We start from the raw sequence: 72,089 nt of genomic DNA, 5'->3' as shown, positions 1-72,089 counted from the left end.
AGGCGAGAGCTTCCTCAAATCTAATGAGTTTGTGAGCATTAGGCAACAACTCGAGTGATTCTGAGGTTCTGTTTCCACCTTAGAGAGGATTTGTCGCAATGGCCCATTACGCAAAATGAAAGGAAGATGTTGTAATTGGTTAACAATGAAGATTTCACTTTTTAAAAAGGGGAAAAAACTGTGATAATGAGAGTACCTAATTCAGTATTACTATCAAAATGCACAGAATGACTTTAGCTTATAGTCCCTGTAAATGTGAGACAGCTCCAAAAAATGTTTTAAGTGATTAAATGTGAGAAATTATGAGCATTTCTGGCTGTATTGCGTGCATTAGAAGTGTTCACCTCTGACCTGGTGTTCTTTTCAACTTCACGTTCAGAAGACTCATTGTCTTGAAATGTCATCTGTGTGTAGAAATAATATAGTGAGGAGATGAACAAATAGAGCAGAACGTGTTAAATGAAAGTCTTTACCTTTCAGTGTTGTGAATAGAAGATAGGTGTGTTTACTTAAATGAATGCATAAACTGAAGTTATACTAATTCATTTCCTTAATCTGTATACCTCCTTAAAGATTAGATGCTCTCAGTGTTTGAAGGTAGTTGATGAAAAACTTTTTTTTTCAATATCAAAAATTGAAGTTCAAATTTATATACAGTGCTCTAATGAGACCACAATAATCTTTTGCTATTTAAAACAAGAAATAAATGGCTTTAAAAGTTTTAGAATTGTAAAAGATATACAACTAAGAAAAGGAAATATTTGATTATATATTATATATATATATATATATTTTTAACTTTTCATTCAAATTGTTATACTGATCTTTTAATTTGCAACACACAAAAAACAATATTTTAAAATACAATGCAAAACAGAAGCATTTTCACTAATGGACTTCTGAACCCCACAAAATATATTCATGTCACTGTGGTGTGACAAATGATATAAATTCTCTCAATTAATATATGACATTAAAACTGCATGCATAATTATACAAGAATAACATTAGACATTTTTTTAAATAACTATGAAGTACAGCAACACTGGAAAACGTATTACACAATTTTGATTATAAAGGGGATTTAAACTATATATATTTAGAATATATACATTTTTAAATGAAGTTTTCTAAATAAAATGCATTGTCTAAATATTTTTTCTTACCTTACAGGCAATACAATCATTTTAAAATGTCACGTCATCTACCCTTGATATTCTGAGTCTGGTGTAAATCTAAGTTTATACAGTTAAACAGTACATTTATAAGTAACAGATTAAATTGGACTGAGAAATTGAGAACCAGGCACTTGGCTCTTAATCTGAGTGGGAGTTTGCAATCGTCTAGCAATAACAAGACAAGAGTAGGGGATGAGTGGAGAAAAGGGGAGTGAATGTGAGAAGATGTGAGGAAAACAAAGAGAGAAGGGGCGTTCGGATGACGGCCTCCACACAGGGAGCCGTTTACCCTCCCTGACGTTCCATGAGGGGAAAAATAGTTGAATTATGTCAGCAACTGTGAAGTCTATAAAATAGCCTAATACTTGTCTTTTATTCCACAATAGCCCATCTGCACCAAACACCGGTCCAGAAGTCTAAGCCATGGGATAATGGAAAGAAAATAGCGGACATTCTTTTGGCGGCCCACAGAAACCCGGGCCGTGCAATAAAGACAGACGAGATCACTAGTAAAGTGTGCACGTTCAAACAGGGGAAAGATGCAGCCAAGTCTGCCACATGGGAGGGAAGGACGTGGGGTCTGTGAACTGCTCTCCAACTGCTGCCGTCAACATGTGGAGCTATGAATAATGAAAGTGATGTATTATTGCTACTCTGAGAAACATTTTCTTTATTAAGCCATTCTGACTTTTATTAATGTTTATTTTTAATTTCAAAGGAAACAGGAGGGGGGAAAAAAAGCCTGACCGCATGTGCAATTTGTAGCACATGCTTAATAAGAAAAACAAACATAGGATAACTTATCATCCCGTTTTTATACAAGTGAAAATGTGACGTGAGAAAACGTAAATGTATATATAAGATTTGTGTATTTGAATTGCATACAATTTTTTTGTTGTTTTTGATTACACTGTTAACATAGTTAACAAACTAATGGACTTGTGATGCATATTTGTCAGAAAACGGGTAAGATTTCTGTAATATAAACAATGTTTTTAAATTCACACTAACCAGATTTATATTTTTCCTCAATAAATCCAATTTGTTTCAATATCATACATTCTCACTAACTGAATATTGCTTTTTATAGCCATATTTAAAACATGTTCATACTTATAAATGGAATAAATTTAATTGTTTTCTCAGTTAATAGGTTTCCGATGATTCGAAGCAATTTGAATAAATGCATTTTGAAAATATGATTTTATGATTTAAGTCAAATTAAATCAATGCAAATTGTTAATAATAAACTATGCCAGGTTTTACATTTTTTACATTTATGTATGACTGACAATTGACAAATATTCTCACAATAAGTTTATTAAAACTGTGTCATTTATATGGTGCTTTTTTATCTTATTTTATTTATTACTTAGTACATATTTACTATAACTGAAGCAACCTGCTGTTTTCAAAGTAGATTGTTCAACCAAACATGGATTAGGTTGATAACATAATAATATAACATTAGACAATACACAACTGACAAAACTTTTGTTTTAGTGGAAAATGTATTGATTACTTGACTTTAAAATCTCTCTATCTCTCTCTCTCTCTATATAAATATATATAAATATATATATAAATATAAATATATATTTATATATAAATATATATATATATATATATACACACACACACACACACACACACACACACACACACACACACACACACACACACACTAAAAGACTGCAACGTTAAGGTAAAAATAATAACTTAAGGTCTATATCAAGCTCAGACAGTGAGGTCTGTGGCCCCAACAAAGCTTCTGTGAAATTCAATATTACTTGATTTGTGTAGGAAACATCATCCAAATCCCGTTGGACTGCATGATCAATCGCTGATGACAGAGAATGTTCGGATTGCAATCTGGACAGTGTATGTGTGTGTTTCAGTGACTATGAGACAGCGTCCCCTGGGTTGAAATAATGTGTGGTTGTGTGTGTATGTGTGTGTGTGTGTGTGTGTGTATGTGTGTGGGTTAGTCCATGATTTATCAATGTGGGATTTTCAACCACATGAGCTCATTCTATTTCCTCCACCCACTGCAATGCCACCGGAACACACACATGCTGTCCGGCCCAAGGACAATTAGGTGAGGCCATCGACGAGACAGATCTCAAACAATTCTCATGACTATACTTGGCATTAAAACAGAAACAATGTGCATTGATCGACTTGTTACACTCACATATGGTCTTTCATGCATCACAAGATTTCATGACAATTAAAAGTCCAGCCATTTATGCCCTAATTTGTTTTTATCTGTCGGGAGGGAAGGGAGTGTCCAGCTCTAGAAAGACATCAAGCGGCACAAACACCAACGCCTTTGTAATTCATAATTTATTGGCCTCAACATGAACAGAAATGCCAAACTATCCTATTCAGAAAGGCAAAGAACCAGATTCTTTCGCTACTGGAGTATGTTCAACAAATATTTAGAGACAACGGTCTGCAGGTGACATCACAAATTGACAAAGAACAGGAACTGCAACTGAAAAGTGAAGTCAATGTACAACATAAACAATGAGCAATACATAAATATATATATATATATATATATATATATATATATATATATATATATATATATATAAAGCATTTATCAATCATGTCCCTAATAACTAATGTTATTAGGTACAACTTTTTGTTTAAAAACATTAGTAAATGTTAAAATTAACATTAAGATTTATAAAGGCTGTAGAAGTATTGTTCATTGTTAGATCATGATATCTTATTTAGTTAACAAATATTCACAAATGAAACCTTAAATGTAAATTGTTACTGAATAATGTTTTAAAAGGCTACAGGATCTAAACAAGATTATAACCTAGAATTCAGATGGTAACGATGATTCTAGCATATTTCTTACTAAACCCTCACCTTAAAAAAAACATCATATATTTCTAGTGAGAGTTGCCGATGTTTGGTGTCATTTAAGACATCCCCTTCCAGATCCTATCACCTTTTATCAAAAATATTGTACATTATCTTGTTCTAGATAATCAAAAGAGCTTTTCCTAATATGTTAACGTTACGCTAAGCTCATAAGCCAAGCTGAAAACACAAAAAAGAGAAATGTTTCATTCGAACATTTTTAGCTGTGGTAGTACAATGTGATATTTATGTCACACAAATATAAAATATATTAAATAACATTTTGAAGATTTAAAATAAATACACTGTAAAGCAATTAAGGCCTAATAAGCTCCTATATGCAAATGAGCAGCTACCAACGGGATCGCAAACAGGGATTCGCCCATAATTAATTTGCATACAGCAGCAGAGAAAGAACGCCAACAAATCTTGTACAACAGTTCAACATACTCAAACATGCTCATGCACAAACATAAACACAGAGGCTATTGACAAATTCCCCTTTGTTTTATCAGCAGTAAGTCAGACGTAGGATGTGTCATGTCATAGTCCCCCTGGTGAATGAGAAAAAGAATCAATGAAAGCGCCTGTTTCATTCATCCCAAGTTTCTTCAGATATAAAAGGAGCTTTTGTCTAAGTTTAAGCACAAACAGAAGAAAACAATAGGGAAAAAGATGTTGGGATCTTGTGCCGAACATCAGTACTGCTTCACCTTTAACACATAATCAGGCACGTCTACACACATTTACACCTGTCACATCACCCTTATGAATTGTCTGTTTCCTTTCGTGTGTCTCTTCTGCGGTTTGATGGCCCTGAGCAGGTACAGATCTGACTCACAGCTCAAACCCACCCACAATCATGAATGACGCGCTCGGTTACAATGCCGTTGAGGCGATTGAGGGGACAGGGAGGGGTGAGGTATCGGAGTGTGTGTTTGTGTGCACCTGGACAATGGTGTTCACGTTAAGGACTGCAAGTGGATTTGGGATAGTTTAAGTTCATGTCAGATACAAAAAGAATTTCCCAAAACAGTGAGATGGGCTTCAGAATCTGGATCATGGTAAATAGTGTGTGTAAATTTGTATGTGAGTGTGTGTACAGGTTTGTGTATACTTGCGACAATTGCAAAAGCAAAGTGTTTTCATTTACATAGTGAAATATCATTACAACCGACTAGTGAGGACATTTTACTGGTCCTTACTAGTAAAAAATGTTTATTTAAAACTAGTGTTTTGCACGTTTCTGGGTTTTAGGGGTTGGGTTAGATGATAGAAAAAATAATTTACCTGATATAAAAATCAATGGAAGTCTATGCAATGTCTTCACTAATAACAGGTATGTGTGTGTGTGTGTGTGTGTGTGTGTGTGTGTGTGTGTGTGTGTGTGTGTGTGTGTGTGTGTGTGTGTGTGTGTGTGTGTCCAGCTTAAACACATTTATTTGAAAATATGCCCACAAGTTAGCAAACTCACAAAAAAATATTTTTGGGGGATTACCTCAAATGAAAAAATTAAATAAAATCTGACATTAAAAAATATATATAGTTTTTTTTTCTTAATTTTAATTTTTTTTTTACGTTTAGAGAGATTATAGATTGTTTAAAATGTGTCTAGTCATTTGAAAGCAATCAAAATTCTTTTATGGCACATCCATATAAAAATAGCAAGAGAAATGTGTATTCGTGCAAGATAATGAACAGTTATACTAACAGTTTACAAACAAATAGTTAATTGTTCTGTTAAATGTTTTGACCAACTTGTTCATTTTTGTGTAAATGTATATTAATCATATCATTTATATTTTAATATTATTTCAATTTTTAAAAAAAAATGTATTTACTTTTATTCAATAAAAATTATACAATAAAAAAAATGTATACAAAAAAATTTGCACAAATGTAAAACTTTTAATCAGGTAAACAACAAATCTGAGAATAAAGTTTGAGAGACAAAAAAAAGCAGCAAACATAAAACAGTGAAACTGTGTCTTTTCACTCTTTATAACTGCAATTAATAAATCAATACATTAAGTGGAAAAAGTATATAACGTTATTAGTTTTTTAAAGTTTACAAATAAACTGCGACATACCGAATCTATTGGAAGACGATATGAAAATATAATATCACTGTACACTGACCCAACCCTGATATTTTTATTGTCATAGTTGGTTACAGCTTCAGGGCACCAACTGCAATTTGATTTAAGAGTCTTTTTAATTTGTGAACACTTAAACACATTTATCACTTTCTATAGCCGGTGTAAAACTTTATATAGAGAAAAGCAGTGTGCTTCCCTTATGATGGATGCCAGCTGATTTATTTCAAATGGACTAATAGCCCTTTTCCTCACATCCTACAAAAAAAAAGTGTTTTAAAGATGATTACGGCAATATGACATTGTAGGAACAAACTGGCTAAGTGGAGGAAAACTGCCACACATACACACACACACACACACACACACACACACATTCTCTCTTTTTGATGAGAGATCGCCTAAATGACGGCTTACATTCAAGTGTAAATGTTGAAATACAATGCCATGTTTTGGTCAAATTTGTTGATTTACAGTAAAGTGTGGTAATTTCCAAACTGACAATAAAAGTGCAATGACAAAAGCCATTACTGACAGCAATATATTCACAAAAATCACTGCTACTGTGTTTTTTTAACATGGTACCATGATAATGCCATGTTTATTGGACATAGTATTTCATAAAGTACCAAGGTGTCATGTAATAACTATGGTAGGTGATATATATATAAATATTATTTGCTTATTTTATACTATTAGATTACATCATTACTATATATATATATATATATATATATATATATATATATATATATATATATACACACATACATATATATTTTATTAACCCAGATCATGGACATGTGATTTACAGTACATGACGGTATTATTTAACTTAAAGATGAGTTAATATCTCTAAAATAAAAAGTAAGAGGAATGATATTTTACAACTTGAATAAAATAGTGACCTGTTCATAGGTCCATAAAAGTGCCCGCTGGTTGAAGTTATAACAACTGACTTTCCTGCGAGGGGGTATAGACTAAACGTGGTCCTGTCTCACACTGAGAGACACAAAGGGAGATGTTGGGGTCGAACTGTGACTCACACGAGTCTCTGAGATACAAGACAAAACAGCCATCAGAAACACATCACGAGAACTTCATAAAGACTTTTATCACAGCGCTCGTTCAGTAAGTAACTGTCTTTAGCAGCTTCGAATGAGCTGGCGATATGGGTCATCTGTCATTCATTAGAGACCAGTAAAAACTTACAGCTCCATAAATTTATATTGAACATTTTCAAAACAGTTTTATGTATCCTTTCCATATTTCTGATGGACTGACAGCTCCATAAGGAAAGAGTGACTTCACAAGAGTGGGATTGAATTAGCACCAGGTCCTCTTTAAATAATTATACCCTTCACCCTCTGCTGGACAACAGCGAGAACTAAATGTGTGGTGTCCTTTATCACTTACTCAAAACTCAGTCAGTGATGTTCAGAAAACGTACAAATTTATCAAAACAAATTTGGTTGTGAAAGTAAATTTGTTAAACGCACTAAATGACGATGAATGGGGAAAATGTTCAGGTTATATTTCACCTTAAAAAGGAGAGAAAATAAGACTTTATATTTTGCATAAAGTAGTCATTGTAGTTTTTTGTGAGATTGTTTTCACAACATTTAAGCTCATTTTCCACCTCATACTGAATACTGTGTAAAACAGAAATGAAAACCACCCTGTCCAGACCTTTAAAAAAAAGATCAGGAGTAAATAAGTTGAATACAACTAATGCCACCATGGTGTATACTTTTTTACAGTTGTACTTTACAATTTAAATAATATCATTATCATTTTTTTGTACATTGCAGCAGATCTCAAACTTGTTTTGCGGAAATTTTTTTTAATATTCATTACACAAAAAATACTAAAGATGAAAAAGTTCAATGTGACCGCAAAATGCATTAAGTCAAATTAAAATGTAAAATTATTATGATAATGAATTTGCAATGTAAGCATCAAAGGTTTTTAACTGTCATGAAAATAACTGATTCCGGTTTTATTTCTTTATGCAAAGTTTAATCTGGATGACCCAGATATTTCTGAGTTTCCATAAGATTCACCTAGATATATCAGAACCTGCACTAAACTGTATTTACTTCCAGCAATGTATGTGTTGTACAAGCTCAATAATTGACTACTATAGTATTCAAAAGTATAGAGAGAGATAATATATCATATACGCAGAGCGTATTATATGAATGGATACGTGCATTTGCTCTGTCACAAAAGACAAACAGGAAAACACGACAACACCTTCACAGGCTAAAAAGAAATAATTATTTCTCTAGAAAAGAGAAATCCATATGTTGAAAATCCAAAACTGCCCCCTTTAGTAGTTTCAGGCCACAACAGGTAAAAAGTCTATAAATGTCTTAAACACAATGTGGAGTAAAAACGTGTAGGTCTCAGATGACATCTGGACTCTTTAGTAACAGCAGGGCCAAAAACTCACAGTGGTCTATGGCGCCATCTTCTGGACATTGTGTAGAGTTGAAGGAAACAAAGCAAAATAAAGTTCTATATGTCTGTTTTAAAATGTTCTATATCTTAAAATCTAAACTGTTCAGCTTTTATATGTAATAAATACATAACCAGCAACTAAAAAATAAATTGTTTTTATGTTAAATGAATTTAGAGTGAATTAATTGAAATGAATCAACAGTATAATGAACAATATAAAATATGAACAAATATGCATTCATTTTCATGCACAAACACACATATCTGTTCTATTATTACATGTATACAAAACTGATAATATTTCCCATAATCCACCATTATCATTATAGCAATACTAATCTTAAAACAAGTGGAATTTCAACCAATAAAAATTAAATACCGGACAACAACAAACAAACAAACAAAGAAATGTCCGACACTAGTGTTGATATAATGAATATCCCTAATGTAGATATATATATATATATATATATATATATATATATATATATATATATATATATATATATATATATATATGACTTTAGCTCACTGTTAAAGTCTATGCATGACTAGCTTAATTTATCAGTTCCCAGTAAACCTCAATGAATCCGAGGGGTCACTGGGTTCGTCTGTTACATCACCAACCACACGGTGTCGCTTCAGTTCTAGCAGATAACAAGAAACACAACATGCCGTAAAAAAAACTCGTAAAAAAACAAGTCACTAAACCTTCTCAGATTACATCTAGGACAGGAAAGTTATTTTCCAGAGGAAGTTTCATTCTTTTCAGCTCTTGAATCCAGAGACGGTGCCAAACCGAAACAGCAACTGCGTAGAGCGCGTGTGACGCAGAGGGATATTCACAGTTACTGAGCCCTTACTAAAACACACCAGATGTTTGAAGCATCTGTCTGTGGCTGTTTCAGCACCTGTATGTCAGACAGAAGCTTAACGTAAACATTTTTGCGACAGAAGATATAAAAGCGGAGACGGAGCAAGGCGAAGGGAAAAACACAAGGTGCTGAGTGAGAGAAAAAACAAGAGGAAGAAGAAGAAGAAGACGACAGAGAGGGGCGTGTCCTCAGCTCAACCGCGGGGCAACGGGTTCGTTCATTCCAATAGCCTCGTGAAATGACAACCGATCCTAAACACGATTTCTCGTTCTGACAGACACACACACACAACACGAAACGAAACCAAACATCACCCGTTATCGACTCTGATCAACACAGAGACACGCTTGCAGACCCCAAGCATTGCTGTGAGACCATCACACGCACGTGGATTCACTTTCAGCCAGAACTATATAGAAATTGATTACAGGCGCATATGCAACAAGGAAGCAATGTGTGGGTTACACAACAACTTGCACAAGAAAAACACCATTACACAAGCCTTTAGGAGAATGCAACCTGAAATACATGCATGCAGCAGCTCCTATAAAATAAAATAAAAACTATTATAAAACAAACTTGCACGGCACAGATATGTTGCAGGTGGTTCTTACCAGACGAAGCAGCTGTGCACGTTGGTTCCCAGTCCATCAGGACAGAAAACACAAAACTTTCTTCATATGTGAAGGGTACACTGACAAATCTAAAGCAGGCAACTACATGTGGGAGAGAGTGAAAGACAAATGAGAACGGAGCAGAGAGGTACATACGACTTATGGGAAGAGAAAGAGAACTGCGACACAGCAGGAAAGGGGAGAGGGAAATAGATAGAGAGAGTAAGAGAGGTAGGTAGAGAGAGAGAGAGAGAGGAGCACCTCTGTGAGTTCTTGCTGTTGCAGAGAGGGGTGGTCGGAGCTGTAGGGTACCAGAGTTCAAAGCACTGAGAGAATAAGAGTGTTATTCTGCTACAGCCAGCCAAGTCTTACACAACACCAACCAGGGGCAGCAAGTTCCTTCTGCCTATCTCTCCCTCCCTCGCTCTCATTCATCAACTCGCTCACAGATTCCCTATTCTTTCCATTTCATCTATTTCTGTTTCACTTATGTGGTTGCTCTTTCCCTCAGCTTTTTCTTCATCCCTTCTAAATAAAAAATTGGATATTTTTGTCTCTTCAGATTAAATAGCTACATTACAAATTGTGTATAGGGATGGTTTGACAAAAAAAAAAAAAAAAAAAAAAACATCATTTACTCCACCTCACTTTGCATTTCTTTCTTTTGCAAAACACACAAAAAAGATATTTTGAAGAGCATTGAGAACCAAACAACATCAGAGCCCATTGACTTAATTAAGTAAACTTAGTAACCCGAACAAAGACCCATGTTTCTCAAACCATCTTCTTTTATGTTCCACAGAACGAAACGAGGAAGGCGAGTAAATGATGACAGGATTTTCATTTTGCTTCTTAGATTTGTCTCTGGAGTTTCAGAAGAGAATCATTTCTCAAATTGTGCTCAGATTTTGCCACGGCACCAAATATATTCTTCCCGAAATATATTATTCGAATCACATTCATTTTATAGCTGTACTCTCTTGCTGCATGTCAATAATTGTGTATAATTTATTGCTACTAAGGAGTTTTAGGAGAAACATCTGAGACGAATCCATTAATTGGCTATGAAAGAGCAAGTTCTACGCTGTAAAATTGGTCTCTGGGTCTCTCCATCTCCTGCTGGTGAAGGGGGCAGGTTGTTTTGCAGTTCAAGTGAAACTTGCGGGTTTTTATTATATGGAAGTATTGAAGGGTTTCTGGAAAAGGGCTAGAGATCTGCATCACTGGAATTCCAGGAAAGTAAAACAAAACGGTCTCATTCCCCACTTCATGTGACATTAAGTTGTAAGTGTAGAACTTTCAAAGCCATTACAGTGTGCTGGTTTGCTTTTATGGCTATTGTAAATGTAAGGGATTGAACACAGCACAGTAGGATTTTGGTGAAGATTTGGTTTGGATTTAAGGTCACAGCTGGGTTAAGGTGTTTGGCCACTGGCCCTGCTGAATTTGTATTTAAAGGGATAGTCCACCCAAAAATGAAAACTAATAATTTACTCACTCTCCTGTTGTTTCAAACCTGTATGACTATCTCCTGTGGAACACAATGTTGTTTTGGACCCCACTGACTTTCATTATATGGCCAAAACCGTTGAAACATTCTTTAGATTTGAATACATATAGGTTTTTTTTTTTATGCGTGATGTTTTGCCAGATGCAGGTAGAAACAGTTTATATAAGTATGATATTAAATCTGCAAAGTCATCATTCATAAATCACAAGTGTCAGGTTTAGCAATAATTAGAGTTTATGTGGAAGAGATGGAGATGTCAAGGCATGTTTTTGTGCTGAGCTAGAAGAGGACATTACGCAACCACATTGAAAATTACAATAAATAAATAAATAAAAATCTTTAAAATAACAGCATCATAAATTAGGTTTTATAATTAAGTGATCCAAGATCAAAACCAGGTCATCGTCGTTTCTAAAAGACTTGACAAGATTGAAGTCTAAAAATAGATAGAAAGATTTTATAATTGTTACATAACAGTAGGCTCAGCTTCAACTTCTGTGCTGCTAAAGAGGAGAAAACAAGGCCGTAACCACGGTGCACATTTTGCAGCACATAATGTACACAAATAAATAGATGATTTACAAATATGCAATAGCATAATGACAAGAACGTAAACTAGACTTTAGACATCTAAAGTCTTCAAAAGACAGTGCAGGTCGTAGCTGTGACCTAGCGGTAAGCAACAACACATTATGCGTTTGCTCAATGCTGTTCCAAACCTGTATGGATTTCTTTCTTCTGCTGAACACAAAAGATGATATTTTGAAGAATGTCAGTAACTAAACAGTTGATGGACTTCCAAAGTCTGATCCCATTAAAAAAAAACTTTTTAAAGCAACATTGGAACTATTTCACTGTAGAACTATCCCTTTTCATATTAAAAATGAGCTGTGGACAAATGGGAACTTGTTCAGGGGAGTGGAGCATCCGTTGGCCTATTTTGCAGCAGTCATTTGCGTCAATTGGGTGCTGCAGTTTTGGAAAAGCCAAAGTCAGACGTCTGGTCCGGGAATGTCAGACTTAGTCATATTAGAATCATTTCCACGTCAGTCTTACGAGTCAGAGCATTTCGCCTGATTAAATGCTCCCACACACGCTGAGAGGCGACTTGAGTTTCTCGCATGAAAGATGTTTTTTTCCATGTAAACTTGCCAGTTAAAGCACAATTAAAGCTGCACATTATCAGCCCCTGAGCAAAAAGTAGTCAGTCAGTTTGAAGATGGTGGGCTGAAAGAAGCGATTTTCTATATTATTTAATGCAAAAAGTAAATACAATGCAATATTTAAAACAGTTTCATGCTCATCGCACTATGTAAACATTAAAGTGGCGAACTTGAACAGTATGTGCTCTTGAAGTGCACGTAGAGCACACACTCTATCACATTCAGCTGTGTGGGAGGAAACCGCTCTGAGGCCCCTAGTTCTAAGTGTTTAACTACTGTTATTACATACCCTAGGCTGTTTCGCAAGAACAGCCTTACTTTAAGCTTTTTCAAGTCTCTTCTGCAGAACTGAAACAAAATCTATTAAAATAATCTCAGGGGATTTAATGGTCTGGATAATAAGCCCAGACCATATTGGCAAAGACTCTAATTTACAGTTAGATGTCATTCTTAATTTGTGAGAACCACCGCAAGTGTTTTTATTGGATTAAGATGAGGCTTTAAGATGTAAATGACACTGTTAATGGTGATTCTTAAATCTTTTTGAGGCATAAAGAATACATTTTCTCTATCTAATTCATTTATATTTATTTTTTGGAATTTGTTTTTGGTAATATTTCAAAACATTCCTATTTCAAATAAATGCCGTTCTTTTGAACTTTCTATTAATCAAAGAATCCTGAAAAAAAATGTATCACGGTTTCTACAAAAATATCAAGCGGTTTTCTTCATTGTTTTCAACATTGATAATAATGAGAAATGTTTCTTGAGCACCAAAGCACCATATTAGAATGATTTCTGAATGATCATGTGACACTAAAGACTGGAGAAATGATGCGGAAAATTCAGCTTTGCCATCACAGACATTTTGAAATATATTAAAATGCTACTTTTATTTTATATTCTAATAATAAAATAAATGCAGCTTTGGTAAGCATGATACTTCTTTAAATAACATTCGACCCTAAAGTATAGCTAGATAGATAGATTAGATAGATAGATAATGGATAATAATAATATAATGGATTTACACTGAAAATTGCCTTATAAAAAGGAACTACATTAAGAGTGCACATTTCTTTTATAGTGAGGTCAATGAGTAGATTAGAAGAAAGCCTGCAAGGCTGACCTGTCTTTCCAGAGCTCTGATTATGTTGGTCCCACAGTCCCACTCTTCTCAAGGAATCTTTAACTCTGTCCCATTTTCAGACATCTCATTATAGATAGTCATGCACCTGAGGGACAGAAAATCACAATATTTAAAATGTCTTTAGGGCCACACACAGGAAGGCAGAAAAGGGAAGTATCTGCATTCACAGTCTTGTCTGTTCTCTCTTCTCTTTCTCTGATCATTTTGGTGGCTGAGGTTCTTTTCTGTGTTTTGCTTTTGCAAATGACTGTAACTCAATCAGACCTGTGCATGACCCAGTGACGCGACCATCTGCACTGCCAGAATCATCATGGATGCCAAGACAAGTGTGCAACCCACATTTTGTAACGCTAAAACCAACAAATGCCTGCTACAAATGCTTCAAAATCTAAGGTAGGCCTACCATTCACTCCCATTATAAAGCTAGGAAGAGCCAGGATATTTTTTTTATAAAACTCCGATTGTGTTTGGCTTGAAAGAAGAAAGTCATATACAACTAGGATGGCTTGAGGGTGAGTAAATAATGGGATCATTTTCATTTTTGGGAACTACCTAACCCTTTAAGTTTGAAAGATTGCATGTGACAAACTCACTTGAAGGATGAGTATTTGTGCACCTACAGATACCCGTCTAGTGAGATCTCACAAGCACTAAATAGGCCAGTGGCATGACAGTCTATATAAAGACTCGCATTTCAGTTACCAACCACACAAAAAACCCTGAGGCCCGCCACAAATACACAGAAAATAACTCCAAGTACTGCAGGGTATTGTTGACATCACGCAAACAAAAAGTTTTTATACCAGTGCCATCACTACGGAAGGTACTGCACTTTGCTGTAAAAACGCTTGATGTCGGTTTTCATCTTGGACCAGATCTTTTCACATCTCTTTCTTTTGTCTGTCAAAACATTCAGTACTTTTTCTCGATTCTCAAATTTCAAAGTGTAGCAACACAAAAACACAAAAAAACAGACCCGTCCTACAAATTCTCAGCTGAAATGCATGCCTAACATATTCTTTACAATTACAGATTTCTTATAGTGCTTTCACCCAGCTGGATAACCTTCACAGCTGGTGTCAAACCAGCAGATGAACAGCAACCTGGGTAAACAACAACAAAAAGAGCCAGCAGGTATAATGTTAAGACAATCTTAAATGTCAGAATCAAGAACATTTTGGTCCATAATGTCTTATACAATCCTTAGCACACCTATTCTCCCAATGCTACACTAAGGGTGCACAACCATGAGAGGCGTGTCAGGTTTCAAAGCTTCTTTACACTGTCTTAAATTAGGTTGGGCCTCTGGGGCTCAAAAGAGTAAAGAATTGAAAGTACCCGGATGAGAGATTGGGACCTAATTGTGGGAGTACGGCAGATAAGCAGCTGTTACAGCATGCATCCACCCTATATAGCTAACAAATGATGCTCAAAAATGCTGTCTAAGTAGGCAGGTTCCTAGATTTTGTGACATATTCACTCTTCCAATGTTAAATGTCATGGGCATAAATAGGCCTTAATACAAATACGTGACATTTAGCTTAACGTTTGTCAGTTAAATGATGATGGACTATTTCTGTTGTAAAATCAAAGGCCACGTAAAAAGATGTGTTAAATGAAGTTGCCCGCATTACAATATTTATTAATAAGGATAAAATACACGTTATACAAACCTGACTGAATATTTCTCGCCTTTCCGCGGTTTCTTTAAACTCCAAATCGTGACGTCATCAATAAGCGACTGCATGAAATAAGCGGCCCGTGGAGTTTGCTGGAAACTTCAGGTTGCCGAATCATTTTGATTGCTGGTGAGTCCGATTTCTAGTGGTCTTAAATACATTTATTCTGAATAGGCTCACCACCACTTGTTAGTTTAATTTAGATGCTTGTTTAAATTAACACGTTTTAAATACTAGATTGCCAACATGAGTTGCCATGGACGAATGGCATTAGAGACATGTGCACAGGGATTTGTTTTATAGAATATTAGTAACACAAATAATAATGTTCATTTGATTCAGTGGGTGTTATAACATATCTTTTACCAAAATCACTATCATTACCATAGTTTCCTCTACAATACCACAGTAGGCCTAACATTTATTGTTAAATTTTTTTGATTTCCTCCATTCACTGTTTTCAAAATCTTTCTCATATAGTTTAATTTTATATGCTCTTTGTGCTTTTTCAATTGCACCTCAATGCTAATATGATCGATTCATGTCATACTGGCTTCTTATTACGTCAGATGTGACTATTGGCATATTTAGTATTATTTATATGTGATCGAGCCATGAATTTTTGATTCTGTGCGTTTTATAACATTCCCTTACAATGGTGAACTTAAAAAAAAAACGTTAGTTACAGTTTTAGCTACTAATATAGAGACAAATATAATAAATTAATAATTGTTTTCATCCATACAATGTTTTAAGCATCTTTTTGACATTTAATGTCATTTTATGCCATTAGTTAATAACGGCTTTATCTAGTAACATTAATCCTATGGTTACCATGATCATTTTGTGTAAGGGTTGTGTAAGCAGTTTCCTTTCTATCCTTGTACAGTTCAACTGGTCAAGGTTGATATGGGATTTAGAAAGTAATAAGTAATGCAATACTTTTATGAGAGAGTAATCAGTACAGTAATTTAATTACACTGACTTTTTTTTTAAGAGTAATTTACCCAACACTGCTAATCGCTTTGTATTTCATCAGGTATGATGATGGATTCTCTATATGGGCCTGTCGCTCTGGGTATACTGGCAGGTGTGGGCTGTGGGCTCTGCCTCGGATGGCACCTCAGTGGCCGTTTTGGCAGATCGTCCCGCAGCATGATGGCGGCTTTAGGAAACAGCGCCGGTGCTGGCAGCGAGGCTAGTGTGATGGGCGAGAGTGGAGAGTTCAAAATGATCCTGGTGGTCCGAACTGATCTGAAGATGGGCAAAGGTAAAGCAGCGGCACAGTGCTCTCACGCTGCTGTGTCCGCCTACAAGCAGGTCCAGCGCAGGAACCCAGAACTCCTGAAACAGTGGGAGTACTGCGGCCAGCCCAAAGTGGTGGTCAAGGCTCCAGACGAGGACTGTCTGCTGGAGCTGCTGACACACGCCAAAGAGGTTGGACTTCCCGTCAGTTTAATCCAAGATGCTGGAAGAACCCAAATTGCACCAGGGTCTCGGACGGTTCTTGGCGTGGGACCTGGACCGGCTGATCTTGTTGACAAAGTGACAGGACACTTGAAACTATACTGAATAACACTATTCAAACAAGATGGGACAAAACTGGGGCAGTTTTGACCAATTCTTAAGACGTTATAGTTTTTATACGATCAGAATGAGTGGAGAACTTGAATTAAAAGGGTTAAAATGACACATTGATTTATAGGTTTAACCATTTATTTTAAGTTAACAGTTCACCCATTCCATCACTGAACATATGAGTACATTTGTCTTGTCATGAGTTTATGTACAGAAAATTAGTTATTTGGGAATCTCATTTTTATCATAATCACCCCCCTCATACCCAATGGAATAAAAGACTTTTGTTTGTTAAACTTTGGTGCAAAAATGACCTGCTCCTGTTCCTTTTTCAGTTGCACAATGTTGATATGACCGGCAAGGATTTAGATTTAAAACAGGATTTTTGACAAACAGGCTGCTTATTAAATCAGACCTGAGTATTAACATTTTTATTTACATGTGTGATCGAGCCACGAATTCCCGCTTTAAAGCTCCATTTTATGCATGTCTGAATCAAACTGTCCAGTGAGTATAAAGGGGGAGGAATTACAAAAAAAAACAAAAAAACATGGCACATGAAACTGTGGTTAGACCATATTTTTCTTGATGAACAAGAAGCCTTTATTTATATGGTAATCTGGAGGGGAAGAAAGGGGGGGGGGGTCTCATTCGCTGTGCACAATCAGATCTCTACAATTTACGTGTATATCTATGATTAATCTCAACTCAGTGAAAACTGAGTACAGGACACACAGGGAGTTTAAATCCTTCTTAAACCAATTACCATTTGTGATTTCTCTTCTGTACAAATAAAGGGTAAATTGAGATTTGGAATAACTGGCAGGATAAACTGGCTTTCTAGTCTCACTTCACTGCCTTACAGTGATCTAAACATCACAATAGCACACACACATACGCACACACACGCTGCAGCACAGAGAGGTAAGGTTAGTAAAATACACACAGGTGTGAAGAGCCGCATATATATTTATATATATTTTAATCATTACCCCTCCTCAAACAGATGGTCCCCACACAATGAGCACGATACTGCACAACAAAAGTTTGTTTTTCATAATGGAAAACAAAAGGTACTGGAGAACCTGCATAGGTCAGAGAAAAAGTTTGAAGTTGCCGTATAAATGTGTCTTCACGCATTTAAAACAACCTTTTTTATATATATATTTATCGAGAGCTACACACCCGCATAGAATTACTGGTGTTGAGTAGTGTTTGTTTGTGGAGGCGGTAGTCACATTTTCCTCGATTTTATTTTCTTTCCTGGAATATACAAGTTAAATGCAGACAGACTGAACAAGCTGCACACACACATCAAAATGATACATTAGTTGTTTTTCCTCTGACTACGGAGTGCAAATCAGATTTTCTGTCTTATTTTAATTAAACTGACTTGCTTCTCCCACAAGTCTCCTCATTGTAGACACCATTCCCCTTTAAATTGACAGATAAAATTGACAGGAAATTAAATCTAGTAGATATTTGGAATGTGAAAAAAAATAATTCTCAATGAAATCTTTGACAATATAGAAATAAAGTCCTTCATGATGGTATAAAGAAAACACGTTAAACAAAAACGATCATTTTAAAAAAGGTAAAGTAAAAGAATAACATTTGCTCAAATCCCCCGTTGTGAGCACAAAGTAAGAGTTGGACCGGTGGAGGACTGAGGGAGAGATCCACGGGGATTGCTGGACCGAACCAAGCGGCAGCAGGAAGAGGGACGAGCGGGAAACGGGGAGGTCCTTACATGCCGTAACCGAAACCTGGCTGGGCCTGAGGAGCCTGTGGGTAGCCAGGCGCTGCTGTGTACCCGTAGCCGTAAGCCTGCTGCGGGGGGACGGCCACACTGGGGCCTGCTGTCAGCATGAGCTGAGGTGTGCCTGAGGAATGGGAGATAGTGAGAAAATGTATTAAAAAAGAATTTTAAAAAATATAAATAGTTTCCATTGAAATGTGCTTTCATTGTTTTACCATAAACAATGGGTTGAGTTTCCGTCGCCTGCTCCTCCTCTTTCCTCAAAGACTCGCAGGTCTCCAGCTTGTCCACCTAAGAACATGAGAAATAAGTCTTCAGTCTGTGTGTGTTCATTTCTGTTGAGGACTAGGAATAACTCTTAAAATTAAAATAACTTTAAATCAATAATAAGACAGATTCATATTTTAGAGTGGAAGCCTGTCCTTACCTTGCTGAGGTATTCCCTCATCACCTGGATGAAGTAAGGCATGGAAAAGTCCATGATGTTGTGCCTCCACGCCGTCTCCAGCACCACGTCAGGCCTGAGCAGGTCGTAGCAGGTAAAGAGGCAGGCGGCGAAACACTCCTTCTTATCCTCCTGAAGGAACCACTGCAGCAGCTCCTCGGCCAGCTCTGTGTCCTTCGACTCGGATGCATACTGCATGGCATCCTGGGTAGAACAGATCAGATCAGATCAGCAACACATTTACAAACAGCATAACTGAGATAACAACCCTGTTTTCCACCTCACCTTGTAGAGTTTGTCTTTCTTGCACAGCTCCACGCTCTGCTTCCATCTGTTGTTGCCTTTGAAGAGGTAAGCAGCGATTCTCCTGAACTCAATCAGCTCGTGCTTCTCCAGACGCTGGGCCAGCGAGATGTTGTCGAAGTTATCGTATGCATCTATAGATGTCCTGAGTGCCTGCGGACGGGATAGTTCAACAGCAGATGAGGTGGTGGACATAAGCTGCAATAAGCTACTATAACCGTTCAATGTTTTTTGTTTTAGAAAAATACTTTAGTGTTGTTTGTACCTGATAGTCTTCCTCTGAGATGAAGAGGTTGTTAAGTGCTTCATTGACAGACTTGTTGTTGTGGTTTTGTACTGATCGCAGGTAAGGCTTAACGAGAGGAAGCTGCTTAACCTGGAGAAATGAAAAACTCTCGTTTTACCTGATCTTAAAGAGAGAAAGTTGCTGAAGTTGGAAAAAGGTGGCTTGTGCTTGCTTGCTTTACCTTGCTGAAGAAGTTGACGGCTCGTGAGTGATCCAGTCTTGGGGAAAGAACTATGAGCAGGTCGTTCAGTAACAAGGGCCTGAACTCCAGATAAAACTGGATTGCTTTGTAGTACAGTTCCACGTTGGCCACCTAAACAACACAAGAAACAGTCAGTTATTTAATTCATTTCCTGGTGTTATTATAGTATTGTTTATATACTAGTATATTATTTATTAATTAGCCGTTATTTTAAGTTTAATTGGTTTGTAATTTTATGAGCTTTTGTCATTTTATTAGTAGGTTTATTTTTCTAATTTATTTAGCTTTAATTCATTTTTATTTTAGTTGTAATCATTTTACTACTTAAAAAATATCATTTATTTTATTTCAATTAGCTGCCAAGGCAACATCTCTAATTTTAATGAACGTTCATTCATGTTTTTTTTAAATCAATACATTCGCAACTGATGTCTTCAGTTTATTTAATGTTATACTAATAATTTGAATAGTTTAATAAAAATTACACTTATACACAAAAATGATTTACTATATGTAATTAAATCACTTTTCAAATTGACAAAGATTTCAAAGCTTATTTTGTTTATTTTCCTCGTTCAATTTTATTCGCTTTTTTGTTAATATATAAATCAATTGTCTTAATTTTATTTGTCATATAGTAAATTATATAATTATTATTATAATTAATATGTAAATGTTAACAAATTACTTTCAAATTGACAAATTAGATATTTGAATTGAAATTATATAATTGTTATTATAATTAATATGTAAATGTTAACAAATTACTTTCAAATTGACAAATTAGATATTTGAATTGAAATTTGACAAGTTTACAAACTGTACAAAATAAGTATCCCATACACCTTTTTAAACTCCCCAAATCTTTTACACCCTTTATTGATGCTGGTAATTTATTCAATGCAATAGCACAAGTGTATAAAAACACATTTCCAACCACTACACTATTAAAAATTAAATTTCAGCTTTATTTCAGTTAACTACTAAATCTATAGCTATTAAAATGTTTTAGTTTTAACATTACTGGGAAAGTCAACTGAGTTTGAACTCAAAAGTTAAATGAATTTATCCATTTATGAAAGCAGTTCAACTTTACCTTGGTGATGATGTCCTTAAACTGTCCCTCTTTCCAGGCATCTGTAGGATGGCTCATCATGGTGATGATGGCATTGTCAAACTCTTCATACTTGTCATAGAGGAAAACAAGCTCCGCCCATAGGTGAGCCTGCTCTGCGGCTCTCAGGACCTGAAAGAGAAAGATGTCAAGAAATGAATGAGACAGACTTTGTAACATCTGTGCATTGCAGATGATGCCACCAAGATCACAAGAGAATATCAGATTACACGCTGAATTCAATTATAGCTAGAGGGGGATAGTGGGAGAAGAAATCAATGAACTCCTGCTGTTTAACAGAACTGAGGGACACTAAAAGAGGAGTGTTACAAACCAACATCTGCAATAACAACCATCCTTAGTACTGCTTTGTACCTTGGGGATGTTGACTCTGGACCAGAAGAGTTCCAGGTGCTCCCTCATCTTCTGAGGTTTGAATTTAGAGTAGAGGATGGCCAGCTCTGTGAACATGCCCATGTGAGCACGCTCCAACCCCAGCGCCGCCTCCAGCATGGTGATCAGCTCCTCGAAGTAGCCACGGTCCTACAGAGAGCATTTGAAAACGATATCATTCAATTTTATCAGCTCTGTTAGTTGCACAATTTTCTTTTTTTTTGTAGGATCAAAACTTGCCTGGTAATAGTTGATGAGCTCTTCTAGTTCATCGGCATGGACCACGATGTGAAGGCCACACATCTGAGCCAATCTGAACTCTTTCCCATCCACACAAGCAAAGCACACCTCCTTCCAAGTGCGAGTGCTGTTAGCCTTACGGGCACCGTCAACGGCGGCCTGATACTCGCCCAAGTGGACCAGTGTAGAAGCCAAGCGGCCGAAATTGGAGACATTATTGTACAAGAGTTTGGCCGCCTCGTACATCTTCTCGTCGTAGCAGCGATCTCCAACCTGTGAGCGATAATAAAACAAATGAACTTCAAATGTGATGCCTTGTTTGTCTTAGCTAAAAAATATAGACAAGCTCTGTCAATCATCTCTCTTAATAACCAGTGCTGTTATCCTTAAATAAAATTAAAAAAAAAAAAAAACTTTGGCAACTAACTGAAATAAGTTAAAGTTGACGTCCTAAAATGACTAAATCTCAAATAAAAATAAATTAAAGCTAAATTGAAAAATAAAAATAAAAGCTAATTCAAATGATTTATAAATACTATAATAGTATATAAATAATACGGTAACACTATTTTACTGTCCTTGTAATCATGCATATTTTACTGTTATTACAATAGTAAGTAGATGTATTGTGTAACAAGCACCAACCATAAACCTAACCCTAAGTACATAGTAAATATTAATATTCCACAGTGCTTATTTGTGTAATTACACTGTAACAAGGGCACCTTAAAATAAAGTGTAACCAACATCACTAATATATGTAATAACACTGTTATTACACATTGAATGAATTAGCAATTCATAAAAAAAAAAAAACAATTGTGCATTACCTGCTGGATGTGTGCATTATTGGGTCCATTTATAAACTCCTCCAGTTCAGCAAGACGGTTGGTTTTGGCCAGTGCGAAGATCAGCTCTGTCTCCACGTATGACTCTCTGGCCTTCTTCCTGGCCATCTGCAAAAACTTCACCAGGTCCTCCCAGTTACCTTAGCCAGGAAAAATAGATGTGAATATAGAATCAAAGGAAAAAGTCCATAAGTAAAATGATTTATTATCTAGAACTAGAACTGAAGAGGCCGTACCACTCTGGTCAGCAGCCTGAACAACCTCCATGTAAGCCGAGGGGTCATCAGCCTTGATGTAGGAGTCAATGGACTCTTTGACAAGACCCTTTTGCAGCTGAGCCTTAGCCAGTTGACTCCACACCGCAGGTTCATTACAGCGCTCCGCAAACTCATACGCCCGGTCCAGATTACTGATGTGCTCAATCAGAACCTGAGGAGGACAGGAAACATCAGCTCTTTACTTATCTGCTACTCAATAAATCACATTAGCGAGCCTACTTGAAAGTGAAGGACGAGGGTTACTGAGAGATTTACAGATTATGGCTCAACCATATACCTGCACTGCAGAGGTGTTGACATCAAACTTCTTAAAGATAGCAAAGGCCTCCTCAAACAGCTCGCTGCTGATGGCAATGTTAGCAATGTCTGGGGCGTCATAATTGTCCAGGCGGTTGATGTATTCCATGACGCGGGTGCGGTCTGCTTTGATGGCTGTTAGGATGAGCAAGTTCTGCAGGTTTCTAGGAAATAGATGAGGATTATTTAAATGAGACAAGGATTTAATATTCATTTGCATTAAAAAGTTGAGCAAGACTGTTTGACTGATGAATTAAATGTTTGTAAAAGACATAAAATACACAAAAACACCCTGTTCCAGCTGTTTATGTGTTGGAATATTTTGGGCTTATACACCTGTGTTCACTGAAGACAGAGTTGTCCAGTACGATCTTTTCCAGCAGCTCAATGAGTTCATTGGGCAGGTCAGCAGTCATGAAGGCCTTCACTGTGACCGACACTTCCTCTGGGTCCTGAGTCTCTGACAGGGCTGTCTGCACCACCTAAAGACACAAACAACTTGAACACCAGCACATTCCAAAACCATACAAGAAGGTCAAAAGAGAATCAGATATTTATTGCTTATAATTTGAGTTTTAATGTCAAGTGCAGAGTATAAAACGCATCAAAAACATTATCTACACTAAGTTTGTGGTCGGTAATATATGTTTTAAATGTTTTTGAAAGTCTCTTATGTTCATAATGTTGAAATGTTGAAAACAGTTGTGCTGCTTAATTAAAAAAATCTTTTACTACGCTTCCCAAAGTAAAGACAAACAGAAGGTAGCATAATTATAGTTAAGAATCACAGAATGCATTGCAACAAACTAAGTGGGGGGAAAAACTCATCCCAGATGGTGGAGATGAATGGTGATTATTTTATAAAATGCATTCAATACAGCAAAGTTTTGATAACATTGATTTGATCTATTTAAAATAGACTATTTCACCCAATATTAAAGTGAAAATAATCAAATATAACAATCATGCAATTCCAGTTCCTATATGAGCCATGTTTATGTATTGTGAGAGATGAGTGCAACACGTATATATATATGTGTGTGTGTGTGTACCTGGTCAATAAGAGGCCTCCTAAAGGGGTTTGTCTCCAGAAGCACACTGGCCCAGAGCTCCGGGTCTCTGCGGCGCACCAAGTACCGGGACAAACTCTTGAACAGCGAGTTCTCATTGCAGACCTGTGTAGAAAAATATAAAGATACATAGTTTATATTTCATGTTGTTTGGTTGAACGGAACTTGGTATAAACAGGTTTAAAATTTATTTATGGTTGAGCATTACTAACGCTTATGAGCTCCTGGTCGCACTGTCCTCTCTCATAGGCCACACAAGCCAAGTGAGGGTCTCTTTTCTCACAGTATTTCCCCACCACACGGCTGTCGTAGTACGGGTTCTCTCGCAGGAAGCGTTCTGGGTTGTTGTTGCTGTCAATATAGATCTTGGCCAGGGCATTGTGGGTAGCTGGCTCCTCACAGCCCTCGTGGATACGAGACTCCAGCCATGGCAACAGCAGCTTCAGTCTGCAAAAGAAACTCATTTAAGCTATCATATCTTTTTTTTTTCTCCCCCAGACATCCACTTACAATGTTTAAGTAATTTTTTCCCCCCTCACAAAATGATTACAAACACCATATTGCAAATGTAAGCGCCATTGTTAAACAATCAGAACAGCTACTGCTGTTTGTTTTCTGTATTTACTTGTGCAATCAAAATTTCATCTGGAAACTCTTAAACTGTACACAAACAAATGATTAAACATCACCAAAAATAAACAGAAGCATCCTGGAATAGTTCTGAATCCAAGATAGCTTGGCATCATGCTTTCAATTGCTTTTTTTTGATAACTTTACGTTCGATATTGTTCATACCGGTTTCTCTTCTCAACCTCTGCCACCAGCTCATCGGTGGAAAATTGTCCCCGCACGACCAGGATCAGGTTCTTGATAACGTCCTCAGAGCAGTCAACATCGAGGAGGCCTCCAATAACCACAGGCAGACGGCTTGGGTTCACCTACATGTACAAATTATCAATTAATTTTTGTTCATTGCTTGACTACAGAGGCTACGTGAGTAACTAAAGGTTCCTCACCTTCTGCACGTAGATTTCAATGTACTTCTGCAGGCTGTTTCGGTACAGGTAGAGTACCAGGTCATGGACAAAGTCGAAACGATCACACACAATGATGAGAGGCAGCTGGTCAGTGAGTTTAGCTTCCTGTCAGTCAAACACGATGGGGAAAACGATAAGATAACATCAGATGTCAGACAGACAGAAGGCGTGTGTTCAGTAATACAGTCAAATCTGCAAATAACTCCAGGCGAAATTTAAGAGTGTCTTTTTAATCAATAGAATAAAATTTAATGCAAAACATTCCACTAATTATTCAGAATAAAGGGGCGGTCACACTCCACTTTTCGTTCCATTGACTTCCATTCAAACGCATGCAAATGCGTCAGACCGGAAATGCAATTTCGCTGCGTACCAATCCAAAGTTCAAGTTTGGGGAACTCTGGCCTGCGAATTCGCATCACGTAAAAGACGTGTGACCAGTAGAAGATCGATACTTCACGGCCTGACCTTTTGTTTGTTTGTTGATTGTATATTACTGTTCGTTATATGTTGAATTCATGTTTATAAAAAAGACGCTGCAGAGCATGACGTCATATCATGACCGTTGAAGAAATCTCGTACGCTCAAAAGTCTAGTGTGACCGCTTAAGGCTTAAGACTCGTTTACATAACTTCAAAATGTATATGGATGACAAAGCTTATGAAACAGATTTGACTGTATTAGTTAAAAATAAATACTAAAATTACTGAAAATGATTAGTTCTACAAAAACCTACCAAGTAAAATTTTATTTTAGTGAAGAAAATATAAAAACAATAAGTCTAGTTCTATAAAAACCTAAGTACTTAAAAGCAAATATTAAAGCAATAAAACCTACAGAGGAACAAATCAAACAATAAAATATTAAAGCAATACTAGTTTTGTAAAAACCTACCAATTCACATTTTTTAAAAAGCAACAATAAAGCTATAAAAACTAACTCTATAAAAACCTACCAATTATTCATAATTTAAAATGTTGTATTTAATAAAAACATAGCTCTACACAAACCTACGAAATAATTTACAATTTAAATAAAATAAAAAAATTAAGCAATAAAAACATTTAGAGGGCAAGACAAGATTAGAGGGTAATCGAGTAGTCCAAAAAGATGTTTTTTAAAGAATAAAGTGGTTAGTGGTAAAAAGGAAGGTCTATAACTGAACACAAGGCTTGAATCATCTCAGGTTTTGATGTGGCAGCTTTGGTCCCCCTGCTGGCTATAACACGTAACAATTCTTCTGCCACACTGCAGTTTACAACACATACAGGATTAATGAACTGGGATTGTACAATTTACTCCACAGAAACACCACAGACCGACCTCCACAACCTTCAAAACATGAAGCTTGTCTACAAACATTTACTGAGAGGCTGAACGTTTGCAGTGAAGCCTTAAACGAGACTATTTTAAACTTAAGCAAGTCTCAAAATCATTCCACAAAACGTGGTTGTCCGGATCCACCCTCTGAAGCTGGCACGGCAGAGTCCAACTGTGAGGTCAACTTTATGACTCTGGTGGAATAGATTCTGAAAAAGACCCAAGGCTTCCATTTCTGCAGAACATGGTCACCACAAATCAACCACAGCCAAACACACATCAACACACCACCACAAAACCACAAGCTCAATCTCAAGCCCAGTCACTCGCTACGATCACCAGGGGAGGGCTCAAGTTCAGGCCGAGAGAGGGTTGTTCCCAGCAGGCAATGCTTTACGAAACCTCCCTGTATGTGCATCGCACACACCAATCCCAGTATTAATCCTTCAACTGACCATTGGGAGAAAGAAGGGATGGCAAAAGAAAAGTGAAGGGAATAAAGTAAAAGGAGTCTTAGGATGAATTTACCTTATACAAGTCCTGACCATCCAAAAAGTACAGGGTAAAGCACAGGAGATAACAACAGCCACCATGAGGATTAAAGAGATAATGAGATAATCTCCCTAAAACTAGAAAACTACAGGAACATGGCTGCCTGATCTAAATGATTATTATTACCTGTATTGAATCCCCCCATTAAAACAATGTACTAAATCCAAAATAAATTAAGCTTTTTCAACAGCATTTATGGCATAATGTTGATTACCACAGAGTAATTTCCCACTTTCCAGAATAATAAGCAATATATTTTTTTACAGCATTTATTAATTGTTCATGGTTCATTATCTTATGTTAACAGATACAATTTTGATTTTAAAAATGTACTAGTAAATGTAGAAATTAAGATTAATAAATGCTTTAGAAGTATTTTTCATTGTTAGTTCATGTTAACTAATGTAGTTTTCTAATCTTAACAAATGAAAAGTGTTATCGATATTATTTTATGTGCTAATCAACATTCCACAAATGCTATTGAAAGCAAGAAAATTATTTAATTTTTTAAATCATTAAGGTTTAAATCTTGTGGCTTGATTTTAAAATTATGAACATCTAATATACATCTTTACTTTAATACTATTTGCATTATGGCCTCTTACTGTAACCACTATTTTTTTTTTATTCTGTGGTAATTGACTTTATGCCACAAATGTGGTTAATAAGTAATAGAACTAGCATTAAACCCACAGCATTCCTTTACCATAAAATGTCAGATCAAACACACATTTTAATAAAAAAGAACAAACAAAAAAAAAGTTAATTTTGTCCACTTGCATCAAAAATTGCAAATGGCTTGCACGTAAATGATAAAAGACAGATCAGTAGAAGAGAACAAAACAGGAATTGTAATGAGGGAAAAGATGGAAAGAGTTTTAACAGATGAGAAACTAGAGAATATAATGTGCTTTTTGCGGTCGGCAATGGATCATTTCTAGACTGGTTTTACTGACAGAGTCTTGGCAGTACCTTGAGAAAGTTCTTGACACGTTCAGGGTCATAGCAGTTGCTTTCCCGACAGATCCGCTCCACTTCTTTGATTTGGCCCGTCTTGCATGCGGCCTGGATGTATTTGAAATGCACCTCTGGGTCCTGGCTGAAGTTCACAATTGAGCCAAGGAAGTAGAACAGACCTGCATCCAGCACAGAACAATAAATGACGCTTGACTTTTACTGGACAGACTTTCTGGTTGCGGTTTGATTACTTTTTTGTATATGCAGATTTTGTGTGATATTTTTATGGTGCTTTTTTGTCCTTTTAAAATATAATATATGTTCCACAGAGGAAAGTCAAACGGGTTTGGAACGACATGAGGGCGAGTAAATGATGACAGGGTGCACAAACCCTTAAATTACTGATCAGACCGATTTACATGAGCATTGCATTTCCATTAAAATCTAGCTTCTTGTCAAAAGCACTCTTACTCTTGCTGTCATGTGAAAAGCCTGAGGGATTGTGGGTGGCCGCAGGCCCTGTGCTGCTGCCTGCTGATTGCCAAACCTTTTGTCCTACTTAGCCCAGAACAGAACGCTACATACTGCTAAACACACAGAACAGAGCCATTATACGGCCAATATACCAGTCAAATTGTGTCTGCACTATGAGAGCCAACCAGCAGAGTGACCACGAGTGTTTAGATACAAGTTCACAGACATTTAAGAGTGATTTTCTGGCAGTGTCTGCCAACAGAAGTGTTAGGCCAGTCAGATGTATCAAATGAAACTACATGGGCAATGTAAACTCGATGTGGGATACATATTTGCAGGAAAAATGTTGGGTTTTATCCAACAGTTCTTTTTCAGTCTTATTGCTTTTGAATGAACTTTATGAACCTTACAGTTGTTTCTGATTATTGGATAAGGATTATTTTTTAGATGTCATTCGCTAACCAATTTGTGCAATCAAAATTTTAAACGAACCGACTCAAAAGGCCTTTTTCTTGCTTTCTAAATTAGCCTCAAAATGCATTTTTAACATTTGTTTTTAGCTTGACATGCTCCCCTATCACAACACCTCTCGTGGTAGCGCAATGGGCATATAATGTGCATTGCTATAGTAGCAGTGCTTTAAAGTCATGAAGGAGTATTTGCTATAGTCTTTTCTTCCCTATTGTGACCTATATCTAAGTGACAGAAGTTACTTTTATGATGGATGAATGCACTTTTTGGAGCTTCAAAAACTACAGATGCACTATTCCATGCCATTATAAAGTTGGGAAGAGCCAGGATATTACTTAATAGAACTCTGATTGTGTTCAGCTAAAAGAAGAAACACTTATATTGATCTTGTATGACATTTCCATGACTGTTGAAGCAGTCATGTCAGTGTGGTTGAACTGTCCTGTTACACTAGATAATAAAACAGAAGGAATGAAAGGATGTTCTTACCCTCAAAACTCTTGAAAGACTCGAAAAGCTCCGTGAGGGACTGGGTAGACAGCTGCTCGTGATACTTGGAAGCTACCTGGACACAGATCTGAAGGTTCTGCCTGATGTTAGCAGATAGCATGGCTCTCAGACACTCCACGGAGTCCTCCACTGACAGAGAGCCAAAGTAGTTCACCAGCCACTGCAGACATTAACAGAGCAAAATGAAGAGACAGATAAAAAAAAAAAAAAACGGCCGTACTTTAATTCGGCATGAATAATATGATAAGAGAAGTCAAAACTTGATGGGTACCTCCGGGTTGAGCAGGTGCGTGTGTACGACAGCTCGTTTGATGTCGTACAGGTCAGTATAGTGCTCCAAAGCTCTCTGCAGAAGCCCCGCCTTCTCACACAGCTGGGCAATATGGGCACGATCATAATTCGTGAACATCTGGTTTCCTAGGATGGCATCCGCAACCTGCAAGAGACCATTTTGCTTGAAAAGAGTCTGACAATAAGTGTGTCACGGTGCTTTTTAGTATGTTTTTCTGCATTGTGTACCTGTGGTGCATGCATCAGGTTCATCTCCAGTAGACGGGTCTGCAGTGGTCCTTCTGATGGGCGGTTGTTTTTCAGAGCATCCAAAAGGAAGGATGTGCACTGCTGGACCAGGTTGTACTCCATAAACACATCAACGATCTGGGAGAAAAACGCAGTTTGTCAGAGAACGTCCTTTCTGAGTTCATTAAATTGAGTCATAACAAACCGGGGGGTCACATAGTTTCTCTCTAAATCTTTTTAAATTCTCCTCCTTTTGTTCCTTTCTCCTCAACCTCCCATTTCACTTTCATCTCCTCTCCTCCTTCGTTCCTGACCTGTGTGATGTCAGCCAGAGGTTCCTCATCCTGAACAAGCATCTGAGCAAACTGCAGACCCTGATCCGGACTGATCCGCATCACATTCCTCAGCAGGAAGATCCAGTCTGGAGTGTAGCCCACCTATAACCACCAAATTAGTATGTTTTCAAACCGGTTTAATTGGAGTCCAAATTTAGCTTAAAATCTGATAGGTCATCATACCTTTTTGGCGTACAGGACGATCTTGGGGAACTGGCCGGTTTCTGCGAAACACTGAATGACTTTGTTGGGTACGTTGGCCCTCAGATAGACGCTGAGAGCAAGAGTGGGGTCCACAGACTTCACCAGGTCACCCAACTCCTCAGAGCATTCAAGCTGAAGAGAACACCACATTTTCACAATAAAGGTTAAAAACACATTAAAAGCACAATTTTAGAGTGCAGTGTTCGATTCACATGCATTTGATTCTTAAGAACAGATTCTGTTTTATGAATAACACAAAACTTATTTAGCATGTTCAACTCTTAGTCATTCATTCAAAAGTCGTTTCTAAAACAACTGACTTCCTTGCTGAACCGTGAATCCTTTTTCAGTTATGTCTGAATGAAATTAACCTATGATGTATATTTTATGTTTTTAACACTTACATCAGTCTATTTAATGATTGCTAGTTTATAGGACAATGTGAGAAATATCCATAACTTAATAAAGGTACTTCAGATCATAAATTAAATATTGGTTATTGTTTAGCATACACTAAAATCTTACCAACCCAAATTCTTGAAAACAGTAATGTTCACAAATACAGTAAACACATGATATGTACTGTATATTACCGTATGTATAATACTGTTTAAATATATTTTAAAATGTAATTTATTCCTGTGATGCAAAGCTGAATTTTCAGCATCATTACTCCGGTTTCAGTGTCTATTATGCTGATTTGCTGCTCCAGCAACATTTTTTATTATTATCAGTGTTGACAATAGTTGTGTTGCTTACTATTTTTGTGAAAACTGTGATGCAGTTTTTGTATCATTTGATGAATTGGGCAGTTCAAAAGCACAGCATTTCAAATATAAATCATTTGTAACATTATAAAGTCTTTTAATGTCACTTCAGGATCAGTTTTAATGTGTCCTTGCTTAATAAATCTAACTGACCCCGCATTTTTAAACCGTGGTGTATAAGGTTTAATTGTAAGGTTGCATTGAATACAAGGAAATCTTTATTTGGTGTAGTGTTCTTTGTGTGTATTTATTCCATTCAACTGTATTTCAGGAATGAGCAAAGGATCATGTTCCTCAACTCTCCAAATAAATTATGGTCGTTGAACAACAAATCACGTCAGTACAATCAATAAACTGAGAGATGTTACATGTTGAGACTATGAGAAAGAACATTTTTTGTTATTTTGAGTGTGGATTGTAAAAAACAAGCTGGAAAGAATCCCAAGACTTTCCTCTTCTGTGCTTCAGAAGGAAAGAACCCAAACACCCCTTGCCCCACATAACAAACACATGACATCACATCTAAAGCAAACATCTTAGATAACAGACACACACACATTCACACACAAACAGTCATTCTCACACATTCTCAACACAGTCTGTTTTCACACAGACCCCTTCTTTGTCACAAAAATATGGAGGCATTCTTTCTGTTTGTGAAAAAAAAACACATGTGAAGAGCACACTCTGTTCCCTGCGCCTCTCACACAAACACATGCGTACAGAGGAAGAGGCTCTTGTGGGTGTGTGTGGAGATAACCCATCTCCCCTGTGACCTCCTCCACATACCTTGTCCTCCTTCAGCCATTTCTCCAGCAGTTGTTTGCGGCCCTGCTGAAGAACAGGTCTGCACAGCTCCAGAGACTCAAACTTGTTGAGCTGGCCCTGGTCCAGCAGGATTCCGAAATACTGCAGCAGCGGGGACGTCTGGCCAGGCTGGGCGGGGACGCTCTGAAACCGGCGGATGGTGTCAGGGGTGCGCAGGATACCCTGAGATAAAGATGATGTGAAGACAAGTGGGTCAGCAAGCAAATATGACAAACATGCATATAATACTAGAGCCTAACCATTACAATTGTTGAATCAAGTGAATATTATTTAATATAATATTTATATAATTATTATATAGTTGTTATATAATAATAATAATAACAAATATTTATTTAATAATAAATAAATAAAAATATAATATAATAATATCAAGCTATTATTATAAAATATTTTACAAGAATATTCAACTCTCCTCACCTTTGGAGCGTTAGCAGCCACTTTAGCTGCCTCAGAGTAGCTCCCTGCGGCAAAAAGGTTGTTAAACTTGCGCCCGAACAGCTCTTCCGCTCCCGCCAGATTATTCCGGACCGCCATCCGTAATGCCAGGTCTGGATTCTGCAGCACATTGGTGATGTACTGGATGATGTTCTCCTCCTCAACACACACTGACAACACCTAAGAAAACACAAAAATACACAATAAAGCTACCGAGTTTTGCGATTTATATTCGCAATTAGTTATTTTCATTCGCACTGTTGTACAGTAAGGCGAGACATTTTATCTTTCAGACCACATTTCTGGTACATATAGAGAATCAGACCAGGAAAAGACTGGAGAATGAACAACTCTAACACGCAATACTGAGAAATGTTCTCATTTCTCATTCATTTTATTGTTGTTATTAGTTTTATTATTATTACTATTATTACACTGTAATTTATCTGTTTGTTAATAAAATATAATTTAATAATAATAAAATTATTATTTGTTTATGCCAAAAGGCTGAAATCTATTTTTTATTTCATAATTAATAATACAATTTTCTCTGTTCTAAATGTTTTTATTTGTTAAAATAAAAAATATTTGTTTCTCAACAGAGCTTGTAATTCAGCACCAGGAAGGAAGAACAAACAGGAAGTTCAGGGACATTCCCAGTGCCCAAACCTCATTTAACTCAAAGCATTTAATTAACTCTTATATTTTGAGACTTTGAATTACACAAGGTTTCTAACATTAGCTGATTTTTGACAGTTATAACACTCACAGTAATACTGGGAACTTGAAAATGTTCATGGTCATGTTTTACCTGCATAAAAGCAGCAGGAAAAGCCATCACACACAGAGCACAACTGATCTGTTGTATATCCCCTTTCAATGACCCTTAATGAGAAAACATAACACCTCGTATCAGCTGACCTCCTCACACTGAAGGTAAGGTGCATACTAATGCTCGTCTCGAGTATGTAACATGATCAGATGCAGGAGTGCAGTGAGATGTGGAGGGAGTCCTCTTTCAACCAAGTCTCTGCTTTGATCAAGCATTTTATCTTTATTTCCAATAAAACGTGCTACTATTAAAACATCTAAAAATTACTGACCATCCAGAAGGTCGTTTGAGAGACGCTTCTAGAGTTTGGTATTATTACTGTAGATATTTGGCCAAGAGACAAGTTACAGTTGCCAAAAGCATGTTCAGCAATATTTATCAGGAAGTACAGTACATATTAAAGCCTGGAAGGACAATTTCTTCAGCTACTGTACTAGGTTGAAACAGTGACACAATCAAGTAAAACAGATTTATGATGCTTTATGCATACTTAACTTATATGAACACTGATTAGACTAGACAAATGAGAGCAAGTTATTATAAATTAAATCAAGATAATAAAAAAAAAGTCCCCCAGTCCAGGACTATTTTAATGTCTTGCAACCAAAAAGGTGCAGTGTAAGAGTGCACTGTATCTCTGCTACATGTCACAAGTGTTTGTAAGCTACTGTGTGTTCTAGATCGGCATCAGCAGGTCAAAGTCACAGCCGTTATTCTGCATGGATGCACATCACTCTCCGAACCGCACGGCCTACCCCCAACAATATGGGTCAGCTCACCCAGAGATGGAGGGAGGCAGAGACACTAAAGTGAGGAGTAAAAATAGAGCAGCTCATTGTGTCTGTCAGCTTTCCTCCACAAAGAGGCAGTGAGAGAGAAAGAAAAGGAAAGGGCAAGTGAATGAGAGATTATATTTGCATGTGTGTGTGAGATAGACAGGGGCTGCAGTGGCCAACAGGGAAGAACGCTGCATTGACGTCAATAAAAGCCCAAGGCCCGAGGAGATGATGATAGTAATAATGAGTCATTCCTGATGAGGACCAACAATTCAAACATCTGCATCACTGTTCTCATAATAGATCTCAAGATATCGATTCCAGTTTCATTAATAAATGTATACAATGCCAAAGACGTTTTGAATGATTTAATATATATTTGCATTGTATAATAACCATTCATTTTCAAATGAGAAATATATATATTTGAGCAGTTCGACAGATCTCAATATAAAAACAATTGCAACAACTTAGATTGAAGAGTACACAAAAACGATTGTGTTTATTACTATTATTAACAACCACCACAATAATAATAATAGTAATAATAAAATAAACAAATTATTATAGTAAAAATATATCTATGACAAATTTATTTTATCTCTGTTTTAAGCTGCTTTGGATAAATGCATAAAAAAGGCAAAACATTTATTCGTTTATGTTAAAAAGCAGAAACTATTTATAATAACAATACCAATATTAAAATAACGAATTAGACACTAACAATCATAATATAGTTGTTTTAATACCATTACCACTACTACGATGATGATGATGATAGTTATTGTTGTTGATTTATTATTTTTAATAAAAATGGGCTTTTTATTATGCCAAAATGCAGAAACCCATTTTATTCATTATTATTCATGCTATTCAAAAACAAATAAATATTTTAAATATGCCATAACGCAGTGGAGATAAAAACGTAGAAATATATTTTGCAACCAGTACACGTTTTTTTAATCACGTAACAAAATTCTATTTTCCAATCCATAGGAGCTGTCTAAGGGCTGAAGTACTACACATTTGACTTATTGAGAGTCTTGTTACAATAGTCCAATTCAGTATTACAGTGTAGTAGGCATGATCGAGGGAAAAGGGGAGGGCAAAGCATGATGTCACAGAAGCTGATGATGCATTCTCCCTACGCACGCTGTGATTGGCACTCAGGTTCCGCCTTTTAACGTGAAAGGATTTAGGACGCCAGTCAATGCCTCCCACGGCAAGATCCCATGATGACTGCCACTTTTTTTTCACTCTCTCAGGCTGTCTCCCTCTTGCATTCTCTGCAGCTATTTTCAGTCAAGGCTCTCTCTCAAGGTCACTCTGCTCACGAGTGCAGACGCAGCTGGTTAGAACCTGACTTTTCGTCACCAACCAGTGCTGAGTGGTGCAGAGCACAGGAAGATGGAGAATGCCAGTATGAGAAGGGGAAACAGGGGGAGGAAGAGAGATCTGCATCCCTTTTCCTTTAACCTAAACTTCAATAAATCATACTCAGACAATTATTCCAGTGTGAAATTTACTCGATAACAACTCCATCCATAATGTACTAGATCTTACTACCACATGTTAAATAATAGATAAACTAATTGTAACCCAATTACGTAACGCTCTACAAAATAACAACTGTAAGCCAAAACACATATAACCCTTCAGTCTGTTAGTGGAACAATGCATTAACGCTATGTTGTTCACCTTTGTGATGTTGTGCATGGCATTGTTGGTCGACCTAGGCAGGGGTTCTGTATAATTGAGAAAGGTAACAGTGCTCTTCAGGTTCATCGTGACATGGATCGGATTGGCTTTCTGTCACCTGCTGCATAATTTAAGACTTTCTCCAGCATGGCTGGAAAATTATTTACCCACTCGCGGGATCCATTAACAAGCTCATAAAGCAGCATTGTGAACAAGGAGAGCCTTTGGAAAGGAGTGTTGACTCACCTGACATACTGTGAGCACCCAAGTATTTATATTATAAATCTAACGTTCTGGGATTCAGCATGCTGAACTGGGGAGAAATGCATCCTTTTGACCTCATTAATGACATCATGATGCTTTTAATAACGATGGTGTCTTCAATATACAAGTTAAGTGAAAATTTCAGGATGGAAAAGGATAAGAAATGCTTCAAGCTAGGAAATGAAAAAAGATCGAGGGAAATGTGTAGGAGGATGGGTGGTTTCCGTGTCTCAGTAAGACGGGGTATTAAATGTTCTGCCTCTGGGGTAATCAGCTGAGTTGTGTCCTCCTTAGATTCCGTCTACCAGAGCGGAGTTCCGACCAAACGCACACATAGAGCTCCACAGTGCAGGATCAAAGTGACACAGCTGCTAGAAATTTGAAATACTGACACTAATTACAGCTCAAGCGTGTAATTTTTTCAATGTTAATATCCTTCCTAATAACCCAGCTTAATATGCAGAGACAACTAAGAAAGCCATTTGAAGGTCGATTTCCCTGAAAATTGTAAACATTGTGGCCCTTTTCAACACGTACCTGTCCTTTCCTGTTGACGCCGATGATTCCAGCTGTGGCTTCGTGGGGTGCCGTCACAAAAATGGTCTCTCCGCTGATTCGGTTCATATAGATGCAGGTGCCCGTTTCCAGATCGTACAGATGAATGTAACCATATTTAGTGATGAGAAATACGACGTCCTGTTTGGAACTGATCTGTGTAATGGGAAATATGTTGCATTGCATTGAATTTACATTAGCATTCAAAACTTTAGGGGTGAATTTTTTGAAAAAAAAAAAGCCTCTTATGATCACCATATGTCTGCATGTATTTGATCAAAAACACTCTAAAAAGTAATATTACTACAATTGAAAATTACTTTTCTAATTACTCCAGTCTGCACTGTTACATTATCGTTTAGAAATCATTTTAATATGCTGATTTGGTGCTGAAGAAACATTTACTATGTTGAAAACTGTTTTGCTGCTTAATACTTTTGTGGTGATGAAAAGGTAGCAAGGAAGGGAGGAAAGGAAGAAAAAAATGGAGGGAGGAAAGGGAAGGAAGGAAGGAAGGAAGGAGGGAGGGAAGGAAGGAAGGAAGAAAAAAGGGAGGGAGGAAGGAAGGGAGAGAGGGAATCATACCTGCATGGCCACGGGGAAGTCATTTTGTGCTTCTGGAGGGAAGAATACATCCACAGCTTTCTTTGGGAATGGCTGGTTGCCAGTCGGTGGTGTCCCCACTTCAATAATATGAAGCTGCATAGTGAATCCTTAAGTAAATTTCATGTTGTGACGTAATACACACATCTCAAAGTGCTTCAAACATGATGCAACAGGCGTAAGAGACAAATTAAGTGATTATCAATAATTATCTCTGGAAAGTAAGTAAATTAGGTGAATGTTGTTCAATAATATTAGTAACATGAACATCGGAAACTAAAACTAGCAAGCTACATGACCTCTTCCTCAAAAACAGCAGTTAACACCCACAAAACTGTTCAGACAACTTCCTATTTTTCTTAGACAAGCATGTTAGGAATACTGGTAAATGTGGTCATTTATGCATCTTTGCGGAGTAAAACGTTTCTAGTTAATGCAATTAAATACTATAAAGACATCTGGCAATGCACCTTTCCTCCTGCCTGACCCCGCACAGCGAAACAGAAGAGAGTGGATTCTTCTGTATTCCCCTCCATTTTGAACTGGCCAAAGGCTGCGGCATGACCCTCGATAGGCTGTGACACCTTCCTGTCAACTGAGTACAGCTGCATGGCACCAACAACTCTGTTTTGCTATAACAAGAAACAGGATAATTGAGAGATTATGCCTTTGATTTAATATCCAACATCTAACTGAAAGAAAAACAAAAGACATAACTAAAATAATAATGAAAATAAAAATAAATAAATAAATTACAGAAAAAGATGGAAAATAAAGAAATTATTAATTAAATTATTTATATGAAGGAAATAACGAACGCAAGAAATAAAGAAAACAATATCTCAATGTGAGCATGTGTATGTCTAGAATAGTGTGCATAATTCTAAACCAGAAATCCTAAATGATTATTTAAAATTATTATGACACCTGAGCAGAAATGCCAATGAGCAGCAGCCACTTCTGCTTGGCATCGGTGCGGTAGTTGATGATTTGACAGCCTGCCAGGCTGGAATGTCTGTCAAACACTTTGACTGGCTGAGAGTCTCCCTCCATGCTCCAATGATAGACAGCGTTATCGGTCACCAGGGCGACCGTGTTAAGAGAGATCCACTTCCAGAAAGTGACATCATCGGTCATGGTGTGGGCTTTCATCTTACTCTTCATCTCGATGTTAAAGATCTGAAGGGTTTTGGCAGCTGAGAGGAACAAAGGAGAAAAGTCATTGTAGAAAACATTTGGACTTTTATACACATAAAATAATTTAATTAGATTAAAGAAATCAGGGTAGAAATATTGTCAGTCATGGCTGGAAGTGCATCAGACAAGCCCACCATGACAGCTCATTCAGCAGTTAGACAAATGAAGCCAAGCGATCAATAAGCAAGTGTGGAGAGAATTTGTGAACGGAACACAATTTAGACATCTCAAATTAAACACCAGAGACTGATTTCATCTTAGCACAAGACTGCACATACATTATGACTGGCCAAATAATGTGTGCTATGGGAAAGGAAAACTTGGCGGGAACTTACCTGATTAACTTCCAACCGATTATTCATAAAAACAAATACTAATCTACGTGGTAAATGACTTCTTTCGGGTTCCAGTTAATCTGATCTATGTGTACCGATACAATTAAGACAAGGATTTCAGTATAATGAAAAGATTTTTAAAGTCAACATGAAATGTTTTACTTTTGCAATGTGGTTTGCAATGTGGTCGTTTAAAAAAACATTTTTAAACGATGTAAAATGATTGCATTAACTACAAGCAAGCTTTGAGGAAGGTTATGCACAACAGATGTCAGTAGAATATTAATGTTTCAAAGAAGTTTTATTTACTTAACGTTTAATAAAACGTATACAAATAAAATAGGAACAGGAACGTGTATTAAAAAGGTAATGGTAAATTTTTTTTTTACTGCAAACAGCTTGCAGGTCAGATCTATTTTTTCTGGCATTCTGGCATTACTATAAGTTGCGATTAAATGGAAGTAGTGTACTAGTGACAGATCTTTTCTTCCACATCCAAGTGAAACAGATTATCGAAAAAAAAAGTTAGGCCGGGACTTGGTTCAATCCATTGGTTGATTGGATTTTGAGATATCGGTGTTACACTTAAAAAAGCGAGTCAGATCTGAATGCAAGCTTGCAAGGACAGGGTTTAGACAGCATATAATTCGAAAAATCGAGTTTACATCATCAGAAGGAAGTCTTATTTTCACAGAAAAGATCTAATTCAATCAAGATACCAAAAATCAATGCATTTTGAAAAGAGATTGATTTCATGTCGACTTTAAATGTTCAGTAGAACGTGTGTGAGATTGCAGGCTGCTGTGAAGCGGATTGCTGCAGAGGTCAGAATTTACACTATATGCATCGACGGAAGCAAATGAACATGTTTCAGGCCTGTGCGGATATGATTCCTATAATACAACCTAACACTCATCAAATGGCAAGGGTGGTAGCGTGAGAATTACAGAGTGAGAAAGGGATAGAGGGGATTTAAACCCACAGTTAAGATTGGCTCAACATAATAAGAGAGTAGGAAACCGCACTATAGTCCTAAACACCCTAAACAGAAGAAAACAACAACAACATCTCAACATAATAATTAATAGGCCTACATGTCAAAAAACTCAATTCCTGGTTTTGGACATCTAAACTCAATACAGAGTGTGGCTCCAACCTAGCTCTAAACTGAAAGCCTTAATTGGTTCATATGGTTAATATAAACAAATCGGATTGAATTTTTTCCAAATTTGAAAATTCAGTCCTGAAGATCAGCAAATCCGATTTGATATGCAGTGTGAACAAAGGTCAAAAGCAAAACTGTGCAAGTCTAGATCATTTCAGGTTAAATATTGCTCAGGAAAAGTGCTGGTTGATTCATACAGGATATTGTGAATCCAAAATAGGCTAATAAAATGGCCTGTAGCCACAAACAAGCAATCAATTTAAAGCTAATCTAATTTGAAACCGCAACTGACTGTTTTGGCTCTCAAATGCCAGCCATTCACTGCTCTTTTTTCCTCTATTGAAAAGTCAAAGCAAACAGGTTTGATGCTACAAATAAACTTTTTTCAAGCAGAACATTATTTATTATGCTGTTCACCAATTAACTTCACTTAATGTATCAGTTACAGTTAATAACATGCTAAGAATTAGAGAGATGACTATGAAATAGCCATTTACATGCCATTACAACCCTCAACTCTACAGAGGCTCTAAGCTTAGTGCTAAAAGCTATTGATATTTATTCATAGCTATAGATATAACATCAACCATGATACTGATACAGTGTTAGTCACACAATAGCTATCTAAACACAAGCTGCATAGGATTAAAACCTAATGGACTATGAACTACCACAAGAACCATAAAACTATAAGGCTACCTTTACCCAGGTTCATGTATATGGACTTGAGACATTTGATGTTAAGATTACATAGTGAGGGTGGAGGAAAGGTACTTAATATAGCAAGCATTTAAAAAATATATAATAATTGAAATTAATCAAACAGAAAAGCACATGTATGCCCAACAATATTTCAGACCCCAGGAAGAGAAACTGGATTATTATGTCTACAGAAATCAACATGATGTGAAAATTCAAGCTATAAATTTTGTGAAAGTCGAATCCTGTTTAGCCGAATTGGGTTAATAATGTGGTATATTGTTGGCTAAACAGTCTTTATCTATGTAAACATTATCAGAGAGATGCCACGACATGTTTGCTTTCCACACGGCTTGAATTTGCATGGAGCCCAAGTCTGAACTTAAAGACACACCTCTCCTATTTACAACTGCAATATTGTTGATTTTCAAACTGCCGTTGTTCTCATAACACATACACTACATCAAAATATTTTAACTTCTAAAATGTCATGACAATAATGTAAGAGGATGGACAGGAACAATGTGTATGCATATCCTAAAACATTATTTAATACATTTTCTGGCTTGAGGTATAGGCTCTAGAAACACCTACACGAGGTTAAGCAATGAGGCCAGACAACTCTAACATAATGTTCATTTTAGAAACAGGATTATAACTTTCACAAATCATTGTACTAAAATATTAACTCACCGTCTGCATACACATGAGAAAGCAGCAACAAAAAAGGAAACAAAACAAAAAGACAAAGCAATTATGGCTGCATGACAAAAAATACACAACATATCATGTTACTGTAGGCTAAGATGTAGACTACAATGAGGAAAATGCCAAAACATTTGCTCCAGAATTTGTTCTAGTATAATTTAAACTAAAAAGAAACTGATTAATGAATGAAACTAAGAAAACACACTTCAGTTCTAGTATAAAAAACAATTGGTTTGGATCAGTTCTATGATTCAGTTCAGCTAAAAATGCAGTAGTCATTACAATTAGGTTAAGCTGGGTATCTGTGGCTCTAATAATCTATATCTCCTACCTTTAAGTGCAATGACTTTGCTCGCAGGGTTCATGATGGCGCTGTCTGCAGAGATGGGCCTGCGGATGGGGGTGTTTGGGTCCGCCATGTCGATGATCACCACCTGTGCCTGTTCTCCGACCTTCTCCCGGATGCAGATGAATTTATCGGATTCCATCGTCAGGGTGCTGAACCCGATGTTGGCCGGGTTGATCCCCAAATTTTGGAGCTAGGAAAATTCATTTTTTATTTGTTTAAATTTGATTGATACATTATACACAAAAGGAAATTTATACATATATATATATATGTATAACAATAACAATAATAACAATAAATACATATATATAATTGTTATATATATATATAAAATTGTGATTACAATTCCCAAGTGTATACAAACAAGAACATGTGTGATGATTTCATGGATGGCTCTTGAAAAAGACATTACATTATATCATGCTTCACTCTGACCCTGTGAATTATTATAAGAATTGATCTTTAAGGAAAAATCAATGACTGTGTTGTGCGTGTACCCTACACTACTGATTGAAATGGAGGGACAAAACCACACCAAAGAGTCACAACAAAGAACCTTGTTCCAAATGTAAAAGTGCTTTTGTAATCACAAAACTTCAGCAGTAGTGGTGTCTTTTGTAGCTTATAAAAATTTTTCAAACACAAAAAAAGGCATAGGACCAGCAAAACCTCCCTTTCCCCACTCCACTAAGCCAAATTCATTTCACTGTCTGAAAAGGCCTTGAGGAATTTATCTCAGCGACACACAATGAACAGATACAAGAATCAGATAAATTTGTTAACTAAGTTACCTTACCATATGCAGTGAATTTTTCCTGTAAAATCATCCAATTTATGTTTTTAGCACGTAAAAACTTTGAATTAATGTATAATTTACAGAGAAATACAGTAAAGGGACATTCTCCTTCATTTATTTGAAAATTGTTGCGAATCGCAAGAGTCACTAAAAGGCTAAACTTTTTACAAGCACACAGCTACGCATCTGGAAAGATCAGAAGAGAAGAGATAAAAACACTTCAACTATTTAATAGAGCACTTGAACATCCACAGTTTCCCTCAATTACCTCAGATACAAAAAGAGCAGGTCAGACTTTCTCGGCACAAGCCGGTCAACAGATAAAGCAAGACGTCAAATAACATCGAACACTGGAATATCTTGCAGATTATAGACCTTTCACCAAATAAATGCACATTATAGTTAAGGTTAAGTAATGACGTTTTAATTTCAGCGTGATTAATATCAGTGGCATCTCTACCCAATAACTTTTCCTGTAGGGCCACATAGGGAACATACCAGATAATACGCAACATCGATAAGGAACTCATATCCACTAACAAAACATGTTACAAAGAGGGTTTCAAGCTATTAAAGAGACACCATCACAGGTCTTAACTAATAGAACTAAACCAACCATGACGAGACTCAGGTATCAGTCAATTAGAGACCAAAATAAAAAAGTCAGTGGGACGCCAGCTTAGCAGCACCACACCAGCTGCCTTAGAAGTCTGAGTCACAAAAGGCTCGTTCAGAAAGACTGACCCTGAGATCGATGGAGAATAAGACCTGCATTCGCATACAGAGAAGTAGTGGGATCTGCACACTAATAAATGCCGATCTTTTCTTGTAAATTAGTCTAATTCTAACTTGTCTGTCTTAGACAGCATGATTCACACCATGTGACTAAGCACCACATGTAGATGAGAAAATGCAGAGACATCAAATCTGAAGAGACTTACGTTTGAAATGGGTTCAGAGAGGAGCAGAGGAGGAGGATTTAGTGTAGGAGACATCTTGACTTCAGGCATTTTCAACTAAAACTGACAGCTGCGTCTGAAACGACTCTTCTAATACCAAGTCAGATGGCCAAAAAGGTGAAGTTGTAACTATTTCTGATGAGCAGCCAAAACCCAGCCTTGGTTTTTATCAGCCGCCAGACAGATCTGGAATACCAGTAAGCTCAAACAGAGGTGGCAGTTGAGTTTGAGACACAGACGTATCGCCAATCCCGATTCTAATGTTCGAAACCGTGCACCAGCTGCCGGCACATTGAATTACGGAGATCAGAGCTGACAGCTGGACACACAGGGATGAGAATCCGTGGTCTTATGTAACATCACTTACAGCATTCAACGAAAAACTGTGACACAAATGAACCGTGATGCTGTACAGGAGAGACCTCTGAGACATTAACAAAGCTTTCAATGGTTGGTGTCTAGCAGTTATTTGACAATAGTGCCGCTATGCTCCAATTTGTTTTGTCTAAAATCCACATATGATTTTGCTTTGCATTTTGGGCTGATAACAGTCTCAAAGAGCATAATTGAATTAAAGATTACTTGAAAGTACAAGGACAAATTTTAAGGATAAATTTGTCTATTAATGCAATATTATTTACATAAAGTTAGGTGACTACAAAGTCTATAATATATGGCTTTGGAAAACTCGGAATATAGTGCATGATTTGTTTGGACTACACTTAACTTTCATGATAATTTTGCAATAATTTTTTGGAGCTTCAACAGCCCCTTATATCCCAACCCACCTCTGAATTATATGTGGGCTAATAAAACCTAAACCTTTTTTAACCTAAACCAGAACTTGTCCTTTTGTGTTCTACAGAAGAAAAAACGTCACAGAGGTTTAAGAAATCATGAGAGTGAGTAAACAATGATATTTTCCATTTTTACAAGGGCCTTAGATATCTAATACAGAGATTGTACACAAAATAATAAACCTTACTGACTGATAATTATTGTGAAGGGCAGCAAAGACTTGGGAGTTTTGTTCTTTAAGTTGCTAAATACTATTACTAAACTAAGTAACTAAATATTAACAAATACTAGAGTCAGTTACCTTTAGCCAGCAATGAAATGTTGTATCTATGTCTCATGCTGGAGTTCTTAGGCCTAATCAAAGAACAGGAAGTACATTTTCTAGGAAGAGCTGAACGGAATTAGCAGCAACATTTATCAATGGGTAACGGATGCCGACACACCCGAAGCAACAGCCACATTCCTTTGTCATGTGGCACAGAAAGCCACATCACCACTAGCTACTCGGCAAGAATTATGATGTGAATAAAATACAAATAAAAACAAATTATATAAAATATATTTATTTTTAAATATATTAAATAAGCTATTTTCATAGCAGTTAAAAATTAGGTACAAATTATTATTACATATATTTAAATAGGAGATAGCCTAAAGGATAAACAGACAAATTATAGAAATATAAATAGAATTTACATGCAAAAATAATAAAAAATAAAAATTTGTAAATACAAAATATTGCTACTTAGAGAACTGTAGCCTTCTCACGAACATTTCTGTGACCTTACTAAATCTCAAAGATGACATCACACATGATGACGTCACTGCTGAGCAGCAGTGCTGATTGGCTATGGGGAAACTGCCATTCCAAGCTCTCATAACGCAATGAGAGACTGAAGCAAACGTAAGTGAAAGAGCACTCTCTGCTGTAGTGTCAGCCTAAGGCCAAGCGTGATTCATCCACAGCATGTACCTGCTGTTTGCTTCAGTGTCGTCACAGACATGCCCAGAAACTAACCCTCTTTCCCATTAGGTAGTTCATCACTCTCCAGCTCCAAGAACATGCTGCGTAGCTCGAGAAACGGCTATTTGAAAATAGCTGGCCAGTCCCTTCCACAGACATCTCTGGTCTGTGCAAAGGGATGCGATATTGATTTTATCCTGGCAAGGAATTTAAATCAATAATTGCTGGGTGGTACAAGGAAAGCTGCTCTTTTTGTACCAGAAATAATTCAGTTCAGAGAAAGATATTAAAGGGGACTATTCATTTTAAAACATATTAAGTCAGATATGTGCAGGATCTGATATACACAACAGGTAAAAAGTTTGGACATGCATACTCATTGTTTATTAATTCCTAGAATAACAAGACTATTCTTTGGTCTTGTATCCAACTTGACAATGAAAAATAAATAATTTAAAGCATTTGAGCATAATCTTTTCAAATGATTAGATGAAATTTCAATCAAGTGTGTCCAAACTTTTCAGTGGTAGTGTGCAGTTTGTACAGCATGGTAAACTCAAATAGTTGGCAATGTCATGTGTTCATTGACACAGACAATGTAGCAAACCAAATGGAATTATCAAGCGTTTTTTTGAAAGCATTGACAATTTCTTCCCTGTCTGCTGATGTATACTTGACTTCCCATTTTAGACTGTTTATTTTACAGTGGTTAGATAAAGATCAGTCCTGTGAACTTTACCAGTGACTTAGCAAACTAAAGACAACATACGAGAGATGATGGCATGAAGAAAGAGACAGACGTTAGCTGAATCACGCCTCCTAAGAAAGCTTGTATCGAGATTACTTCAAAAATTCAGATGCAAAGTAAGGGGCCGTTCACATAGAACGCGTTTTTCTATTCCAATGCGGTACTTTTCCATTTTATTTTCTATGTGAACAATATATTTGGCCAAAGTAACATGGCAAGTGTGCATGCAGCTACACCTACATTAAGCTAACTTGCATAACATGGTCCCATTAGGACATTAAAGTTGCCTCCCTGCTTAATTAAACCTTAAGAACAACCACAGACACTTGACAAGGTTAACTTGAGTGGTTGCTCTGTAATGCTGACCTAGAATCCTTTTGAAGTGTTCATGCTTTTAGCACATTTTGATGGCCGAGCTTTGCTTTCACAAATCAGGCCAAGTGAGAGAAACGTGTAAAACTTGAAGTGTCAAGAGGTTCTTTGGGTTTGAGCAGATAAATTCAGCACCCCATTTAAAATCATGACTTTTTAAAGCTGTCAGCACATTTTTGTTCTCCAACCTCCTGTGCTCATTTAACCCCTTTCCTTCACCGTCCAGGGAAATATGGCACCTTGCTCAGCACAAACCCCTTGTGCCATAGCAGGAGCGCGGGGAAGGATACACAATATGCTGAGGCTTGCACAACACTGCCATCGTTCCTCCATAACAGGAAGCTGGGACCCATTGTGTAGAAAGCTAAATCAACATATTAAGAGCAGTGACCATATGACCAAAGGTGACATGTGACCAGCCAAGCAGGTTCAGTGTGGACAGCAGAGCCGGAAGTGAACGGGAAAGGGAATAGAAGGGATGAATCCACTCCGCAATGAAATCAGAGTTCAGCCAGTGCTGAGCAGTTCAAAATGGATAATGGATCTCCAGCTACATGAGACAGTCATGTGTGATCAGCAGGGTAGAGTTCAAAGATCAAATGCATTCACAAGGCTTTAAGGTAACGTATTAAACAGCATCACATAAAACACACGAAATCCATCTGAAGATCACCTGACTTGCCCCTGTATAATGCTTATATTACTCTTAAAACCAGAGTAATTTACTCAATGGATCTAGATTAAAATCAATGCACAACAGGTTGTGAGAAACAACTAGGCTAACTTTCTGCACTGCACTGATAATCAGTGCTAATGTGCACGGCCATGCATCCAGCATTCAATGAATTGAGGATTTTATACATCCAACAGTCATTGCCTGGTTTTTAGTTTGCATTGCTTAGGTAAGGCAATTGCAAAGAGATAAGTCTAAGAACATCTAAGATTTAGACCTACTGCTATTGTATGCATGAAATCATCTGGTAGTAAACTAAGTTTGAATTTAAACTGCAGGTCTTGAAGCCCAATTCCTATTTGTCATCTATATCTGATTTTTTTGATGACCAGCTTACATCTTTTAAGAGTGACCCATATCCGATATCTGCATTTATACTATACACTTGGCGAAACAACCCAAGGTAGAAAAACTGACCAGGAAAAGCTTAGACCAGAAAGGAAGTTAAAAAAAAATGGCAATTTGCAATGGACGCAGACAAAATGAATGATAATACAAGCTTTTGCTTTGCGCACCATCTTAAAAGGTCGACAAAACATTGGTCACTTAAGGCGAAAAGAAAAAGAAAAAGAGGAGAGCCCTTGTTGCAGCATGAGCATTGAAATGAGTCATGTGATCACAGTTGGGGTCCACCTGATGTACGACTCGGATTGATTTCCACATATGAACGAGGCTTCAAGCCGATCAGAGGATATCAGAATCCATGTGCTTTTTCCTGCTTACCAATTGTCATATCCGATCCGTCCCACATTGGAGGAAAAAATTTTGGAATTGGGTCACTTGAACCATGTCATGTACATGAGGCCTCAATGATTTATACAGAAAATTTCAGTTTCGGTGACTAGACATTAACATAGCAATAGCCAAACATTAACATAGCAATCATTATACTATTAATTTGGCATCTAACTGCTGTGCCTCAGATTTCAGCAAACCGAAAAAAGCAGCTCTACGATTCGGACTACATGAGCAGGTTGTCTTTATGAAACTGATCCTATTCCTACTGACTCCTGTTGTACTCTTACCATTTGCTGGCACTTCACTAGAAAAGTGCTGTTCCACATTTGCATTTCATGAAGTGAAAATACCACCTGAGGACTTCAGGCTCTTTTTGGTCCATTATGCTCTTGTCTTTTTTTTCTTCTTTTTTTTTACTACTCGCCTTGCGATCAGTATTCCAAAATCTGACAAAATTTGACAGGACATGAGAACGGCATGCATTTCAATCCGTCATCCCGGAATCAAAATCCTGTTTGGTGCCAGTTGGATACTACCATTGTATTAGAGAGTTAAGTAATCAGACAGCAATAGCCAAAGTTTGCCACCTTAATGACATCTAATCATTTCTAAACGGGTGGTTATCTACCAAAATAAGCTGTGGTGTGGACCAGAACTACACAAAACTATGACAAATGACACACACAGACTGTTACAGGCCTGACACTGTACATATATGATGTTAAACAATATATAATTGATCTAGCAGTAGGACTGTTGGTCATAATATGATGACCTATGCCAAGGACACAGAAGCAACAATACACATTTAAAAAAACAAAACAAAATACACCCAAAATGAGACAATGGGGTAAATTGCATTACAAGTATAATTGGTGACCAAAATGAGTTACACACCAATTCATTAACTAACTAGTAATAGTATAAACAGATAAGAAGTGACAGCAAAGCAATGTATGAGTTCATTACAAATAATGAACGGTTGCAGAGGCATCATGAGACCACACACACGTCTATAGGTGGGGCATTTAACACCTGCTACCAGGTAATCTCGACAACTCAAACAAAAACCTGTCTTATTACATTATAATAGGCCAGGAAACCGTGTATAAAACAAGACGGAATCTCTTCGATCATATACAGTGATTCATTTCAACAAATAAATCTGTTTATTCTAAGTTTTCCTCGGTAGATGTTTTTTTTATATATATATGTATACACGTACACAAGGGCACAACCAGAGGCCAAGACAGCTGACTATTGTAGATAAGCCCTGTGACTGCAAATCTCAATATATTCACAATACAATTACTTTAATCTTCCTGTCATAAATCATTTCCAACAACGTTATAGTTTCAATTCGAATAACTTAGCCAAACCCCTCTGAATTTTCGATTAATTATGACCAAAAAAGCTGTCTGGGAAGGCAGATTACTAGATTGATTGATTGGGTGTGTGTGTGTGTGTGTGTGTGTGTGTGAGACAACCAGTATTTAATATTCAGCTGGATAACATCGACCGTAGCTAAGCTAACTCCCCTGCTACTTACTACGGCTAACTGGTGGGAGGTCATAACGTTATTCATCAGGGAATGGGTTACTACGTCTGTTTATTTAAAAAAAAAAAAACACTGACGTTTTCACTACAATCTCATAATAAAATAATTGAGACCGTCATTCGAAGATGTTTCAAAGTCCTTACCTGCAGGTGCTCCTGGAATCTGATGGGCAGAATTTGAGCCATGATGATGGTGGTTTCTCTTCGCTTTCCTCTCTAATTCCTGCTATTATTTCTGCCTAATCTAAACTAATCCAGAGCTGAGAATGAATGGAGGTGGTCTTGTGTGTTTTGGGGGGGCAGATGAACCGGGAATGTGTTAGGTTTCTCTAATCGCCCGTTGAATGTAAATGAGGCGCTTCAACTCCTGAATGTCAACCGCCGCTGAGAGGAACTCTAGAAACCTGCAATGGCGGCGGAACCCGTCCGGTGGAGAAACGCACCGGAAAGAGACGTAGAACTCAATGGAGGCGGAGGGATACGAGCACTGCGGAGAAGAGGGATTTTAGTTTATTTGACAATAAAATGTTAGTAAGATACACGTAGGGATATTGTGAATGTGTTATAAGTATTTTTCTTAACATGGGATAACTTAACAAGATACGTTTGAGGGTAAAGGCTGAGGGTACTAGTTCTTTGCGAATCGCCCTTTGATTTTTTGCCACATCATTCGTCCTCGTGAATTGACGTCAGTTCCGATATTATTTCTTGTGTTTTATTTGTATATTACAGGCAGGGGCGTTTCTAGCTTTTCATTAGTACTGGGGAACGGTAGCCTAAAGTGCTTGCGTGTATTTAATAATGTTTTGATACAGATTCATTTACAATGCAGGTGTTGAAAGATATTCTTTATCGCAGGCTATTTAACAGTATGATTCATTTGCAGGTTTGTAAATAAATCGCTATTTTTGTTCTTTGTTTTCAACGTATCTCATGTTTTGCTGAGTGAAAACCCACTCCGAACGATTCAGTGTACGAGAGATATGTCCGAATCATTCAAACTTAAAAAGGCGCTGTTTCTGTTTGCCGAACGATTTGACCAAATTATAGAAAAGAGCCGACTCAAGAGAATGATTCATTTGCGAATCGGGTGGCGCTAGTTTTAGAAAATTAGGTTGGAGAACATGTTTTATTTACTTGACTGCCAAGATTATATTTTTATTATTTGTAATATGTGCATTTGTTTTTGCAAGTGTAAGAATATTATTAGTTCAAATACTGAATCAATTAATTGAAAAATGCGCACATTACATATATAATCACACAATTGTTCATTAATCTACCACAAATTTGCATTGAAAATGTGCAATTATAAATCTTTATAATTCCAGAAAGTGTATTGATGCACTAGAAAACACTTGAATATGATATTAAGGCATGTAATGCAATATTTAATATATAACTAATGAAGCACAAATATTGATGAACAATGCACTGTGACGGCAAACGGTTTTCCCAAGCACCTGGTGCATATTGGATGCACACAACTGTAATGTGTAACAGACAAGGGTGCGGGGGAAAAAACGAATTTGTCGGTCAATTCCTTTCGAGTGTGTAATGGTGGGGCTGATGGCCATGATAAGCCATTTCCTCTTTTGTCAGTTTTTTAAGTTAGCTCCGCTCAGAGGAAGGTGTGGTCTGCATAGTGAACTTGTTGATCTGAGTTGTAAAAACAGATTTCTACTACTTGTGTCCATGTAAAATTCCATACACCACGAAATAAAGAAGCACTGCTTGAGAAAATTAGCTTAAAATAACTAAGTACTATAAAACAATACTGCAGTTCTGTGCTATTTAGAAAACAAGTTAAAGATATTGTACACCTAGACCAGAGGCCTGTACCATGAGGGTAGTTGAACGAACTCAGGGTTACAGGATTAGTTTAGAGTTGACAAAACCAAACCAATCCAACCAGGCTTTGTTGGTACCATGATGCTGATCATCAACTTTCTCTGTCAACCCAGGCTTTGATCCTGAGTTTAGGAGTTTAAGTGTGACATCAGTAGTGAACAGCCAATCACATGTTGAGAAAGAGTGAAACTGAGATTAATTTCTCGCGAGAGAAGCAGCACAATTCACTTATTAAATAGAATTATTAAAATAATAAGAATGTAAACAAATTTACACAGCAAGAAGTAAACAGCTGTCTATGGAAGAGGACAACTAAAAGAAAAAGTCTCGCTACTGTATATCAGTGCAAGTAAAAGTTGTGAAGTTATTTTATACAGCTGATAAAGGTATAGAGAGAATTGAACATTTAAGCTCACATGTAGTCATTTTATAGCCTCATCTATTGAAGCTAAAGCGTATATATATTACCTTTACATATTTATTCATTTAAACTGCGTAATAATAATTGATGAACTAAAATTGTACATGTGTGATTGATAAAGGGTATAATAATTACATAAATAATATCTAAATCATACAAATGTATTATTCTAAATAAGCATCACTAAAAACCTGACGATTTTGTCTTTAAAAATCATTTGCTATGTAGTGACCTTTAATTTGGAGTAGAAACAGGTGGAGTGACTTTATCGCAGACGACATGTGTCACTTTGCTCACAGCTGATTGGTCCAAGTTCAGTTTGCAACCTCTTAACTAGAACATAACCTGCCCCGGACCAGGTTAGCCGTGGAGCATAAGTTACTATGGCGATATACACTGCTAAAAGCCAAACCAGTTTCATGGTCCCTAAAACCCAGGGTTGACGCAAACTAAACTGAAACATAGCTGGCTAGGCACCTAAACCGGCTTCATGGTATAGGCCCCTTGTTGCCTGTTCCCTATTTAAAGATGAAGTTAAATTCTATTTTGTACTGCCACCTAGTGTTGTTCTGACAAAACTACAAAAACAACAGTTACATCAAATAACCAAAACCAAATAACCAAAATCATTATATATTACTTGAAAATGTTTTTTTAATGTTATCCATAATTTAAGTGGTCTAAGCAATACATAATACACAAACTGTGAATAAATAAAACATTTGGTCACTGAAACTATGACAAAAAAAAACATGATTTAAAGTGTTCTCAAATTATCCCACATAACATAAATACAGCACATATTTCATTACCATTAAAATTGAAATACTTGAAATATTCCTAATCCAATATGTACGAAGTTTACCTTATACATGTTCTATTACAAATAATCTAAAGTGCAAACAGTTAGTTATCTTTCTTTAAAAAAATAGACCAGTCACAAATTCAAAAAACGGTGACAGAACTACAAAAATACACTTTTAAAAAATTTGGTCAGTCATCTTAGTGGTAACTTCAAAAAACACTTTTCAATGGAACACCACTCACATTGACACCAATGAACTAACATACTGTAGTAACAGTGGTCACTGAAGCTGGTGTACAAAGTTGGAAGAGCTGCCCCAGTAGCCATGCTTGCTGCGGTAACCCTGTTGGACCCAGCTGTGCGGTTTAAAGGAATGGTTGGGTCTGCAAGGGGGGCGGATCATGTAGTGTGGCCGCTGAGGGTAATGCCCTTTCCCTGGGACGAATTTCTTTCTTGGTAGAGGATTCCATACTGGGGCACTGGCATATACAAGCTTTACAAAAGAAAGAGTTGACAAGAAATTGATAGAAATAATGGTTTCATACATGTGCATTATATTTCACTGATAAAAGTGAAATTTCCCTTCAAAAGACTACTACAATTCTACAATTTCTATTTTCAATTTCTTCTATTCTACAAATTCACCTGCTTATGAACGTTTCAAAAACAGTTTAACTTGGATATTCTATAAGCTTTTCACTTTTATTTGGCATCTGTACCATTTTTTTGGAGTGTGTTGCAGCCATCAAAATTTGTTTATATTAACAAAAAAAAGAAGTTGTTTTGTTCAGTGAAAACATTGGAAATCTGTTCTTTAAACTTTTGTCAGTTAAATAAAGTTGAAAGATAATTAACAAATCAGATTATTGTTTTTTATCACATTTTAAAAAATATCCCAACTTTTCAGGATTTAGGTTTGTAGAAGACAGTCCATATAAATAAATAAATATGATTAATAACCTACTAGGGCTGTAGCTATCGATTATTTTAGAAATCGAGTATTCTACTGATTATTCCATCAATTAATCAAGTAATCGGATAAAAAAATTGTGGTAAAAAAATTTATCTGAGTGAACAACAGCATTTAAAATAACTTAAATATCTATTAAAAATACAAATACCTATTTGTATTTATAATGACTTAAAAATACAAATAGGTAACACTTTACAATATGGTTCATTAGTTAACTACCTCAGTTAGTATACTAAGAATTAACAATAATTCTATAGCATTTATTAATCTTAGTTAATATTAATTTCGACATTTAATAATACATTATTAAAATCAAATGTTGTATTTGTTAACATTAATGTACTGTGAACTTACATGAACAAAAAATGAAACTAACATTAACAAAGATTAATAAATAGTTACAAATGTATTGTTCATTGTTAGTCCATGTTGGTTAATACATTAATGTTAACTAATAAACCTTATTTAAAGTGTTACATAAATATATAATAACAAGCAATACTTATTTGTTCAAATAAAGTATCAAAGTAATCATATGGGTTTTATTGAACGACGCTGTTAAATACACCATGTAAAATTAATTATATAAACTAATATAAACATAACTTATGTACATTACGTAAAGACATTGAATTCAAATGTCAATGTAATATTTGGTCACTTCTGTAAGATAGAAATGCTACAGCCGCTGTAATTTCTTCAACAAGAACAAACTCAGTGCAAGGGTTAAATTTTTATTTGAAATCGCGATGAACAATTCATATATATTTCAGAAAGATATTTATGTATTTTCCTGTGTTGGCGTAGATTTACAAATGAGTTGCGTTTCGAATCTTGTGAAATGGCACACACTGCGAGCAGATGAACGTTATAAGCAGACAAAGTTTGAGAACCCCGAGACGCTGACACGCATATAAATAATGACAGTGCAACTATGAAACGCGCGTCAGAGGTTTTACGTTCCAGCACATGCAGAGACTGAGGGCCCAGTCCCAATTCGCCTACTTATACTACGACCTAAAAGTATGTACTCTTTTTGTGAAGAAAAAATACATACTTTTGAGTGTGTAGCAAAAGAGTAGGCAAGCTTTGGGACATACTATTATGTCATCTTTAACAGACAGCTCTGTCGCGTGCATCCTGTCACCGTAAACTGCCCTGTCAATCATCTTGTCACAGTTAAAACCCTCCATTCAATCTAATTTGATTTCCTACCGTTTCAGAGAGCACGTTCATCTGCCAGTCGTGGGCCTTTCATGCGGAGACTCTCCTTGTGTGTTTGCAATTTGAATGTAATGATGCATTTAAAAGGTAATGGCTAAACGTATCTTTACAAAAGTTCACAATGCTGCTGCAGATGCAAAATAATGTAGGACACGTTGAATAAATACATTTTCGTCAGGTTAGATACTGAGAATTAATCACTCAAACCCCTTTATCTAAACCTCTCTACATAACCGCCGGACTCGCGCGTCCTCCATGTCTGTAGTTTTTTTTTTACACTTTTCACTCGTGTTTGTAGTTCTAACCGAATCCTCGTCCAACGCGCGATGGGTTCTGGGCAATATTCGCCGTCAGAGTGCGCATCGATCTGCACTTCGGATTCTGACCGGAAAAAGTAGACCATCCGGGTATCTTTGGAACACTCATTTCAACATACTACGATTTGGGACGTACTAATTCTATTTTTGAATACTATTTAGGACGGATAGTATGCGAATTGGGACTGTGCCTGAGTATGTGTGGAGCAGCGTTTACTGTGAACGGAGCTGAGGTACTTTTAACACAATCTGCGCAAATGTGTGATTAAAGGTTCGTACTTCTCTGTGGGGCAAAAAAACAGCGCATTTATTTTTTTAACTGATTCGCAGCCTCATGATAGCACTGTGCTATATTATTATTGTAAATGGTTTTAAATAGATCGCGTAGATTAGGAAAGCGGTATAATAATGCGGGTTCATGGATTCTTGTCTGTGGAATGCACCACTTCCAGTATTTTGCCGGTTACTCGACACTGGTAAATTGCAATTGAGGATTTTTTTAAATCGAGTACTCGACTTTAATCGAGGAATCGTTACAGCCCTATAACCTACAATACCGTTCAAGTTTGGGATTGAACGATATATTAAATTGCTGATATTTATTTTACAAAAGATATCAATTTCATGCTGATATTTATGTTACAAGAGTTATCAATTTCAAATAAATGCTATTCTTTTGGACGTTCGATTTAGAAGAATCCTGACACACACAAAAAAGTTTCCACCAAAATATTAAGCAAAACCGTTTTCAACACTGAAAATAATAGGAAATGTTCATGAGCACCAAATCAGCTAATTAGAATGATTTCTGAAGGATCATGTGACAATGAAGACTGGAGTAATGATCAGCTTAGCTATCATAGGAATAAATCACATTTTTAAATATTATAGAAAAAAAAAAAAATATATATATATATATATATATATATATATATATATATACTATTTTTAATTATTCCGTTTTGATCAAATAAATGTCACTTGGTAAGCAAACTTCTTTAAGAAACAGAAAAAAAAACAAAAAACATACCAACCCAAAAATGTTGAACAGTACTGTGCCTATAGCAATCAAGGCAATAAAAATACATTGAGGACATTGTACCTGGTATGGAGAGTGGTTGTAGAGCGGTGGGTTGTAGTGGAGCTCTCTGCAGGTGGTGTCCTCATCTGAGGAAGATCCGGAGTGGTAATCCGACGTGACCCTCTCCACAGCGCTCGTCACTTTCTTTGTCACATCCTCTTTATCATCATCGTCATCACTTGAGAAGGTGGCCACAGTGAACCCATGATTCCTCTCGCCATACCTGCAGCCATTTCAGAAGTAAAGATTTCTTTCATAGTTGAGCAACATGCAGTACAGTTGTAAATAAGTAGAAAAACTCACCTACAGCACACCTCTCCAGGGTCGACCCAAAGCGTGAGTTCCTTAGGCAGACCAAGGTCTTTATACTGCACTCCACTCTCAACACATCCTCGGAGCAATTCAGCATCCTCTTTATGGAAGCGGTTCACTCTGATGCACCTGCACAGGATACATTTATAGCTCATTTTAACATGTGAGGCATCACGTGCATCCTGAACTTCAGACTAGATGTCAATCTAAAGAACATGGGAACTAGGACGTCACTGCACAGTACTGCTGTACCTGAATGCTTGGCCCTTGCTAGGGTTGTCTGGATACCAATGACCCTTGTACTTCTCCTGTAGTGCTACAGTTAACCGCTCCACAAACAGGTCCAACTTGTCTGCTTCCAACTTCTCAGCCTTCTTTATCAACCGCTTCAAGAAAAACACCACCGCTGCTATTTCTTTCTTCATCGTTAGCTGTTCATCTGAAATTCAGGTCCAACTTCTGTGAATGTAAATACAGAGACTTGATTAAATATTACATAAATAGCACAACACCACCCTGTGATAATGCATTTTCTTGAATATAAAATAAATTAATCAAAACATGACTTTCAATTAAAGAAATTAATAAATGTATGCAATAATACAATTAAATTATTACACAACCATTTAAAGGTTTGGGGTCAGTAAAAATATGTTCAAAATAATACAATTAAAATATTAATAGTAATAATAATTTATATAAAAAAATGTTTTTTTTTTTAAATTCAGCAACGATGCATTATTTGGATAGTAAAGACATTTCTAAGGTTACAAAAGATTTCCACTTCAAATAAATGATGTTCTTCATCAAAGAAACCAAAAAAAGTGTTACAACTTCAACAAAAATATTAAGCAGTACAACTATTTTCATCATTGATTATAATAAATGTTTCTTGAGCACCAAATCAGCTGATAAGAATGATTTCTGAAGGATCATGTGACACTGAAAAATGTAATGAGTAATGATGCTGAAAATTCACCGGAATAATATTTGACAAGTACACTATTTTACCAGATTTTTTATTTTAAAAAAATGCAGCCAGATATCTTTCAAAAACATCTTTTTTAAATCTTACCGACCCTCATCTTTGGAACATGAATGTAATTTTGTATTTATTAAATGAACTAGAAAAATGGTTGCACTCCAAATAGATAAGAAATCCTTTTTTTATTATTAAATGATTAATTAAATAATAAAACGATTAAATAATAAACAAAACACTTTAGTATTATTAGTACTACTACTAATAATAAATAACATAAAAATAATGGGGATGGGGGGGGATAATGAATAAATAAAGAGATTTTAAAAAAGACTTCCAATAACTGTAAGGTCAGGTTTCTTTCTAAACCATCAATCCATTAACATTATGTACAGAATGTACCAGAAACATAAGCTCCTAAGATGTTGGCTGTCTAAAAACACTAACCCTAGAGAGAGCGCAAGTGATTAACACAAAGCCGGTCAGACGGCGGGACAGAACAGCAGGATGGCGCGCTAATACTTCGACCGTTTGAAAAACAACACCATGACAGAAATGACCATTCGTTTATGGAAATTAATAGCGTCACTTCAGTCTTATTTTTTAGATTGCATTACATTTTCATAAGTATTGTATACTTTTAAATTCCCGAGTTTTAGTTTAATTTAACAAATATTATCTAGACTCTAGAAAAATAAACTATAAATACCTTAATCTGTCTCGAATATATATATATATATATATATATATATATATATATATATATATATATATATATATATATATATATACACACACACATTCCTATATGTCTTTAATAAACGTATTTTAAAATACTAAATAGAATAACTTGTTTTGCCGGTAGTTTCCCAACTGGACTTCAATAAGTAACACGAGCTAACGGCAGCGATCTTTTTTTAATGTCATATTAAAACTATAGTCCTTTTCCATTTTTAATAAGTATTGAAATAATTATTACAAACTGAATCCAGCTAACGTTAACTGTAGCCTAGCCGAGGTTAACGTGGCCTCGATTCCATTTACAGTTGGCTTTTCTGACAGTTTCCTTTAAAAACATTAATTTCAAATTATTTTATGTAATATTTGGATCTTATAAACATTTTACTTTTATGCGAGTTCGCTACATCACTACAAACAGATATACTGACCGTGTTTTCCTTTCATCCACATGTGGTCAACTCCTGCTGCCCGCCTGGCGCACAACACACAGATCTGCTCCGCGCGAAATAATACGGGTGACGTGACTTTGTCCTGTGCGCATGCTTACAGGAAATGATTCATGAGTCGATTCTTTTGATTCACGAAACGAATGATTCATTGATTGGCAGAGTGTGGAGAAGAAGAGCAGCGCAAACGTAAATGGATGCAGGGTGGAAGTTTTTTTTATTACTTTTTTTTTATTATTACCATTTGAACAAAGTAATCAAATTCATTAAAATAAGTAGCCTATACTATATTTCATATTTTTGGGAACAGAAATGACCAAGTAAAGGCTGGTGTCCTGTCACGTGACAACGAGAACGGGCAGTTTTATAAATTGGACAATGGCGCCATCTAGTTTGCAAAGTGGTGCTTGACGTGAACTTGTGACAGGGTCTCTGTGTTGTGAAAAAATGACCTAATATCCACTCAGAACGACTATTGCTACCTTTAATTTCAACATGAGCAGCACATGTTTTCAGAAGGGAAATGTCTATATTGGGTTATCCACTGCAGTCATAATGAAAGTGCTAAACTTGTGTGGCACGTCAACAGGAAATACCTATCAGGATGTAGCTACTCTCACCTCACTTCATACACTTCATTATCACAAGGACAGAATAATATTGCAACCTGAATTGCAGGGAATTTACTAGAACTAAAAACACCATGCAGGGCTTTGTGTATAGGGTGTATTATTAAATTAAAAGAAAATGGAAAAAAGTACGGTGGTTCTGGAGCTTCATGGGTTTTCAGACATGTGGCAGGTTAAATTGAGTGATTTCACTGTGAACTTGCTTAAACTGGCTAAAAACTTGCTCCACCCAAGATAAAATCAGATTGACCAATATTTCTTGAGAATTAAAAATAAAAAAAATACAAATAAATGACACAAATCAAACGGTATTTGCATAAACTATACATGGCTCACTGGAATAAAATGCTAGAATAATCAGTATTGTGGAGGTGACTGTTATCTGGATGGTGATCACTCAGAACTGAATACAGCACCTCAGCCTTCAGTTCAGAGTGCAGGATGAGCTCAGTTGAGACACTGACCTCTACAGGCTGTTGACAGAATTTCCATTGACAACCTTTAGAAGAGATTATTGATGCAAAAAAATCTGATCAATGATGATATTGATTAAAACACGAGGAAGGCATTGTGTTAGAGATAAGATTATATTTTAAACTCAATGACATACTCACACATTTCTGCGATGATCAGGAAGACAAGAGTCAGCAGTGCAGAGATGAACAAAACTATCCAAACTATCCAATAAAATATGATTATTGAAGGGTCATTATGTATTCTGGTGTTTCTATACAGAATAAAAAGATGTATATGTGTAATACCTCTAAACCTCTCTGTGTTCTCATAACAGTCAGCAGGAGACAGATGGAGAATCATTGGTTGGCTCAGGGATGAGTGATTTATCCAACACGAGTAGTTTGTACAGTCAGATACATTCAAATATGAATGGAGGGTGAATGATCCATCTGGGTTGGTTTTGTTAATGTTGTATGTGAGAGAGACGTTCTGAAATCCTCCATTTCTCATCCACTCCTGCTTTAGAGCAGAAGGGTAAAACCCCTCCGAGAGGCAAACAATCGTGTGAAATCCATCCAATGCTTTTACATGTGACACAGACACATTGGGATGTGCTATAGTAAATATAAGAGTTGTTAGTAAAAAGCTCATGTATTAGGAGCAGATATGTGTCCCAGTTATATGATATACACTCAAGTCACTATGATTTCTTATTCTATATAATAAACTTACCAATCACTTGAACAAATGTTCCTTCTTCACTCAAAAGCTCAGACGGAGGTGGTATGTTTCTTATCACAACACATTTGTAAGTGCCAGTATCATTTATCTGCAGATTTGATACCTCAAATGACATTTCCTCAGTCTTGGGAATAAATCTAATGCGTTCTTTACATGATTTATTTATCCATGAATGGTTACTCTTCATTAATGAACACAGTTTATTATTAGTTTTCAGTTCCACTGTGACACATTCAGTGTCACTTGATGCTTTGTATTTACAACTGATATTGACTGACTTGCCTCGATGAACAGTCTGAACTGGTGCCACTGAATTCTGAAAGTCCAGCTATAACAACTGAAAAAGACAGGGCAGTAATAATAATAATAATAAAAATAATAATAATAATGTTTTAGTTATCACTAATAAGTTCACTAGATTCCATTTAAAATAATATTAATTAAATTAAAATAATTAATTATAAATAAACATTTATATTAAATATAAATATTCACATTTTTATTTTAAATATTATACAAATTAAAATACCAACCAGACAGAAGCATCCATACACATGTGGTCACAGAGTTACACTTTGATGACATCTAGAGAAAACAGAAAGTGGAATATTGATATCCCAGTTTTGAACAGAAGTAAACTATCGCAGAGTAAACTTCTACTGGCTAGATTGCGATGGATTTTCACGATTAATACCGTTCCAAATTATAAAATATCCCATCCTTGATATTAATAATCCCGCGGTAACTAAAGAGCCTATCCTTTAAGTCGTGTCCTCAAGAGTTAGGTGATCAGTCATAAATTCGTATTCTATTATTAAATAATAGATTTCCCCTTTATATTATACCTTTTACTATATTCTTATACATATGTAACGGAGTTTAAAATAATGTTTATAAATTCATGCTTTAAATGGGCAAACTTGCGTCACTCGCATTTGTGTGCGTGATATTGCGGGCGGAGTTACGTCACCACCAGCAGAGTTTCACATCTCTCCTGCTGATCTATGAGCAACATTGATGCGTGAATGCACTGCCCACTAACCAGCTTTTGGTCGTGTTTGTCCCAGTTCTGTCTGTCCCAGGCTCAGTAAAGAATATTCTTGAGTGACCATCCACCTGCTCTCAGTGTGATTCCATCCACACAAACACACACAGTCACATTGGTGCCGTGACCCGTTGTTTCTTCAATCAAGATGGCTCCTGAAGCGGCCGAGGGTTCATCTTAAAGCTTCTGCTGGAGTCAGGTGGACACAATTTTGCTCAGGAACGGGTTGTTTTTTTTTTTTGTAAAGAAAAAAAAAAGACACTTTTTATTTTTTTATTTTGTGTCTACACTTAAGCAATTTGCAAAATTTGCTAAGGACAATTTGCTATACAGTGAACTGCAAATTCTGAGTTTTTGATTTATTGTATTAATTTTCTTTACTATACTGTTATTCATCATGAGTGGTTCTGATAACTGTCACACTCCAGTCTGTGGTAGTAAAGGTAGAGGATGGGGTTTATTGAAAGTGCCAAAGTCATTACAGTTCAGTGGGCCTGATGTACAGAGTGATGCTCATGTAGTCGTAGATAGTCACAGCCCCCATTCAGATCCATTAGGTTTTGAGGGCCCATCTACGAGTTATGATTCAGATGCTTCAAGACAGCAACAGGGTGTGTTTTCGTCTACTCCATACCCTAATGCACAGCCGCCAAATGTAGTCACTGCAATGACTGACATAATCAGCCAGGTTGGTCAGCAAATTGCTGATAGCATAGTCAACAGACTAAGCCCAACACATAAAGTTGACTCACATTCAGTTGATGATTCCACCAGGAATGTAACTGCAGATGGTGCAGCTTCACAAATGATGGACCTGATGCGAAGCCAGCTGTCCTTTTCCAAAAATGTGAGAGAACCTCCTAGCTTCAGGGGAGAAGTTTCTGATGCTGTTGACTTAAATGAGTGGATAGATATCATGAGAGACTATATTAAACGCAATAATTTGAGAAAAGAGCATCAAGCGGAGGAGATTATGGTTCACCTAAGGGGGAAAGCAAGGGATGTGGTCAAGTTTGGCATAAGAAACTGTGACATTGACATTGTGCATAACCCTGATGCAATCTTTAGTATTCTCAGGAAACACTTTGAAGCTGCTCCTTGCTCTCCTCTCCCACTGGCTGACTTTTATACCACCTTACCCAGACCAGATGAGGATGCCTTCGAGTACTGGATCAGGCTAAACCGTGCAGTTGACATCGCTACTGAGCGTTTGAAAGAACAGGGTAAAGTACTGGATTGTCCAGGAACAGAGGTAACCCGCATGTTCATCAGACACTGCCCATGTAAAGAGCTTGCCATCACCTTTCGATCTAAAACAATTGGCGCATGGTCTGTACGAGAAGTTCAAGATATTTTGAATGAATATCACTCAGATTCCAGTCTTGTGTCTGCAGTAAGAAAAGCAGCACCCACTAAAATTCCTGTGAACAGAACTGAAGTGGAACTGTCATCTGCAGCACTTCCAGCTTCTTCTGATGTCCAGCAGTCCAGGTCTCTGGAAGCGTCTGCATTGGAGCGAGTCATGAGCTTATTGGAGAAAGTCCTGTTAAAAGAATCTGCCAGCAAAGAGCCAGGTGCACGTTTGAAGCCCAAAGTGAGTCTACCTAGAGTATAAGGCCTCAATGAACTCCCATGCACTGTCTGTTCGAGCCCTGATCATTCTGGCCTAACGCATTGTCTTGAGAAAAAGCTGTGCTTCCAGTGTCACTCTCCTGACCATTCCCGCTTTGTCTGTCCTGAGAGAACGAAATCTCCGTCTTCTCAGGGGCTGGGAAACTAGAAGCTCTGCACTCAAGGGAGGACAGTATGGATTGTGAGTTAATTCCTCCAAACCAGTGTTGTATGAATGACCCAACCTCAGTTTATAGTCTTACTAGTTCTGTTGAGCCTGCAGGGAAAACTATAATTTTTCAGAACACGCACAGAGTACAGCGAATTGATAGTCTGTTTTACACTCCAGCAACAGTATGGGGCGACCTTCAACTGAAAGCTATGGTTGACAGTGGCTCCATGGCATGCACGATGAGTGAAGCTGCTGAATGTCTCTTGTTACAGCACAAGCCAAATTTACAAAAGTTCCCTGCCAGTGATGTTGTCATAATTGGGTGTGGCGGACAGCGTGTTACCCCAAAATTGATGTATGAACTTGAACTTTCAGTTTATGCCTGCAAGATGGTAGTCCCAGTTTTAGTAGTTCCAGGCCAAACCAACGATTTGATCCTGGGCAGCAATGCTATCAAGTGGCTGATTCAGAAAATGAAAGAGACAGACGGATACTGGAGACTTGTGTCCGGGCCAGTTAACTCTGATGACGTTGAATGTCCCCAATTCCTCTCTCTACTTTCAAATGTCGTACGATGGAAAGGTGAAGACATGCCTGATAGAGTGGGGACAGCTAAGTTAAAAGAGAAAATGACCCTAGAACCGTACCATGAGCATCTCGCTTGGGCTCAGCTCCCGGAGTCTACAGCTGTTTCTGTGGGGAGCACAGTCATTGTTGAGCCAACCCTATCTAAATGCCGTGCAAGGAATGTGATCATAGGGAGAGTCATCACACCTATGTGGGGCAGCAGATGGGTGCCATTCAAAATAATGAACCCTACAGACAAAGTAATCATTCTTAAAAAAAACACGAAGATCGTAGATGTCTTCACTTGTATTGCTGTTGAAGAATTGTCTGCACCTGAGTCCCTGCAGAGTAACGTTCAGTGTGCTGCAAGTTCTATAAGTCATGTGCGGACCACTGATGAGAGAAGAAACGTGCTGGATAAATTAGGACTGCAGGATCTGAATCTGGATGCTTGTGAAGTGTCAGAGGAATGGAAGGATCGGCTTTTGAATCTCATTGAGAAGTATGAGTCAACCTTTTCACGTGGAAAAATGGATTGCGGAGAAGCCACTGACTTTGTTCACAAAATTCACTTAGTGGACGAGAAGCCGTTTCGACTCCCTTATCGTCGTGTAGCTCCCAGTCAGTATGACAAGCTACGCACTGCCTTGAATGAGATGGAAGTTAAGGGCATTATAAGAAAGTCTCAGAGTGAATATGCACCTCCGCTAGTTTTAGTGTGGAAAAAGAATGGTGACCTTCGTATTTGTACAGATTTCAGATGGCTGAATGCGAAGACAGTGAAGGACGCTCACCCACTCCCACATCAAGCGGATGCACTCGCAGCTTTGGGAGGCAACGTTTTCTTTTCGACCATGGACTTGACTTCTGGCTTTTATAATGTACCTTTGTTTGAAGAGCATAAGAAGTACACAGCCTTTTCCTCTCCGTTCGGCCTTCATGAGTACAATCGTCTACCTCAGGGTTTGACCAACAGTCCAGCAACCTTTATGAGGATGATGATGTCCATTTTCGGGGATGAAAATTTCACTAGCCTTCTCTGCTACTTGGACGATCTGATGGTTTTTGCTCCAAGTGAGCAAGTAGCTCTTGACCGACTGGGACTGGTTTCCTCACGCCTGTCTAAGCACAACTTAAAACTAGCACCGAAGAAGTGTATGTTCCTCAGGAGATCTGTCAGGTTCTTGGGACACATTGTCACTAAGAGTGGTGTCCAGACCGAGCCTGAGAAGGTGAAGGTGATCAGTGACATCCAGACTACCGACCTCATGGAAGTGGATGGCGTTACCCCTTCTCAAAAGAAGATCAGATCTTTCCTGGGTATGATTTTATACTATCAGCATTTCATTATAGACTGTTCTGCTAAGGCAAAACCTCTTTTCAGTCTTCTATCAGATCGGTCACAGAAAAGAACTCAGAGGAAGTGTGGTCGGATGAGGAAGCCACTCAGTGTCGTGAAGCTTTCACCCGAGGATTGGACTAGTGAGTGTTGTACTGCTCTTGAGACTCTAAAACAAGACCTACTACACAGTGTAACTCTAGCACACCCAGATTTCAGTCATCCTTTTATTCTCTCTGTTGATGCTTCATTTGATGGCATAGGAGCCGTGTTATCTCAGGTGCCCCCAGGTAAGAAAATTGCACGTCCAGTTGCTTTTGCCAGCAAAACACTCTCCAAGTCTCAGATAAACTACCCAGCACATCGACTCGAATTCCTGGCTTTAAAGTGGGCTGTTTGTGAGAAGTTTAGCCACTGGCTAAAAGGGAGACATTTCACTGCATGGTCTGATAATAATCCTTTGACCTATATTCTAACCAAACCCAGACTGGATGCGTGTGAACAGCGATGGGTGGCAAAGCTCGCCGCATATGACTTTGACCTGAAGTATGTGCCAGGCACAAAGAACATTGTTGCAGATGCCTTGAGCAGAGAACCCTTTGTCAAGTCTTGTGTTAGCCATCGTCTGTTGAAAGAACCATACATTTCCCTTTTGGATGAGGTAAATGGTGTTGTTACTGGAACCGTGCAGGATGCCTTTCGTGTCACTAACAACTGTCAGAATGTGCAGTCTAGCAGTGATGACGAAACTGAGAACGAGATGCAGGATGACGTGAATGACTCATGTCCAGGATCTATTAATGCTGCTGAAGTTTTCTGCTTTTCTGGGTGCTCACTGCGATGGTGGAGTTAGTCCGTTGCCCGTGTCAAGTCCAAAGTCACTCCAGCTCCCTGATGAAGATCCATCTGTTGCAATCCCGGTTTCCAGACTTGCAAATCTCCAAGAGCAGGACAACATAGTCAGTAGAGTCATCAACTATGTTCTGAGACATAAACGTCCTTCAAAGAGTGAGAAAGCAAAGGAGCCTAGCCCTGTGAAAAACCTTTTGAAGCACTGGAAGAAGCTAAAGATCCGTAATCGTGTGCTGTACAGAGTAAAGAAAGATCGACTGATGAATAAGAAACTCTTCCAATACGTTGTACCAGATTCTCTAAAGCGTGATGTTCTCTGTGGTGTTCATGACTCAGCTGGACATCAGGGTAGTGCAAGAACTCTCTCCCTTGCAGTTGAAAGGTTCTTTTGGCCAGGCATGAATAAAGACATCAAGCTCTATGTGAAAACCTGCCAGAGGTGTGTTGTTGGAAAAACTTTAGAGCCGAATGCTCGTGCGCCCCTTGAGCATATTCGCACCTTTGAACCTATGGAACTAGTATGCATAGATTTCTGGAATGCTGAACAGACTTCAGGAAAGGTCGTTGATGTCCTAGTAGTGACAGATCATTTTTCTAAGATGGCACACGCCTTCCCCTGTCACAACCAGTCAGCTAAACAAAATTGAAGTTGGTTCAAATATTTTGACGAGTTAAATGGAAACACGTTATCATTAAAATAAGAACAAAAGAACAATAACTTTTCAAGAACAAAATACAGAAGAAAAAAAGATCAGTTAGTACTCTTTACTCTTTTGCAATTTAGTGTCTGTTTAATATTACACAAAAATGTAGAGTTGTCAATGTACAAAATATATAAAAATTGATTTACAATGTTAATTATTTCAGAAATGCATCTAATTGGTAAACATGAGTTAAGGCATTAGTTAATATTAACTAACAATGAGCAATATATATTTTTACAGCATTTGTAAACCTTTTTTTAATGTTATAAAAAAGTTTAACTAAAAAATATATTTAAAAAATAAATTGTTCAGTGCATTAACTAAATGATACAACTTTTAGTCTTAAAAATGTAAGTTTTGTTTTTAATTGTTAGTTCATGTTAACAATGACACCTTATTGTTATTACAGTATTTGGACAGAACAACACAATTGACCAATCAGACTTATGCCAGAGAGCCACACAATAAGCAGTTTGTCTTTCCTCTAAATTATACATTTGCAAGACTACATATGAATTTGCCGTATAGCTCGCAAAATCGCACATATACCCTATAGCAATTTGGAGCAAAACGAATATTGTTTCAGTTAAGTCAACATTTTAAACAAATGTCGATACAAGTTGACATATTCACCAGCACTCAAAATTTCCGGTCCGTTTATACTGATCTTGTTATATGTATTACAAAAATTCCAATGTACTCACCTTGTCATTTTTTCAGAGATTGCATCCTCTTCTGTATTTTTAGCAGGTATCTGTTCTAACTAATAATGGTGTTGCAAATGAAGAAGTTGGTCTGCAGTGGTGCTGCCAAGTCAGAAACAAGCTCAACCAATCCGACTGAGGCAGTCTGAGATACAGTATATCAGTTAGAGTGTATGTGTGGAAGAGAAACAAATTAAAGTAATTAAAAAAAATCTATCACTCCTAGATTCTGTCATCAAGCGAGAAACCAATCACAACTGAATTAGGCCTTGATTGATTGGATGGCACCCATATAAAAGTGTTGCCAGGGTCTGAAAACAACTCAGGGTTTAGTTGAAGAGGAAACAAAATGACCTGCAGTTGCAGTGACAATGTCTTAAAAGTGTTCAAATAGTGAAACCAAATATCCTGTAGACTTTATTCGCTCGTATTTGTCTCCATCGAGACTCTTTTTAGAGCATCATCTTCATGATCTGACTGAGCAGCTGAACTTACAAAATGATGAAGCGATCTGCTTATTTTAACCACACAAAGTCTACATGCAAAGTGGATGTAGGTCAAAGGCAAAAGTGCAGAAGCAGCACACGTGACAAATAAAGAATAAACAATTTATTAATGAATTATTTAAATTGGTTACATTAACACAGGAAAGAAAACTGCACTCAACAAACCATTTCATTGGGTTCTTTTAGTGCTGAAGCTGCAAATAACCTGATGGCCTCGTGGTCATATTTTGTCAGCAGCACACATTTACAGTCAAAAATCATATAAATATAAATCACATGCACATGTTGGTGTCTGGTCAGTGAATGATATAGACATGGATCAGGCTATCAATCATTGTAAAATGTCTTCGTTCAGTGTTTATTGTGGAGATGAGCGGACTCCGACAGGGCTGCAAGGAACTGGATGATGGTCACCGAGTGTTGAATAAAATATCTCAGACTGCAGGTGAGTGTGGAGGACAGGCGTAGGTGTGACACTCATTCTTACAGGAGGCACAGACTGTGAACGTGCTCTTCCTGGAAGAAGATGAGAATAATGACTTGATCTGTTCTGATTGCTATTATTAGACGACAAGGACAAACAATGCATAAGAGGAGTCATCACTTCCCACCCCTAAACAATTTGCACTGTTATTTTGTTAATATGTTTATATTCATAAAATTTTCATTTTCTTAAAATGAATTCATGAAGACACGCACAACATGTAAAACAAGACCCATTCTGATATTCATGCTGTGATTTAAGGGTCCTAAGAGGCACATGCCTATTTTACTTATATAATACCATGTGCATGAGTGAACAGAGCATCTGATACGCTGTTCATGTTTTGGTAATTTCAGTTTGAGTCAGAGTAAAGAACCTTGGTTTCAACATGTTCGACTGTTGCTGTCATTACTCGGGTATTTTACTGTAAAAGAATATTACTCCATTATATTCAACACAAATCCAATTAATTTTGTGGTGCTAATTCCAAAAACAGTGCCTATTTTGCGCTAGAATGTCATGTCACTTCACTCGCCTGGCAATTTAGCCTACAGTTTGTGCGTCTCACGAGCCTACACTATCTGTTTGTATAGCAACAAGAGCTTGGCAGCTCCAGTGACACGATGACGTTGCCAATTGGCTCTATTATTTAGAAGGCGGGGATTATTCCAATTTATTGCCTTTGCAATATCTACCATATGAGTGCATCACAAGCCAGAGAGGGGGTGTCATTAAAGGCTGTCGTTAAAGAATCTTACTTAATACGACCAATTCTTAACAACAGCTTTTAAATTTGCTGACATATTAGGAATCATGGCATGAAAAACGAACAGTTTACTTGAAAATGTGAGTTGTAAAAGCATCATACTCAACAGAACAGATAGTTTTGTGTTATTTACATAATTGGGAAGATCTTAACTAGCAGAATTGAACAAGCATGTTAGTTTGAATTAGAGACCAAACTACACTGAGGTTTTGTAAGATTTTTTTACATAGGCAAATATAAACAGTAGGCTATAGGTCTACTTAAAGGTAATATTTAGGAGGATCTGTTGACAAATGTAATATCATATAGCAGCCTACATAACTACGTTTTCAGTGGTGTACAAAGACCATATACTAAATGAACCGTTATGTTTTATTACTTTAGAATGAGCCATTTCTACACACCACGATCATTGAAATGCGCCGACTACAGGAGCCCTCTATGTTGTTCTTTGTGCAAAGCAAGCTAAAGTCAGCAAATAAAACTATGAACAAGTAACAATAATTTTACGTTTTACTAAATAATTAAGTAAACCTAATTTCTTAATTTATCTTTGTAAAGAAATCTCATTGCTTAACTCATTGCTTAACGTTACTCTCTACTGTCTCAGACAACGACATATTTTCCTGTCAGTCACCGTAACTTCTGTTGGTTGCAATTCCCATCCTCACCACTAGATGCCGCTAAAATTATACTGTGCATCTTTTTTACAGTCTATGCTTTAACCATGGGGGGGATTGTGGGGGGTGCTGGATGGCAGAGGGAGGCCAAATACACATTAATTGCAGAGATATTAACATAAATAAATACATAATATTCAATGGAAATAAAAATTAACACGGCTACGACTTATTCGTGTTTCTTTTTTATTTATTTTTATTGATTGCAAAAAATTAACTAGATTAATCTTTTTTTCTGTGATTAATCACGATGAATCGCCATTAAAACAACCTAACATTTTTAATATATTTTATAATAATAATTTCACATTTAATCTCCAAATTAAAGGAACACTCCACCGTTTTTTGAAATAGGGCTTATTCACCGTCTCCCCTACATTAAGATAGGAGGGCAAAAGCATTTGTGTCTCAGTGCAGGCATTTTCTTAGTTTGGCAGCTGCGACGCTAGCTTAGCTTAGCATAATGAATGGAATCCTAAGTTGTCAGGTAGCATTTCATGAGTAAAAGTGATAAAAAATTAAAATAAAAAAATCTAATTACTTCTTGTCAAGTCAAGTCAAATATATTTATATAGCGCTTTTCACAATACAGATTGTATCAAAGCTGCTTCACAGTATCAATCAAAACAACTTAATGTTTGTTTATTACTGGAAAAAAGACATCCAAGTTTGGTAGAGCTGATCAATGGTATGATTGGTTAATTAATTTGAATATCCCCAACTGAGCAAGCCAAAGGCATCTTGTGGCCTGCGTATTCACAACGAGTACAAATAGCAATTCAGATTAAGACTAGACGATTTCCTAGGCAGATATTGACTTGGGACTATATTAGGGTGAATCACAGGCGAAGCACTGCTACTTGGGTGCAGTCATATCACGCAACACCTGAAATCCCCCAACTTCTGTCAACATACCGGCTTGACCTGACCTGCACCGAGTATCTTTGCTTTTGGATTATGTTCAGTTTGAGAAGTTACAGCAAACATGGTAATTAAGTTACCTGCATAGCAAAAGGTTGTGAGAACGAGCAAAGGACATACACGAATGTAATGTTTTACAGAATTCCACTGAAAGTGGAAGTGAGAAATCGATGGCTAGCTGGATATCTGTACTTCAACACCTCACTGCAAAATTAGCCAGTATCGTGTTTGCGAAGGCCATTTTGCACCGGAGGACTATGTTGGAAAAATGCTAACGTTATATAGGACCAGAAAGAAGGTAGCCTACGTCTGGAGGATACGGCCGTCTCATCCATTTTCAAAGTACAGGCAGAAAAAAGTGCACATGTAAGTTGTCTTTTATTACTCTTCCTTACGTGAATCTGTGTCTTTATTCAGTTGTAAGATAGATGCTGAGAAGCTGTATATAAGTTAGAGTATGGTTCAAATTGCTTCATCTTTTATAACCTCATGTTGAGTTCAACCTGTTTAGCATGAACAGCATGATTGAAAAAAAATTCGCTGTTATCGTTATCGGTGAAAAAATTGTCTCTCATCCTCACGTCCTCTGTCTGTTGAGCGATCGCAACCTCCCCCTCCTGTCATTCTATTCCCAAAGCACGCAGCTCCTCTTCTGAAAACTCTGGTTCGTAGAGGTATGGTTCTGGATCTTGACTGTCTGAGAAGTCACCCTCTTCATCTCGTACAAAATACCCCATGTCCATTGCCATTCACTATGTCTAGATTGGGAAAAATAGCCAGCTAATATTCACGCCGGTATGTTGACCAAAGCTGGGGGATTTCAGGTGTTGCGTGATATGACTGCACCCAAGTAGCAGAGCTTCGCCTGTGATTCACCCTAATATAGTCCCAAGTCAATATCTGCCTAGGAAATCGCCTAGTCTTAATCTGAATTGCTATTTGTACTCGTTGTGAATACGCAGGCCACATTATAATATTTAAAATAAAAATGTGAATATTTATATTTAATATACATATTTATTTATAATTAATTATTTTTATTTAATTAATATTATTTTAAATGGAATCTAGTGAACTGAT

General features: G+C 37.0%; 5 protein-coding genes across 15 annotated transcripts in view; 1 reads left to right on the top strand and 4 right to left on the bottom strand.

The window, feature by feature from the left end:
• The window catches only part of LOC143749886 (vacuole membrane protein 1-like), a 60,018-nt gene extending 49,538 nt beyond the window's left edge, over positions 1–10,480 (bottom strand). For 4 of the 10 annotated variants that reach the window (XM_077242553.1, XM_077242552.1, XM_077242551.1 and 1 more), the window contains exon 1: positions 10,107–10,331. In XM_077242553.1, coding sequence (XP_077098668.1) covers positions 10,107–10,260 — 154 coding nt within the window. In that variant the 5' untranslated portion in view covers positions 10,261–10,331. The other 6 variants (XM_077242558.1, XM_077242557.1, XM_077242556.1 and 3 more) reach the window with 5 other exon arrangements.
• Positions 10,481–15,655: 5,175 nt separating this feature from the next.
• On the top strand, positions 15,656–17,298 carry ptrh2 (peptidyl-tRNA hydrolase 2). The gene is made up of 2 exons (XM_077242550.1): positions 15,656–15,737; positions 16,648–17,298. Exon 2 carries the CDS (start codon positions 16,650–16,652, stop codon positions 17,178–17,180), a length of 531 nt encoding a protein of 176 aa, XP_077098665.1. The 5' UTR covers positions 15,656–15,737; positions 16,648–16,649; the 3' UTR covers positions 17,181–17,298.
• Positions 17,299–17,306: 8 nt separating this feature from the next.
• On the bottom strand, positions 17,307–50,359 carry cltca (clathrin, heavy chain a (Hc)). Of its 2 annotated transcripts, none has more exons than XM_077242549.1 (31): positions 49,824–50,359; positions 41,997–42,204; positions 38,489–38,757; positions 38,032–38,193; positions 37,544–37,657; positions 36,941–37,114; positions 32,816–33,013; positions 32,357–32,557; positions 30,780–30,932; positions 30,576–30,698; positions 30,262–30,399; positions 30,014–30,178; positions 29,722–29,902; positions 28,303–28,466; positions 25,438–25,563; positions 25,217–25,359; positions 24,634–24,868; positions 24,404–24,526; positions 23,688–23,833; positions 23,332–23,515; positions 23,013–23,205; positions 22,759–22,916; positions 21,929–22,201; positions 21,671–21,838; positions 21,278–21,427; positions 20,161–20,292; positions 19,959–20,069; positions 19,676–19,846; positions 19,373–19,594; positions 19,161–19,236; positions 17,307–19,069 (listed from the first exon to the last, which is right to left on the bottom strand). In XM_077242549.1, the coding sequence occupies exons 1-31, from the start codon at positions 49,863–49,865 to the stop codon at positions 18,933–18,935; spliced, it is 5,040 nt and encodes a 1,679-aa protein (XP_077098664.1). In that variant the 5' UTR covers positions 49,866–50,359; the 3' UTR covers positions 17,307–18,932. The 2 variants fall into 2 exon arrangements, with proteins under 2 accessions (XP_077098664.1, XP_077098663.1); XM_077242548.1 differs by lacking the exon at positions 49,824–50,359 and adding an exon at positions 43,752–43,869.
• Positions 50,360–52,583: 2,224 nt separating this feature from the next.
• btg3 (B-cell translocation gene 3) lies at positions 52,584–58,936 on the bottom strand. Its single transcript, XM_077242547.1, has 5 exons — positions 58,815–58,936; positions 56,916–57,122; positions 56,655–56,792; positions 56,373–56,574; positions 52,584–53,249 (listed from the first exon to the last, which is right to left on the bottom strand). The coding sequence occupies exons 2-5, from the start codon at positions 57,086–57,088 to the stop codon at positions 53,037–53,039; spliced, it is 726 nt and encodes a 241-aa protein (XP_077098662.1). The 5' UTR covers positions 57,089–57,122; positions 58,815–58,936; the 3' UTR covers positions 52,584–53,036.
• Positions 58,937–68,265: 9,329 nt separating this feature from the next.
• Positions 68,266–72,089, bottom strand: part of LOC143749881 (uncharacterized) — a 12,847-nt gene continuing 9,023 nt past the window's right edge. The window contains exon 11 of the mRNA XM_077242546.1: positions 68,266–68,674. Within this exon, the coding sequence (XP_077098661.1) occupies positions 68,517–68,674 (158 nt within the window). The 3' untranslated portion in view covers positions 68,266–68,516. The remainder of the gene's footprint in view (positions 68,675–72,089) is intronic.

The sequence above is a fragment of the Siphateles boraxobius genome, unplaced genomic scaffold (genome assembly GCF_051911475.1).
Source record: "Siphateles boraxobius isolate OS27281-9 unplaced genomic scaffold, OSU_SipBor_1 25, whole genome shotgun sequence".
Lineage (NCBI taxonomy): Eukaryota > Metazoa > Chordata > Actinopteri > Cypriniformes > Leuciscidae > Siphateles > Siphateles boraxobius.
This window is presented reverse-complemented; position numbering and strand designations above follow the sequence as displayed.

Excerpts from the sequence above, each read along its gene's own strand:
- ptrh2 (XM_077242550.1), top strand. The coding sequence starts at position 16,650 with ATGATGATGGATTCTCTATATGGGCCTGTCGCTCTGGGTATACTGGCA.
- btg3 (XM_077242547.1), bottom strand. The coding sequence starts at position 57,088 with ATGAAGAAAGAAATAGCAGCGGTGGTGTTTTTCTTGAAGCGGTTGATA. Across the intron at positions 56,575-56,654 it reads CCTGGAGAGGTGTGCTGTAG|GTATGGCGAGAGGAATCATG; the intron begins GTGAGTTTTTCT and ends AAATGGCTGCAG. Across the intron at positions 53,250-56,372 it reads ACAACCACTCTCCATACCAG|CTTGTATATGCCAGTGCCCC; the intron begins GTACAATGTCCT and ends TCTTTTGTAAAG.
- cltca (XM_077242548.1), bottom strand. The coding sequence starts at position 43,820 with ATGCCTGAAGTCAAGATGTCTCCTACACTAAATCCTCCTCCTCTGCTC. Across the intron at positions 30,933-32,356 it reads AATGGCTGAAGGAGGACAAG|CTTGAATGCTCTGAGGAGTT; the intron begins GTATGTGGAGGA and ends TGTTCTCTTCAG. Across the intron at positions 21,839-21,928 it reads AGCTCATCAACTATTACCAG|GACCGTGGCTACTTCGAGGA; the intron begins GCAAGTTTTGAT and ends TGCTCTCTGTAG.